The sequence below is a fragment of the Semicossyphus pulcher genome, unplaced genomic scaffold, assembly GCF_022749685.1.
Source record: "Semicossyphus pulcher isolate SPU_LCO1_2020_fin unplaced genomic scaffold, fSemPul1.0.p SCAF_3, whole genome shotgun sequence".
NCBI classification, from domain to species: domain Eukaryota; kingdom Metazoa; phylum Chordata; class Actinopteri; order Labriformes; family Labridae; genus Semicossyphus; species Semicossyphus pulcher.
Window position 1 is genome coordinate 30,663,776 of NW_027211704.1, and position 55,656 is coordinate 30,719,431.

Genomic DNA, 55,656 nt, shown 5'->3' on the forward strand with positions numbered 1-55,656 from the left:
TTGCTGATTTTGTCCTGTACATGCTCATCCTGCTTTCTTTAACAGTCATATGTATCACTCACTTTAAATTTTTGGCAGCGTGCAGTTAATCAGGTACCCCCACCAGCGGTTTCAGGCATTAAAATGTAGGCTATAGAAATGTTCAATCTTGTAGCTGATGGTCTTGTTTGCTTTTTTGTTGGTTATATAGAGTAATCAGAATTTATTTCAGTCTGTTTCATAACCAGATAAAAAAAACTCCTAAAAGGGGCTCCAACTGTGCACTGTTTTATATAAATTACTTGCACATCGTTGGGCTCTTTGGCCTCTTTACTGGGTTCTTGATTCAGCCTTGGATTGCCGATTCCTGAAGGTTAAAATAGGGAATATTTTTACCGAGCTTAAGCTTTTAAGGCCTATATGCCGACACTTTTTTTGAAAATCTTGTTTGTGTTTGGCTGAAAGGGGGGAGGGGGATGTTCAAATTTTGCAATTTCAAAAATCATCCACAAGTCGACGGTGTTCCTCGGTTGCGCGCCTTGAGAGAGAGAGAGAGAGAGAGAGAGAGAGAGAGAGAGAGAATGGGAGCGCACATCGAGAGAGGAGGGGGAGGAGAGGGAGAGACACCCGGAGAGGGAGTGAGAGAGTCACAGCCTCCAAAACCGCTGTCACAGGGTCGTCGGTGTGTGCGCTCTTGGTGGACTGATTTATATTTTTATACATGTTCATGCTCGGAAAAATTCTTTCGTTATTTTTTCTCTTTTTTTTCGTTAAGTTATATTTTTATGAGTGAAGTATGTCAAATGCTGCAACAGTGTCTTTTGCATCTTTGTTCATTTTTGGAGGATCCGTCATCATCTCGGGGGAAATCGGCGGGGGGATCTCATATCTGATCTGAAGCCTGTTGGGTTTGAATGCAGCAGAGCGCGTACTGTTAGGTGTAGGTGAGATGCTGGAAGAAGACAATGCTGCTCATCCCGTTCATCATTGGCCGCTGTTTTTGGCTCCGTGAGCTCGGCTGTCGGCTGTGCTGTGTTTTCACGCGCTGAGAGGAGCAGAGGAGAGAGGAGGCTTCCCCCGTCAGTGCCATCACGCTGAATTGATTGACTGATCTGGGGAGAGGAAGGGGGGCGCGGGAGGAAAGGAGGGGGCTATTCCTAAAATTAAAAAAAACTAACAGGATCTAGATCTGCTGGTTGACTGAGCTTTATAGGGAGAGGGGGGAGTCACTGGACCTTTGGACATTTGTGCGGGGGGGTTCGGGGGGTGTAAGAGAAAAATGCTGCCTTCCCAGGAAGCATCCAAAATCTACCATGACAACTACATGCGCAACTCCAGGGCCATCGGGGTCCTGTGGGCGATATTCACCATCTGCTTGGCCATCATAAGCGTGGTGGTCTTCTTCCAGCCCTACTGGATCGGCGACAGCATCAGCACCCCCCACGCCGGCTACTTCGGCTTGTTCCACTACTGCGTGGGCAACGGGAACTCCAACAGGGAACTGTTGTGCCAGGGCAGCTTCTCTGAATTCAGCTCCATCCCGTCGGGAGCCTTCAAGGCGGCCTCATTCTTCGTGCTGATGTCCATGGTGCTCATTCTCAGCTGCATCGGCTGCTTCGCCCTCTTCTTCTTCTGCAACACCGCCACGGTCTACAAGACGTGCGCCTGGATGCAGCTGCTATGCGGTAAGGATGGAAGACACTTTGGCGTGTTTGTCAAGGGGAAGGTATGTGTGGATGGGGGGTCCTCCAAATGCTTGGCTTGAGGAAAGGAGAGTCAGTATCCTCACATCACCTCTTTTGTGTCAGGCTACACCTTATCTCTTTGTCACCATCGCTTGAGCCCTCCAAAGGATGAGCGCAGCAGGAGCCCATCGCTCATTCTGCGCACGAACACTGCACTGGAGACTTGCTCCTTATCAGCAGCTGCACCCCCCTCTCTCTCCCTCGCTCCTGTGGGAGTACAAGGGGGCTCCCCTTAGCTAACAGTGAAACTGAAATGTGATCTTACACTTGAATCAGAGCCAAAATGACTTGCATGTTTTAAAAACAAAAACATTTGTCATAAGTCATTATTCATCTGTAACTTTGCCAACAGTAAGAGGGTTTGAAGTCTTGATGACAGACCCCGGGTCTTCCCCAAAAGCCCCATCATTCTGACAGTGCCTGTTCTGTTTCATCCAGCTGTCTGAGATAATGTGTAATTGTATGGAATTATGATAATGAAGTGCCTTCAGCAGTGTTGCATCAAAGATCGCAGCTTCTATTTTGGTTGCCATATCTGCCTAACAGATTAGCCTGCATTATGCATGATCTGCACATGCATTCCAGTAATGCATCCCCACTCAGTGCTTCATTCAGCTGTGCAAAACTGTAAACTCCTCCATGTAGAGGCTATGTGTATGTAATTGTATTAAGAGGCACAATAAGTTGTCAGATAGACACAGCTGAGTCGATTAAAGAAGCACATTGGAATTAAGACCCTGTTTTCATCTGGAGTCGGAAACCAAACTGATGAAGATGTTCAGCCTGTTGATATCAACCTCCAGTTTGAGAAGATTGAATTCAGTGTGTTCTTCATTTTCTGTCCTTATTATAACAGTTACATTTCAGGACATACTCAGTGTCTGTTACTGCACGGAAAGATTTGTGTTTCAGTCTGTGGACCAGAATTAATCAGTTTTACTCATTGAGCTTGACAGATATCAAACATAACGATATACCATTCCAGATTATTACAATGTCCATCTCAGATCACAGTTTCACTCACTATCACCTCTGTTTTGTTGTTGAAAAACACTCCACAATTCCAAGTTTGCTATTTCCATCTTAGGCCCACATACAGGAATAATCTTCACACATTAAATACACTATGTATGAAACAAAAACTCAAACATAAAAAAGTGATGTCAAACTTAGGGAAGGATACCCTTAAATGATCACAAGCCTAAATTGAACCAATTAGCAAGTTCATTTATGTTGTTTTTGCAAGAGAAACCTGTAAACACTGAGTGAATGCAGCAAGTACCTTCTTTTCAGCAACAGTTTGCTCAGGTCCCCAGAGCAATCACTGAAGTACAACCATCAACTGACGTAACCCAGTGAGCACAAACCGGATTTTGGTTGCAAACAGGGTGAAATCAGATCTCGACGTCTAAGACCTAATTTCAACCATTTTTTCAACTGTCTAAAATATGGTTACGACATCAACATGTCATAAACACATTTTGGATCATTTGTTCATTTTAGCGTTGAAAGTGTGACAGAAGTGATGACTGTAGCGGCATTTCATCAAAATCATTTTGCAGCGGCTGGTGAAACCCGGTCTAACCAAAGACAACGCATTTTATTTTTTATACAAAAATCATAAATACAGCGCTTTATGAGCTGCGTGATGCTAACAAGAAGGTTCAGAGACATTGAAAAGGAGCAGTGTTAAACATTCCCCACAGAAGAAGAGAAAAGAAGACCTTTGCATGAGCAGCTCTGACTACCAACGTAGAGCGACCGCTGGATGATGAAGTTCATTAATTCCTAACAGGCAAGCATGTACAAGAAGATGCCAGTGGGGCAATGGTTTTGAGTGCAGTGATTGTGGAATCGATTCTAACTTCACCCAAGTATTCAACATTTTTTTCGTTGGTGACTGTGATGCACTGCTCAATCATTTTACCGCTATGTGACTTGCCATTGCTGTTAATATGTGTGTGAATGTGTGATGAATGTTGTGACAGAAGCAGGTGAAATCTGGTCTAAACATAAACGTTTAATCAATGTCTTCAAATAGTCGATGAAAAGCTTTTAAACCAGTTTTGAACGTCTTTTCAACAGAAAAACGCTCACTAGGAAAGCAACATAGCAGGACATAAAAAGAGCAACATGGACAATTTAGTTTTTGTTGTGCACGAATTAAAGCTCACAAATATGTATCTTAAAACTCATGATATCAATTTTTTATGTGACCATCATTTTGTACTGCTCCCCTACCCCTCTACAGTCATAGAAACGTTATGTGTATAAGCTCAGATGTTACGGATGCATGTAGTAATAGGTTTGTGAGTGTGTGTTTATATCCCGTCCAAGAGCAATGAAACAGATTGTATCAATTTAGGTGGAGCCAAAAGTGTCTCATGCAAGCTGAGTCGACATCAAAGAATCCCCTGGCGGATTCATAATCACACAAACTGCTAATTAGCTGGACAGGAAGCTGATGAAACTGGTCCCGAGTGTGTTTGAAAAGGTGCAGAGCGTTCTGGCATGAGGGAGATGGTTTCCACCCGTTTTGAAGATGACGTGTGATAAAGCTGTTTGCTGAGTTTGTTGAGATTATTGCACAAATCATCACCCATGGCGTTCTCACTGACAGGCTACACGGTTGTGCGAATGCGTGTGTTTGCGTGTGAAGTGAGGGAGTGGAAGGAGGTTAATTGTGCATTGGTCTGGAAGGGCTGACATTATCTGAGAGGAGGTATTGATGGGAAGATTATTCCTTCCCACAAGGCAGCTGGAGCCGGCGTTGTGTTGATGGCTGTGGGCTCGGGACCTGTAGAAATCATTGTCTTCTACAGTTTCAGGCTATCAGTGTCCAAGGCAAGGAAACAGGACAGATAAAGAAATGAAGAGCTGGAGGAGAGGGGAAGGAAGGAGCAGATCTTAAAATAAAAGATAGATGGGTTTCACATTCCTAAACATGGGAGGTGCAAGTGAAGCATGGGCGTAGAAAACATGTTGCAACAATGTCATGATCACTGGCACAATATGACTATAGTATCATACAATTCCAATTTAGCAGTTATCAATCACAAAGCCTTGGTTGCTGTATTTTTAAAATGCTCGTGTGTATATCGGTTGTAAAAATTGGGGAGCCAAGGGTCTTAGGGTTAGGGTTTATGCTCTTTTACACGCTTGAGTTTTCTCCTCTGCCACAAGGATTACATCTGATATCATCTGGAGGAAGCTGACAGAACACACAGGTGTCATGTTTGATCTTTGTTTAGTTATGTATTTCATGTTAGTCTCACCTGTGTCCGATGACCCTGTGTGTATTTAGTCTCTGTGTTCCTTCCCTTCTGTGCCAGTTGTGCTTTCGTCGAATCTTCTTGGCTGCATTCACACTTCATACTGTGTCCCAATTCTATGTTTTTCCGCTTCTGTGACACAGATGTGATTTTTTCAAATCAGTGTGTTGAAAAAAAGTTGCATGATGTCACATTTTTTAAATTTGGCACTGGGCTATCTGAATATGTGGTACTAAATCGAAATCCAAAACATGCAACCTGCGTGCGACTTGTATTTGAACACTCAAATCAAAATTGGTCCGCGTTGCCTTGGTAATATGCACATTTCTCGGAGTGATTCTAAAGAAGATGAAAACGAAGACTTCCTTTTTCCACTCGACCATGTCGGACAACGACACGCAGCAGTGGGGAGACGGCGAAATAGCAAATGTAATTGCTTTTTGGGGAGATGCCTCTATCCAACAAAACTAGAAGGCTCACACCACAACTGAAGTGTTGCAGATAAGGCGAGGACAAATGCCTTTGCTGCTCTTGTCCGTTTTGCCCGTCTTTGATGGAGATAAACTTGCACAAAAGTTTATGCACATCCAAAGTCCCAGTTTTTCTAAAATAGATATAAACAGCAACTCCAAAAAAAATCAGATATTAGCCACCAAATCAGAATTAAGTATGAAGGCTTGCAGTATGAATGCAGCCTGTCAAACTTTTGGTCCTTGTATGGATCTTTTCTCTTCCTGGCTCCTCCACTGTTTAACCGTGTTTTCGCAGGCTTTGTAACTGATCTTTTTTGGATGCTTATTTTTACCTGCTCCTCTTGGACTGTCCTAAAGTAAGCTTTTGTTTTTATCTTTTTTTTTTAATTAAAAATCCTCTAAATTTGCAACTGGGCCCTCTCCCTTTTTGTATTAAAACCCCAAACGTGACATCAGGAAGATTTTGAATGGTATCCCGTTTGTTTTCTCTGGCTCAGACTGCAGAGTGTAAGAGGTGGAAGCAGCTACTGTTAGTGGACTACTGTTTGGAAGCCTTTAGTTTGGAATTATGGCCGTCCCCATCTTGGTTTGGTTCAGGGCCTGAAGTGAGCATATTTGGATTAGAAGATGGATATGCAATGCAACAGTTTTATCCTGGTTGCGGTGGTACGACTTGTCAATCTTAGGTTGCCACTCCCTAAAGCATACCCAGCCCTATCAGTTATTTTACTTTAAATGGGACCACAATTTACCAGATGAACATCGTGCTGTATTGATGATTTGAATAGCAAATAAGGCAGTTAATCAAATGAGAAGGAGGGTAATTTTCCAAGACTTTCATACAATTAGACTTCTTTTTACAACCAGTGGAGTCACCTTAGAATTGAATGCAGGTTTTTGACCCTTATGTAATCTCCTCTTATTCAGTTCTTATATATGTCAATGGATTTCAGCAAGCACATTTTTTATTAGCTTTGTCAGATGTGTCTGGTCCCCTTGTCACTCATATTTCCATCCAACCTGATTCAGGTCGGACCGATTACAACTGTTAATCTAATATGTACACAGCATGACTCTTTTCATTTTGGCTTCTGGTGGGCAGTGGGATCGCTTCAGTGGCTTTAACATCAATCTGTGCTTCGACATGTATCGTACAGTGACCTGTGTTTTTTTCTGCGTGTTGAAGAACACAGTGGAAAGAAATAAGTTGAATATGCCGGTCGGGGTCCGGTTTATATAAGAAGAATGACATCTGCTGTGTAAATACTCCAGGGACTTAAGCCAACCTCTTTGCGCCTCGATTTGCGCCTCGATTTGCGCCCAGATTGTGCGCCATCTAACTAGCAAAAGTGCGTCGGACCCGCCCTAAATCACTTAGCGCCGTGCGCTTTAGACTGTGTGCCTTCCGCTGTCTAAATAAGGCCCTATATCTCAAGGGGCTATCCTTTCAATAAGTCCATCCTCCTTTCAAACTTTGTCCATCTTCCCTGCTACCCCAGGCCTGATGGTGCTTCCCATTGACACTGGAGTATCAGCAGTAGCTTCAGATTTCTTAATGATTTTCAACAGTTTTCCTCTTGCTTGTTTCTTCACTGATATGCTGAAGTATCACAAGGAAGCAAAACAACACATGCTTCTCTGATCCTGTTGTAAATGCAGCAGAGGGAATCATGATCTCGCTGACTGATAGTCTCCAGTGTTCCAGAAAGCTTCCCTTCATGCTCTGATAACTCAAAAGTAAGGAATCATCTATAAAGGCTATTTTTTTCCCCCTGTCTTGTGTTTTCCCTTAACTGGCGAGAAAATCATTTCATGTTTGTGACAGTTTTTGAATGCTGGCCTGAGCTCAGCTGTAAGTTCAGTGATCTATAAAAGATAGGCCCCATAGGTGGTTTGCTGGGTCAGTGCAAAATGCAGTGCAGACAAGTTCTATGAAAAACTGACTCCGCTCAAAAGGTGGCAGAAAAAGGCTCAAATGGGCAGCTTTATTTCCCCCATCAATAGATTCTTCGGGTATTAAGGAACGTAAGTACTCCAAGTCTGACAGTTCATCAGAAGAAGCTAATATAAAGAGGCCATAATGAATCCATATTGAAGGCTGAGTGGACATTAGATGGTCTAGTTTAACCCTGGTCTTGCCAAAGTGATACCATTCCCACAGAAAGCTTACTGTGCAGAGTCATCCTGAGAGAGGATAGAGAAAGCCTGACAACGTTTTACATTATATTAGAACAGAAATAGTTTTGTGCTCATTTATTAGTCATTTCCTGTGCATGAAGTGAGAGAGTGAGAGAGTGATTTGATTTTAGCCTCGATATTCAGTCCAGTGTTAAGACTGTTTGGGTTTTCTGCCACATAAAGGACTTAATATTTAAATGCCTATGTTTGGAGCTACTTTTCAAATATTTAAAGTTGTAATCTTGAACATCTGTTTCATTCTCTTTGGTGGCACCTTATGGCGATAAATGGCAATTGCAGGAGCACGCTTCCCAGATATCCAGACAGTGTTGCATGTGTGACGTCCACGGTTGGCTCCGGTTGTAACTCTTGATTTTCCTGGCTAACGGTCGCTTTCCTTTTTAGTTTGCCTTCATCTGAGCGTCGAGTTTGTTTCTTTTTCTTTGGATTTTCACTTATTTTTGAAGTTGTATCTGTAGTCATCGATCTTTTCTTTGTTTGTTCAGCCATAGTAGATTACTGTTTACTCGCGAAACACTTGCAGAGACCGGAAAAGCAGCCGCTTAGCTCCGCCTACCCTCTCTGGCAGACCAATTTTTCAGCAGATTTTCTGGCAGATCTTTTTTCTGCAAAAGTCGCACCAGACACTCAGTCTGTAATACTGCAAATGCAAAGGCTTTCATCAGTGGGCCATAGGCTCAATCGCTATTGTGTTACTTCATTCGGCGATAGATAGTGACTTATTTAAATGAAAATCTTTGAGATTATTACTTTAAATTTATAAACAATTTATAAAAATGTCATGTCGTTATTCACTGATAATACAGAATATCAATCATTTTTTTGTAGCAGCCCTACCTACATTGTATTTTCACAGAGAAGTGCTTTACATAATGTCAGCATTAACAAGAATAAGAATTCAGAGCACTGGGAGATTTAGCGAAGCTTAGACGTTCACGGTGGGATAATTCTGCATCTCACAAATGAGGAGGATTTAAAGAGATGTTCTCTCTAACCTCAAAAACACACTACAAGATATAAAAAATAATGCCACATCCTTAAGTCCGAACTGAAGGTGAGTTTTAATATCTGTCAATAGTAGTGTGCTTGCCAGAGTTAGCCTCAAGGCCTTGAATGTTACTGTTGCCTTGCAACACCAGAAGAATTGGGGGTGAGATTTTAACTGCCCGTTTCAATATCTGTCACAACATTATGCTCGCTAACATTAGCCTTAGGTGCTTGTATGTTTACTGTTGCTTGCAGTTACTCTCAGCGAGTACAGAAGCACATTATAAAATGAACCAGAAGCTAATAGAACATGATGAGGTCCTTCTAAAATGAACTGATCACAGCTTGTAAATAGGAAGATATTCATGTAGAAATAAAAGGTGTCACATGAAGAGTTAGTTGCACGAGTGGTTCTTAATAGAGATGAAGCGATACTGAAGTAAGGTTTCATAGTAACAGAAAAGAATGATAGAATTCCTTAATGCAGTGTAGTCTGCAGAATATCTCTTAAAGGTGACAGGGCACAAGGAAATTGAGTTTCATTTTGGGATTACATAATAGACAGGATGCTTCTATTTCACCCAATCAATCCTTTGATGGGCCACACTGTAGGGAACATATTATTTTTGGCACACTCATAAGGTACAGCTGTGGTGGCAAAATGCAATGTTGCCCTCAGTCATGGTGCAAACTAGAAATTCAGTCCAGCACAAAGCATGATAGGACGTGAGGCGTGATGGGCTGTCGCTACAGTATTGACAAATGCCTCACAGAGCCAGTTCTGTCTTAGCAGCCGCGGTGATGGCTCGATTGTGTTGTGTAGGAGAGAAAGCTCTTCACTGGTACACAGAGAGTTCATTGAACCTGCTTCCTTCCATCTACAGCTCAAGAGACAAAGAGGATGAGGGCTGCAGCAAAGAGGCCGGAAAGTAGTTTTCATTCATTCAGAACTCCATTATTTGGTACAACTGCTCTACGGACCATCTTGTCATGAATCTTCCACACCTATACCCTTTTCCTCCACTGTTCTGTGTGTGTTAATTCACAAAATTAAAGCCCCATCAAAAGATCCCTGAGAGGAGCCTACGCTAAGATCTCCTGGATCTCCAGCAGAGATAAAGGGAAAGTATTTTCTCACAGGCCTTTCTTTTTGACATCAGCTGTAAAGAGATCAACATGAAGACAACATCTTTGTTTGGATCTTCATCAGTATCTCTACACAGAATGTACAGTAGTTTCATGATTTCAGGGGGATGTGTTGAAGAGTATCAATGGCAACATTGAAATAAAGAAGATGAGCGCTAACAGGCATGAAAGAACAAGATCAAACACGAGTTAAGAAGATTGGTAATTAAAGAAGTAAAGGAATCCAGCAGATAACGGAAAAGATTGAAGATATGCGCGGTGTGTGTGCTGCCTGCTGAGGCCCTTTAATGCAGAGCTAATCTCCAATCAGATGGAGACTGCCTGGGGTTTCACATCACAGCAGCCAACTCTGCGTACCCATAATCCCCGGTTCTCTCCCTAGAGGTTGAGCCTCAACCAATTATTCTCCATACCATCATCACTGACACATCAGACCATCAAGGCTTCCTCGCATCTATTTACCTCCCAGAGATAGCAGAGGTAATATGTGAGGAATGCTGGGATATGTGCAAGCTAATGTGAAATGGAGTTTGATACTATAGGTGTGTAAAAGATGTCTATCTGTTAGTCTATCTTTTTTTTTTGCTGGTGATATCCCAGCAACGACTGAAAACAGTATCTTAAAATTAGGCACAAACACCCACCTGGACGAAACAAAGGACTGATAAGATTTTGATGGTCCAAGTTCAAAGGTCAAGGTCACTCTCACCTCTTCCCTCCAATTGCACAGCACAGCAGATATGTGCAGAAGTCCATCAGGGGTCACCAGTCATAGACTCAACTCATTAGTGATTCCTCTATATACAGTCATAAATTATAGAGGTTGCACCAACTGTATCAGCTCCATTAAGGAATGTTTAAATCGTTTTATACTGTTTACATTTGGATTTGTATCCCATCACTTTTCCAATTTGAAAGAACCACTCCCTTCTGTGCTGCAGTTACGATCACAACTATACTTCTGCTGTTGGCCTGTGGAGGAAGGAAATATATATGTGGATTTCAGTGACGTGCGGTGAGGTTCATGGCTGGTGAGGCACTGACTCCATCAGAATCAGATTTACAAATATATGAACCCAACAACAGAGTAGATTATTCACCATTTGACAGCAAGGGCTGGCTCAATTCGTGGCAGCGGCAGCGAGTAGTGGCACTTCCTGCTTCCTGCCTTCCACTCCAGTTGCCGGTGTCTGAGGCAGCTGCCACTGACCTGCCACTTACTCTGCAGCTGCGGAGTAGCATAAACATTTCTGGGCTCACCAGCGCCCCCTACGTTGAGGCAAGAAAACTGCCTGCCTCACCCAGTGCCTCTTCACTGCCGTTGTAAGATCGCTGAGCACACTAAACAGGTTACACACATATATTATATACATCAGCTAAACTATGGAAAGCCAGGGGGGCATATATTAAAAGTGTTTGAAAGTGTTTTATTGGCGACATACAGAGAGACAGTAACACGCTCTCATTGCATGGCAGAGCACAGTTTGTGAGGGATTGCGCAATCCAAGGTGAGGCTCAGCTTGCTGCTGCCTCACTGTGCGTCTCTTCCCCGTATTTGAACGGAAATGTGAAAATTCAGCGATTTTTAATAAAAAACGATCCAAATTGTTTAAGTTAAATGGAAAATCAGTTTATAGTTCAAACCATTTGATAAATATAACCATTTAATTTATCTGTTTATTATATATTTTATTTATGATGACAGGTGAGGCTCTGCCTCCCCTGCCTCTCCTGACCACACGTCACTGGTGGATTTATTAAGCTGAACTGGATACAGGGTTCAAATTCGGCACATCAAGGTTACGCACACTTCCTTGCACTTTTGGGCCCATAGAGCATGCACACTGTCGAGATGTGCAAAACTTTGGCTGACTTATAGTTGGCATGATGAACTGCAAAGCTATTTCACTATTCCAAAAACGCTTCATTGGCCAGCTTCCTGTCCTGAGGTATCGATTTTACCCCCAGCCAACTTTTTGTCACCTGCCAGCATTGATGGTTACCATGGAGACATCATTTGCAGGAGGTACTTGTAAAAGTTATTTTACGGTATTAGAAAGAGTACCAGTAAAATTCACCAGTGCAGCGACATAGACAAGAACTCCCACATGAGTACTCAACCAATAGTGCTCATTGGAATGACCAAGCTTGTGGTGTGTTCAATCCTGCAGCACCTGAGCCTCTTTAAATCAGTTTACTGACGTTTCTGTAAGTTAACTTGCTGATCCATCAGGAGTTTAATTTTTCTTTTCTATTTTTGAATGTTTTTTGTGTTTTTTCATTGTAGAGCGTGTCCCACGTACAGTATGACAGGAGCTAAACCGTATTAAGCATAAGTGTTTGTGTCTCTGTGTGAGGAAGCTGCCTAATGGGATTGGAGCTGTGCCTAAAGCGCTCTGGCCGGGTGCAGATGATAGTTTAATCAGCTCTGTGGTGCAGCTCTGTACTTGGGCTTCTCCTGGACACTGGGCCTCGTGAAGGAGCTCTGTCGAGTGCCAGCCGACTGCAGGACGTCCCGACAGACGCTAACACAGTTAGAACCAACAGAGGGACAGCTGCTCTGCACCACACCAAATGACCACGCCAACACCTAAACCAGCACTGAGAGAGGAAATAGTACCGTGTTGTATTTACCAGCACAAAAAATATGCAAAGTAGAGCTTCAGCAGGCTGTACTTAGAAATGAAAGTACACAGATTGTGTCACAGGATACCCCCACTTTATCGTGTTGTCCTTGTTTTCCTGAGGAAACTTTGAACTGGCTCTGGGAATATTCTCAACCGCTGATGACAGAAAACAATGTTAATGAAACACATCTCCCCTGAGAGGCAAGACTGAGGCACACAATCACAGTAACACACTGCTTACATAAACACATGGGTTTACTGTCTTTGTTGTTCTCAGTGAGCAAGTAATGAGAGAATGAAGGAAAGAGAAATAAGGAAAATGAGAGAAACTGCCGCGCCTGCAGCTGGCTGTAGTGATTTGAGTCTAATTAGCCTACATTCAGAGAAAGCAGAGGATACAATCCTTCAGGATCTCACCCACACTCTTTCTCTGCCATTCCCTTAGTGATGGTGCTTTTGGTTACAAACTTCTGAGCAAAAATGGACCTAGTTTGTGATGATTTACAATGTTTCGATTTCATTTAGCAGACGCTTTTGTCCAAAGCGACGGACATCTGAGAGTTAATACAACACAAGCAACGATCAAGACAGGAGGGAACGAAGTCAGTCAGAGCCAAAAACAGCTTTAAGTGCGACAGGTGCTGACAGGCAGCGCTCAGAGGCAAAGCAAAGGGTCTTCATCATAAACAACATCAACAAGGTTGATCATCATTAAGGTCAGAGGTGTTCATAAAGAGCTGGGTCTTTAGCTTCTTCTGAAAGGTGAAAGGGACTCTGCGGACCGAACGGAGTTTGGTTGCTCCTTCCACCACCTGGGGACGACTGAGGAGAAGAGTCTAGTTAGAGACTTAGGGCCCTGTTGTGATGGGACTACCAGGCGCCTTTCATTGGCAGAGCATAGTGGGCGGGACAGAGTGTAGACCTGGATGAGGGCGTTCAGGTAGGCAGGAGACGTTTTTGTTGCTGTTTTGAAAGCGAGCAACAGGGTTTTGATTTTGATATGAGCGGCGACTTGGAGCCAGAGGAGGGATATGAGTAGTGGAGTGACAGTTGGGTTGATTGAAGACCAGTCGAGCTGCTGCGATCTGGATTTGTTGCTTTTTAAGTCACTGGGTTTGGTTGTGAACATGGAATTGCAATTAACAACAACAACAAAAAAAGGAACAACCAAGTTCTTGAAAGGGGTATTTCAATTTTTTGACCTAAACAAAGGGTTAAAATGATGTATAATGTGATGGCTGTAGCACATTGTTGCTGATTTGGCTCTTGGTCTTCTGGCCTTACATCAACATCAGCATCATTTCCAACCATCACTTTATCTAGAAAGTTCTGACAAGCGGATAATTTACCTACCATGGCTAAACCTACTAAAGACAAAGAAATATCTTGTGAACAAAGTCAAATATCCAACAGTTATAGATATTTTCAGCTTTAGTCCTTAATTTGACGGGTTGACAAAAACACATCTCCAAATAAATGCTAATGTTCTGTGATTGCTGGTTGCAACGTGAAGTTGGTTGTTGATAATATTTAATTTTGTCTCATGCAATTTGTCCTGCAAGTGGCCCAAAAACCAACAAAATAATGCACGATTCTAGTGCACTACCCTCTACTAGTTGATGCAATAAATTAACAGTGCCATGCCCATCTCAACCTAAGAGTAATAGTGTTACCTCGTTCCTTCTCCCCCATAAGTGATTTTAATTAAATTCCTTGCCCATGTTAGACAAAGCGTAACATTTCCTCGCTCTGTGGCAGGCATGGAGAGGCATTTCCTCTCAGCCCCGCACGTGCTGGGGGATAATTATGTGGAGGGCTTACAGTGAAAAAAATGTAATCAGCAGCTGCTGTTTAGATACCGATTTTGTGCTTTGTTAGATGTGTAAGTAATTATAAGGAACGGAGCAGAGGAAGATTTTTTTTAAAGGTTTTGCTTTAGTGAGACAGAATCCTTGACGTCCGTCTGTCTGTCTGTCTGCCTGTCTGCCTGTCTATCTGTATAAGTACCTGTCTGTCCCATTTGTATAAACTTGATATCTGATGAAGGCCTTGAGGATTTTTTTTTTCAAATTTGGCACAAACGCTGCCATGGACCTAAGAATGAATTGATCAGATTTTGGTAAGCAAAGGTCAAATTTCAAGGTCACTGTGACCTCATAGTGCCTCATATTGTCTCGTGAACACAATAAATGAGAAATGACGGGAACATCTCTCTACTGGTAGGCCTCCCTGCATGCACATTCAAACCTCTGCAGATGATCCAGAACACAGCAGCTCGACTGGTCTTCAGTCAACCCAAAAAAGCACACATCTCTCCACTGTTCATATCCCTCCACTGGCTCCCAGTTCACATCAAATTCAAAACCCTGGTGCTCGCTTACAAAACAGCAACAAACGGCTCCTGCCTACCTGAACGCCCTCATCCAGGTCTACGCTCCCTCCCGCCCACTACGCTCTACCGATGAAAGGCGCCTGGTACTCCCATCACAACAGGGCCCTAAGTCTCTAACTAGGGCGCTGGTTTGGCTCGGTTGGTAGAGCAGGCGTCCCATGTATAGAGGCTACAGTCCTCGTCGCACTGATCGCAGGTTCGACTCCCGGTCTGCCGATCCATTTGGTGCATGTCATCCCCCACTCTCTGCTCCCCACATTTCCTGTCTGTCTTCAGCTATCCTATGAATAAAGGCAAAAAAAGCCAAAAAAATAATCTTTAAAAAAAAAAAAAAAAAAAAAAAAAGTCTCTAACTAGACTCTTCTCCTCAATAGTCCCCAGGTGGTGGAAGGAGCAACCAAACTCCGTTCGGTCCGCAGAGTCCCTTTCACCTTTAACAGAGAGAGCTAAAGACCCAGCTCTTTATGAACACCTCTGACCTTAATGATATTGATGCTATTGATGATGACGACATCGAGGATGTTGTTTATGTTGATTAGGATATTCATGATGATGATGATGATGACTATATTGACCTTGTTGATGTTGCTGATGATGACACAAATGTCCTATTGGATAAACAAGTAGGTAATAATAGTTTTTACCCAAAAGGTCAAAGGTCAACTTCAACTTAATCCAACTTAATGTCCAAGAAAAAAACACATGTCTGGCTATCATTCCCATCCCTGTTCTTGTGAACACAAAATCTCAGAAATCCTTGGAGGGAATATCTACAAATTTGGTATTAACCTCCACTTGGGCTTAAGGACAAACTGATGGTCAAATGTCACATTTACTGTGACACTGAGTTTATCACTGTCGATATCTCCACTTGCTCTTCCCCTTGCATACCATTCTGTGGAAAACACTGATGGATGCAAACTGCCATTTGACTGGCTGCAGAGGTAAATCAAGTCATTTTACTGCAGGACATTGATACCCAAATGGTGGCAGCCATTTAAAATGAGATCATTTTCCAGTAGTAATTTAATTTGTCTAGAATAATTGCTTGAATGCAAAGCAGCATTAGTTTCCACACACGCCTATGCAAATGCAACTTGGTACTGATGCTAAAGTCTACTAAGTTTAAAACCATGAGGACAACATTACACAACTGATATGACGCACGCTAAATTCTCGTTTGAAACGGCTCGAGTCATTCTGCTCTAATGAGCCCTCGCTGCTGATTTTTTCTGAGGTGACCTGAGACATTTGTGACGCTGACTGTGGATTCTAATCTGGTGTTTGGTTGGAGGCAGATGATGATACATGAGCGAGCCGCTCTGTCTGTTTGCCCTCTTACACACAGTTCACTGGACTCTCTGAATCCAAACATTACATAAAGACCGTCTACATACACATTCAATGGGATTTTTTGGGAAGCTTGCGACTCGGAGAGTTTTTTGACAAAATAAAGGCTGAATAATCCGATAATGTTCTGTAACACTGTAAAACAAACGCAATGAAGGTTAAAAATACTATTGTACAGTGTGTGTGTGTGTGTGTGTGTGTGTGCATGTGAGAATATGCATCGTCAGCTCCATCCATCCGACATCACAGTGTTTATATCCTCCGTGACACAGACAACTCAGAGCTTCTCTGGCTCATTAGTGCTTGACCTTTATGGGGGTATCTTAGCTGGGCTATCATGGATCACTCCTCCACACGTCATGTGACACATTTTGTCACGTTATTAATTCGGTGTAGATCTGTGGACATTAAGTGGAGCACAAAGTGAAATGTTGATGAAGCATTCTGTCATCAAGGCTTTAAAGAGCATGAGGGGGCTGTTTGAGTCAACTGGATCCATTTACAAAGATTATAAGTTTGTAATTTACACAAGATACTTTAGATAAATACTACTAAATTAATTGCAGTAATGAAACAATGATTGCAACCCATTGCATCACCATTGGTTTGGGTTTAATTTCCTAAAACAGCTAGTTTAATTAAAATAACTTAAACTTAAACTGGAGGAAATAGTTTATATGTCAGGGACTATTTTTGCTCTTGGATTGATACACATTTGGTGCTCTACTGAGTATTTGGGTCAGCAGGATGGTACATGTCCAACTGAATCAAAAAAAACCACAGTGTGTGTATGTTCATGGTAATGCAGAAGCATGTCACTCAATGCAAGTATGTTTAAAGAATCATTCATCAACATCTTCACTGTTTACTAACCCTGTCTCCGGTCAGACATCAGACGGTGACACAGCAGAACAGAGACTGAAAGGAGTATCCTCCACTGGCAAAGGGCAAAAGACAATCGGCATCTATAAGCGGGTCTTCCCAGGTCAGAAATACATTTGTCAACATGCTTTGGTGGGAAAGAGGTATAATTAAGTTAAGCCAAGCTAAATCTTCCCTTTTCAGATGCTGTATCCAGAGCTCTCTATAAGCATAATTTGTATTTTTAACAGACATAGTGATTGGGACAACATTGAAGCTCCGGTTTAGTTTGCAGCAACTGCTAGATCATAGCACTGCAGGAGGGTGTAATTATTTTTTGAGGGAAAGATTGAGGCAAAACCTAACATGGTAATCAAACCAAATACAATGACAACTTAATAATAATTACAATAATAATAATAATACATTTTATTTATAGGTGCCTTTCAAAACACTCAAGGTCACCTTGCAAGGCAGAGTTAAAAGTAAATCAACAAAATTAACAAGACAAATTTACAGTGTATAAAATCATTCTGTACAGAGGTTTAATGTGAGGGATCAAACTGAATATGCAAGTTTAGAAAGATGCGATATACATACTTTATTAACGCCCTCTGGAGCGACACAGGCTCTGTTTACACCTGGTATTAACATGCGTCTCGTGTAAGCTGATCACAAGGGTATAGCTCTCAGTACGGCTGTTAAATGGTAAGTGGACTGCACTTATATATAGCGCTGCTTTTACAAGCACCCATTCACACACACATTCATACACTGATCGCAGAGACTGCTAGCTAAAGTGCCAAACTGTCAATGAGTCATCACATTCACACACCGATGGCTATACCACTGGGAGCAATTTGAGGTTCACTTTGACATGTAGACTGAGGGAGCTGGGGATCGAACCGCCAACCTTCCGATTGAAAGACGACTGACTACTTTAGCTCAGTTGGTGGAGCGGCGCCTTATGTGCAGAGGCTGCGGTCCTCGACGCACTGATCACCTGTCCAACGATAATTTGGTGCATGTTGTTCCCCACTCACTGCTACCCACATTTCCTGTCTCTCTTCAGCCGTCCTATTGAATGAAGGTAAAAAGAAAAAGAAATAATCTAAAAGAAAGATGACCGACTCCACCAATAAGACACAGCCGCCCCACACCTGACATTAGAATGCATCCCTACATGCGTCTCCAGTGACTGCTTGTATACAATCTCACTTCCACGTTCTATATGAACATAAACACGCACATCTCTTTAATCTTAAAAAACATGAAGTGATAAAAGAGTTTATGAGTGCTAATAATAATTCATATCAGACAAGTATGACAGGAAAATTGTCTGTCTCTCAATGTCATCTTTCCCTGTTCCCTGTTGTTGCGGTCTGTCAGTGTGGCCCAGGACACACTTACACACTGCTGAAAGAATGTGACCAGAAACACCTGCAAAACAAGTGATCGGCCAGGTGTAAACAGGGTCATAGAAGCTTGGCAGGATGACACAACAAAATATCAGTGCAGCTGTGAGTGCCGTCTGTGTGTGTGGCTGGTTGCTGTGTTTTGCCTGTCAGTGTGCTGCTGCTGCTGTGTATTACTTGGACTTTGTCCCATTCATGTGACTCACCATCATAACAGTCACATAACACGCTGATTGTCCTGTTCATTGTCTTTATGCCTTTTTTGTATGGCTATAGTGGGGTCTGAGAACTGGGAGCTAGATATGTATTTTAGTTACACCAGCCCCCTCCCCTCCATCTCATAGGTCTAGCCTGTTTCCACAGCAACCCTGCTTCCCTTCTCTTCCTGCATCCCTCCATCTCCTCACCCTTACCACCCTCTCCTCTCTCTCTCTGTCCCTCTTTCACTGTCTACTCTTCATCTAGTTCTGTCAGCACTGTTTTACATCCAGGCAGCAGTCTCTGTTGTCCTCCTCCTCCTCCTTGCTCCCTTTTGTCTTCCCCTTTTCCCTTATTCTCTGGGGATAATGGGTTGTATTGACCAGAGTTGTATGTGTCATAGTTGTACTAATTGAGAAGCCAAACGTGCATGCAAATCACACTCACATACATAAAAACATGCACACCTAATGCTCCATGGCTGAAGCTGTACTTATACTTTTTCATTTAAAACATGAAACTTTTATAGCGTCCATGCTACTCCGGTTTATTAGAGCCCCATAAATGGAGACTTTTGGAAACGCAGATAACCCCGTTGAAATCAGGAGGTTGTAATTTATTATGTAAGGGCAGAGCAGTCCGAATGTTTCAGAGACTGAGTGGGCAAATGTGCGCTGGCCTATACTTTGTTTGTAGGCTACTGTGCCTGAGCAGATGACTGTATGAAGAAATCTGCAACAAGTTAAAGCAGCTCTCTGCAGAAGAAGAACAAACGTTGGAGGCCGTTTATTCTAAGCAGACTGAAGCTTGACTTTTTACTTAGAGGGTTTGAATCTTTCTATGAAACTTCCTGCACTCTTAATTTTGACATTTTAACATTACATACAGGCTCACCCACAGATATGTCGAGTGAAAGGGCCCATCCCAAATGTGAGTTATTTATACAAACACATCCGTCTTATCTGTCAGCATGGCCCCAAACATAAACACATACATGTAAGACTCATACAGGCACCTCAGAGTTTTATTATTGCTTATATTAAGGATTGACAAAGTTATTGCTGGCCTACATGGGCCCCAGTGTGCTTTCAGTTTACTGATTCATATGGTATCCAGTCATCACTGTAGTTAAATGCTATATATCATGAACAGACTAAACTGATGTATGGATGCACTTATGTGTAGCAGTTAATAAGCTGCACATTATAAAATATTTACATATACTGTAATATGAGTCAGAGGTGACAGAAATCCAGCTGCAACAGAGGAAAGGAAAAGGTCTTAGGCTCCTATAGGCACCTATCCTGCCAGGACCCCTTCAGCGCTAACGGAAGCTACCATGTTCCGCGAGCGCCATGACTCAGCGGTCCTACCTGGTAGTGAGGCGGATCATCCCTGCCTCGACCCAGAAAATGCAGGCCGGGTTGTGAGAGCTCTTACCTGTCCTCTATGGGAGTGTGGAAGTAACTCTGATGATTCCCACAGCTGATGGAACAGCTCAGATCAGCCGCGAACATCTGCCATCATCTGTCACTTGTCTGTCTTCTTGTCACTTCATGAGGGCACTTTCTGTAATCTGTCTCTAAATACTACTCTGTGTCTTTTATCTATAGACTACATGTAATGTTTGTAATGATCTTTTTGATATGTACTGGGTAAAATTAAAAATATAAAATTCATACTAAACCACACACAGTGAGTACACAGCCATACTGCATGTAGGCCATACAGTGTTGGGATCTCTTGGCAGGAGCATGAACTGCATAATAATGAAGTTCCTGCGAATCTTTTGCAGAGTGAAAAAACGACTACGTCCCTTAAAAATGTGCTCTGAGACTAAAGATCTAAACTAAACCTTCGTTTTTCCTCAAACTACTGGATTCTACTCTTTCTAAACTGCGAGAAGAGAGAGAGAGAAGAGAAGGGGCTATAAAGCTGCTCCATAGGAACCTGTCCTGCCAGCAGAGGACTAATTCCCCTCTGGTTTATCCAGGACCTATTCAGCGCAAGAGCAATGATCCGCTTGCGGTCACTGGCAGGACTAAAGCTCCTATGCTCCGTGAGCGCCATGGCTCAGCGGTCCTACCTGGTAGTGAGGCGAATCGTCCCTGCCTTGACCTGGAATATGCAGGCTGGGTTGTGAGAGCTCTACCCCGCTCCTCTGTGGGAGTGTGGAAGTTACTCTGATGGCTCACACAGCTTCTATTTACAACCTCCTACACAATACACAGCCACATGGGCTGTAGGGTGGGGTGTACAGTGTTGTGATCTCTTGGCAGTAGAAACAACTGTATAAGTACGGAGTTCCTGCAGCCTAATGTCACATTTGTCTTTTGCATGGAGTGTATGGAGTGAAATACACAAGACCCGACTAAACCTCCTGAACTGGACTCTTTCTCATGAAACCGTCTGCTGTCTGCTTCACTTACCTCCACCTGCTGATCTTGGTAGCATCCATACATCCATATCCATACAATAGCAATATCTACCATTGCAAATGAAGTAATGTTTAATTAGTCAAGTAGGAAATAAAGTTAAATTAGAGATTGTGGATGCAATGCACATACTTGTTACTGTGTTATGAATGAGGTGTGATCAACAGATAGTGTCACTTTGTACAAGGCTGTCATTCTGTACATTATTTTGCAACCATCTGAAATACAAAAATTGTCTGTGACATACGTATAAGAGAGAAATATGGAAACATATATTTAATCCCCTTTTAACAAAAAAGATCTTGGGCGATAAATACTGTTTTAATTTGGCTCAAAAAAAGTGTCAATTTTTCACATGTACGTGTTTGGGCTGGTGGGAATGGGCCTGTTTTTTTGCGTTGTTTATCCTTGAATTAACAGAATCAGTTAAGTCATCTGCTCCACCTCCTCACAGTCTGCCCAAGCAAACATTAATTAGTGCCTCTGAAATGCCAAAGACTCAGGAGCACCTGAGAGATGCTTTTCTTTTTTAAAGCTTAGAATAGAAGGGAAAATTAATACAACTGTTATGTGTTTAATACAGAGCTGCACTGAAATACTGTCAGACAGAGAGAGACACAGAGGTTCATGTCAATCATCAAAGCGACCATTTTTCTTTTCCTTTTTTCCCCACAAACTTTTATTTCCTGTTCTGAGCTGTGGTATCCAGCACCTGATCACTGTTTGTTGTCTTTTTTAAAGATCCAGCTTTAATTACAGACTTTGTGACAGACATTGTGTTTCACATGCTCATTTTCTGGCAGTGATAAAGTGTTATATTTCGCATGAACTTTGGAAGTGGAGGCATTAATAACTCTTCATGTTATATGGAGATGCTGAGACACAGATTTGCATGAATGAGCTTCTAAAGTGTCTGTGTGTGACTCAGTGTTGATCAATTTCAAATCTGTCTGCCATATTGTTCAGTGTAGACTCCTACAGCCTCCTACAGTTATAGTATTAACCACGAAACACTGTGTTACTTGGCGGTCGACATAATGTGTCAAAATAACGTGCCAGAACTACAGGATCAAAGTCAAGAGAAACAATCCTTTTTTATGGTGATGGCAGAATAAGGACTGATAAGGTCCGCTTAGGATGCCTGTACAAGGGTTGGAGACTTACTTGGGCATCTGAGGTGAGGACTTAGCATCTGCTCACGGGGTGGATGCTCCACAACATGAGCTACCAGGCGCTCCCTATGTACTTATTTTTACCCAGAGCATCTTTTTCTAAACCGAACCAAACTACGACTGATACAACTTTAACCACGTGTTAAAATTCCTTCACCCTGTTCTCCATTCATGCCTTGAACAATGATGGCAAGAAGAGGTAATTGCTATTGTTGCTGATGAGCTAGTGTGGATGATGATGATGATGATGATGATGATGATGATGACTTTACAGTGACAATTGTGCTTTTTAACATTGATGTACAGTACTTTATATTTGTAGTGATGATCTAACGATCCACAGTAACACATGGTCCATCATTATATATGAGGATATGTTGAATCGTGTCCTCTTGATGGTGATGTTGCCAGGTGCATTAAATTATTATTAATATTAATATTATCATTATTAGTATTAATTATAGCCCCTGTGGGGTTACGGTGGACACCTCCGCAGTGTACCTATGTATAGGTACAAGTCACTCTGACACTTGCTTACGCTGACTGCTGTGGAAGTTAACATTGCACTCCTATGTTTCTTTATTGTATTGCATGTTTTGTGTTTTGGTATGTGTTTTTATGCTTGCTGTGGTACAAATTGCCCGTTCGGGACAATGACTAAATTCACTTGACTTGAAAGAGGCTTTCTTCTTCTTTCCCATGTGCACTTTGCATTGGTTTAGCTGGTGCATAATTTACAATATGTGCCACCACAGCATAATACTTTGTTGTCTTGGTTATGTCACACATTTCTGTGAGACTTTGGTGCAGCACAAATACAGTGTCCAAATAATAACTGTCAAAATTAAGAAAAAATCAAAGCTTTTATTCAGTATTTAATGTTGTTAAGTAAATTAAACCTAGCAGTGATAATTGCATTCCTCAATACTAAAGCATCAGGGGAATAAATCACCACAGTCTTATTCAAGAGGCTTTCTGGTGGTGATGATAAAATGTTCATTTTAAAATAAGGGTCACACACAGAAAGGCCACAGGTGCCTGAAGGGCTCAGCATGCTCTCTCTCTCTCTGTGTGCCAATCTACACATCATGTCCTCTGTGGTGGTTTGCACACTGTGAGCAGCCACTGATGTGTGCATGCTCCTGGTTTCATCAGCGTGGAAGTTGCCATTGCTCTCTAACACTGTGCAGTGAACAAATCTAAAGCAACTAGAATGAAAAGCCCACCAATTGTTAACATGGAGACCTGGTATACCCAGAGTTCATGCTCACCACAGTGTCTTTGATTTTAGACTCAGTTGCAGCGTTCTTCTACAGATGCCAAACATGCCGCACCTCCGTATCTCTGTTTGGCTTATACGAGCATGTTTGCATGGATGTTAACATTTAGCATCGCCACAATACAACTGGCTGTGACGGTGCCTTGGTTTTACTTGCTTTAAAAGAGACTTGTGTTGTATACAGTGTATATGTGAGATCTGACAGGGATAAGAGTTAGTATGTCACAGCATTGGATTGGTACCAAAGCCTGATATTTAAAGGGCGCCAGGCTAAATTATTAAAGCAACATTATGCAACAAATCTTAAAATAACATTTCAGAAGTCATTTTAAAGCTACACTGACTTGTGATGAGGATAACGTTGGCTCTTTCATTCCAACTCCCAGCCCCAAATGCCTGTTCCTGATTGGGTTGAGTGGGTACAATTTCAGCGGGAAAGTATTGCATGAATTCTGGCAATAAAAAGCCCTGAAGGCGAACACCTCCCTTCTTCCCTTTACCAGTCTCTGCTCTGTTTTATCATATCACGCACCACAGCAGAGGTACAGAGACTAAAGAGGATGTTAAAGAAGAGACCAAGAGGCCGAAGTGTAATTATCAGACGGGTTTTTAGTAGATGGCAGTAAATTGCGTTCCAAAACTTTAGGGGCAGCAAACTGCAGTTAAATACCAATTCTTATATAATCACGAATAAAAATGTTGCTATAAAGATCGTTGCATGGCTAAACTCTGATGTTACCCCCTTTTTTATGGTGTTGTCTAGTTATAATTGAATGTAGCCTCTACTACATCTTCTCTTAAATCATACGGGGACTCGAATCCCCTTCCTGCCATCAAACCCTGTATTGTATACAGCAGCCACTTCAAGCAGACTTTAGCAGTCCTTTCACTACGTCTGATATTTAGAGTGTGTTGAAAGTCTGCTCTGTCGCAGACACTAAAGCAGATGCATCTTCCCAAACAACTCACATATTTCTTTTACATAAAGCATGCATGTTTTAAGTGTGTTAGTAGTGCATGACCTTGCAGCCTGTAGCAAGAGAGCACAAAAGTTGTGCATGCAGACTAATTTCAAAATAGTCTGCGGTTCATCTGGGAAATCACACCTTTTCACTTGCATCACTTTCAGTTTCAATCACAGTTTTTATTGAATTTTTTAGATATGTTGATGTAGTCGGTGTTTTTCTTTAAAGTTATGATCTCTAAGATCTCAGTTTCGTTCTCTTTGGTGGCACCTTTGGTGATAATTGCGGGAGCAAACTTCCCGGATATCCAGACAGTGTTGCATGAGTGACGTCCACGGTTGGCTCCAGTTGTAACTCGTGATTTTCCTCTCTGACGGTCGCTTTCCTTTTCAGACTGTTTGCCTTCATCTGAGCGTCGAGTTTGTTTCTTTTTCTTTAGATTTTCTTATTTTTGAAGTTGTATCTGTAGTCATCCATCTTTTCTTTGTTTGTTCAGCCATAGTAGATTACTGTTTACTCGCAACACCTGCAGAGACCAGAAAAGCAGCCGCTTAGCTCCGCCTACCCTCTCTGGCAGACCAACCACTGCTGGCTGATGGAAAACGCGTCACTAACTGGGCGCCGCTTGTGATTTTTTCCGTGAAAGTCGCACCAGACAGCCAGTCTGTAAGAATATTATATACTGTAAATGCAAAGGCTTAATCAGTGGGTCATAGGCTGAATCACCATTAATATAATATATTGACCAATTTTAAAGTTGATGTGATAATTATTATGCTAGTTTTTACTCAGGCCCCCGCTGTCAGTGTATTATTGTAACATTGTAACATTGCATTATAATGGTTGTGAAGCAGCTCTGTGTGAGGAGTCAAGTGACTGTAAGAGACGCTACAAAGTACCTCTTCAAAGTATTCTGCCTCAAAAATGGGATCAAGTCAGTCACAGTTTCCTTCTCACATGGGTGAACTTATTCACAGACAATCCAATTCACTATCGAGCATGCATGAGCACACACACACACACACACACACACACACACGCACGCATGCACACACAGAGGAAGAAGTGTTAGCTGCTTGGCAGAGAAGCGTCCCAGCCTGCCTGACACAGATTTAAACGAGGCTCGATGAATTATTAAGAGTGAGTCTTGTTCACCTCTCTCTGACAGGCAGGCCTAAAAGAAATACACAAGAGAACATAAACTCTTCATACCACAGTAAAACTGTTGTGGCTGCTTCCAAACCACACTGAAAAAACTGGATGTCATGTTTTCTGTGAACCACTCAATAAAAGGGAAGAGAGCTCAATGTGGTGTAACGTCTGTAGGTATCATACAAAGGTGGAAACGTGTTCAGCAGCTTGTGACACTAAAACGTCATATGGGTGAGTTTTGAAAATCTGAATCAGACAGCTCGGCCCTCGGTGTGTCATACAGACGCACAAGGTAGCCTTCAGTGTCTGCATTAGATGCAAAGGGCTTTCAACTAACTTAAATGTGAAACCACCCGCAGCAGAATTAGACATTCAGAGCGACTTAAAGTCCGCTTTGTGTGGTCGGGGGCATACATTGGTCAAACGACCCAGGACTTTTACCCTGCGTTTGAGTTCTGTGATACCAAAATACAGTGTTTGGTCAATATTGTTACCTACCCCATGATGTTTGTTCTAAATGTAACCATGTAGGTTTTATGCCTTAACCTAAGCAAACAGACCATTTCATTTTAGCCACTTGTTAGAAAGAAAGAAAACCAACTCTACCTTGGTAGGCCGTATAAGAAGCCACTGTGGGATGAGGACGCTATGGAGCGTCTGATATTGTCAACAGGATTTTCACTGGAGTTACTCGAAAGCCCCTTGCTGCTCATGCAGACGCCAAAGGGTACCTTAAGCGTCTCTACAAAGTGCTGAGGTCCTAACAAAATTCAGGTATTTGACAACTTGGAATTGCGAATATACCCTTCTGTTTTATTCATCTCTTTCACCACCATGCCTCCTATATTTCCGATGTAGAATCTATATGTGTCATTTCTCATAACAATTTGTGGTTCATATTTTGTTGCATTTCACCCAACTTAAAACTGCATTAATCAATATTTTTATTGGAAATGTTTATAAGACCAATAAATACAAGTTAACGTTTACCTCAACAAAGTCATTGCTTGTATATTCCATAGCCTAAAAGGTGCCATCTGGTTTATGCATAGTGACAATTTCTTCGCTGCATTGCCAAACTGCAGGCCTGCACACTTCTGTATTAAACTACATATAGGCTGTACATTCACCTCCTCAGAACAGCAGCAGCTTTCTCTCTGAGACAGTTGGGATTTCCTCTCCTTCACTTTCCTTACATCAGTTGAATTCCACAGTCCTTTATGTCCCTGCACACTGAGCCTTTACATCAGCTGAGTTTAATACGGTTTGTGCACAGTAGCAGTGGTCTAGTAAATGAGGCATTCAGGGACCCATCTGTCAGGGCCAGCCTGTCCTCAGCTGGACCCTTTGCACACCAGGGGAACACTCAGGCCTCATGGGAGAATGCTGACTGCCAACAATCCTCACAGATTTGTGAGCCCAACATTTACATTTTGTTTTCACAAGTTCCTCTTGGTGCATCGCCCATTAACAAACAAAAATGTAAACAGAAGCTTGTCGGAGACAAACAATATGTGATATATAAATGAGTGAGCTTTACATGTGTTGGTAGACATTTTTTTTGGACAGAGTGAGGCTAGCTGTTACCGTTTTTTAAGCTAAATACCTCCTTTTTCCAGGTACATACTAAACACAACAGCATGAGAGAGGTATCCATCTTTTCATCTATCAGCCAGAAAGTGAATAAGCGTGTGTGTGTGTGTGTGTGTGTGTGTGTGTGTGTGTGTGTGTGTGTGTGTGTGTTTGAAAGAGAGAGACTTTGCATCATGTTTTGGAATTGGAGCTAGTCCACACAGATTCAGCACCATGGACAGAGCCTCCCAGTGACAACAAGACTCCTCCTATCAACACTAATTGTTCTGTTCCTGTATAGCTTAAACACCAACAAGTATACAACATGTGTTTTTTTATCTTTAAAGGATAAGCTAGCGGGTATATTTTTTACCTTTGACAGAGACAGGTCTGCCAATTCCCCCTGCTTTCAGTCTTTATGCTTAGCTAGACTAACTCAGTACTTAACACAAATAAATAAGAGCATCACTCTAATTATGGGCTGTAACATTCCATTAATTTCTTTCTCATAATGTGCACATAGTCTGCCTGTTTGAATCATTCATACAAAGGCAATAAACAGTTCTTTTCAAAAACAGTAGGAACACAAAGATTCAAAACCTGTGTGATGCATTATCTTAAGCACTTGCTTTATACACAACTGCAGTTGTGTATAAAAATTTACTGTGGAAACAATATATTTCACTAGATTACGACTCAAAAGGTCAATTCCGGCAATAAACAATCCCATCATCAAGCTAACACGTGATACAAATTGTATTACGAGCTATGAGCTATGACTATGGCTTAGTTTAGTGTGCCTCTGCTCTATCAGTGGCAGCCTGGCTAAAGCAGCTGTGCATGCTTTCTTTATTCATTTCCACTCACTCCTCCATGCTGGCGTGTTCGATTTATTTCTGCCTCCGTCCTTTTAAAGCTTGCCTGCACTGAAGAACAGAGAGGGGAAGAGATTGAGTTATAAAGGAGACACTGGAAATAATGCGACAGACTAACAACCCAGAGTGAAAAAGAAAACTAATATTCTGTCTTCTCTCCTCTGCCTCCCCTCTTTTCTCTCACTTTCATCTCGTTAACGTCACATGACCCTCTTCCCTGCACGCTGTTTTACGCATAAACCCATTTTCTCTCCCCACCTGCCTCACCCTCCTGCAACGTCACCCTGACTTTCAATCTTGCTTTGTTGTACAACTCGACCCTCTTCCTGTATTGATTTTCTTTCCTGTGCTGCTTTTCAATGAACATAACCCTGTCCCCTTGACCGATCGCTGTGAACATTATTACATGCACTGCCTGACAAAATCCAATCTCACACACACACCAAATACCATTACATTGTCCTCTATGTGGCCACCATATCCATCAATCTTTCTGCTTACTTCTCCCATCTACTTTTTCTTCTGTTGCCCCTTCATTCCTCCATCCTTCCCTCTTTATCCCCTGCAGCCGTGTGTCTGGTGCTCGGCTGTATTATCTTCCCAAACGGTTGGGACGCTGAGATCATCCGGGACATGTGTGGAGAGGACACGGGGAGGTACACGCTGGGTAACTGCTCGGTGCGCTGGGCCTACATCCTGGCCATCATTGGCATCCTGGACGCCCTCATCCTCTCCTTCCTGGCCTTTGTACTCGGCAACCGGCAGAGCGACTTCCTGCAGGAGGAGCTGAGGGCCGACAACAAAGGTGAGAGAAATAGATAAAAACAAGCAACAAGCCTTTATTATAAAATTACAGGATGCAGTTCTTATAAAAATAAAAATATAACAGGATTTAAGTCAATAATAACACTTCCCAGTATGTCATGCAGTCCATGAATAGTCTAACTATGATCATTAGGTGAACAGAATAGAACCAGGTACTCCAGCTTCCTCCCACAGTCCAGAGACATGCTCGTTAGGTGAACTGGTAACTCAGCTTGTAGGTGTGAATGTGAGCATGAATTGTTGCCTGTCTCTGTGTGTCAGCCCTGTGACTGACGGGTGATCGGTCCAGGGTGTATCCCGCCTCTCGCCCAGTGACAGCTGGGATAGGCGCCAGCCCACTCCCGCGACCCTGAACAGGATAAGCAGTATAGACAATGGATCGATGGATGAATCATCATACCCGACCAAGTCCTACCTATGTTAGCTTTAAATAGTTCATCACACGCAAAAATATGAAGAAACTTTGAGAATAATTAGATACAAAATAAGATAAAGGCTCTAAGGGATGAAGTTGTCAAATGGCTTAAAACATAGTGTATATACTCTCCTTCAATCTTAAAATATCACCCTGGAGAGTTTGCCCCCAGACACCTCGTGCCACAAAGGCCAATACATAAAGCATAAAATCTATACTCACAGAAATAAGACGGTGAAATAAGAAGGGTGAACGTGAAAATAGGGAGATAGGGTAAGGAGCTCAGACATCCGGAGGGAGCTCGGAGTAGAGCTGCTACTCCTTCGCATCGAAAGGAGCCAGTTAAGGTAGTTCGGGCATCTCATTAGGATGCCTCCTGGGCGCCTCCCTGTGAAGGTTTTCAGGGCTCGTGTTACTGGGAGGAGACCCCAGGGTAGACCCAGAGCTCGCTGGAGGGATTATATATCCCACCTGGCCTAGGAACACCTCAGGATACCCCAGGAAGAGCTGGGAAATGTTGCTAGGAAGAGGGACATCTGGGCTAACTTGCTTAGCCTGACTCCGGATAAGTGGAATAAATGGTTGGATGGATGGATGGATGGATGGATGGATGGAGTGAATATTTTACACATAGTAAAGATGGAGTGAGTTTGGGCACAGCTGTCAAGTCAGGTGGTTATCGACAAATTAAGTGAGCCAACAACCTTCTGACCAACACAACCCCAAACATCTGAGAAAATTAAAATATAAAAAGCCCAAGTCGAGCCAATCAGGTCTCGGTAGCTCTGTCATGTGATTGTTTCTCACTTCTCACATCTGTTATTTTGTCAAAAGCCTGATTTAAGTAAAACAGTCTTAATGCAACAGCACAGTCTGATCTTTTGAAGAAGTTAGCATCTGTGTTTAAATGTATGTCCATTTAGCAGCGTCACACCAACTTAGCTCAGCCAAGAGCAGAAATTACTCTTAAAATCAAACTCATCCATCTTCAGATTCATCAGCTCATCTGGACTTTGTTTTTTCAACAGCGCATCAGTATTCATAATTCAATAAATAGAAGCCAATTTGAGCTGAACCAAAGATCAGTTTAGCTTATTGTTGATGGGAAGTGAAATAAGTTTTAAAGTTGCTGAATAAACGAAATTATTGATGCTGTAAAAATGTGCACACATCTTAAATAAAGGACACGTGTTGGTTAATTGCTTTGCATGCATGATTAATCAGTTCACGCGGGGTGTGACCTGAATAAATCAGCTTGTCGTACGCTTCAATTGATCAGAGAAACGATTTAATGTCAGCATTTCACCGACTTCAAGGGTGAAGACATTTAGCAACTTTTATTTTGTAACCGACAGACCCTCGCTGTAACCGCAGTGAGTCCTTCAGCTGTGCGTCTCATTTAAAGCTGCAGTTTGACAGTAAATGTTGGTTGTAGATTTTTTTTTCTGTGTTGTTGTAAAAAGCATCTTAAGAGGAGGTGAGCAGCCTTAAGACAGATAAAGAATAAACTCCCCCAGTTCCTCTTGATGTGTGGAGAGAGTTTCCATGGTTACGTGTCAGATTGAGGCTTTGGTTTCCTGTCTCTGTCTGTTTATGTCATTCACTGTTCGCATCTCAGTCTTTTTGCAGAGTCTCCTATTAGTCCTTTTCTCACTCTTACTCTGTTTCACTCTCATTGTCTCTACATGTTATTTTTCTCTCTTTATCCTCATTTCTCTCTGTCGCTTTGTGTAAAGTATCGTTTGCATCTGTAAGTCTTTAAACCTGAGCAGGTGTCACGCATGAGCATTTGCATAGATGCCTACCATCATACTTGCCACTGACATAAACCCTCTTATTTTGTAACACCCAACTACACCTGCTCTATTTTTTTGGGCACAACTCTGCCCACTGTAGATTCTTCCCATTTTGTGTGGATGTCTTCAAATGAAGCTGTGCACAAATCGACATTTGGATATAAAAGGGGGGAAATGTAGAAATTCATACACACTCAGCGGAACAACTTGATTATTAAAATGTGCCTCGAGCTAAATGTCATGTTTTTGAATTCAACCTCATTTTGTTTTTTGTCAAAATGTCCATTTAATCCTTTATTTCAATACATTAGAATTTTCTACCATTACTCGATGTGTCAGGCTATACAGTTGCACATGTCAGCTACAGTGTAGCTACTTGGCCCACGCATGCTACCTATTAATGCAGAGCTATAAATCCAGCTTAAAGTGGAGGCAGTGGTATAATTTAAGGTCTCGTTACATACATAAATTCAGTGTGTGCTGTTTCAACAAAATGCATATTGGGTTTTTTTTGTGCTGCGGGCTGGTTTAGTTCAGTCTGTAATGCTGGCGTACCATATACAGAGGGAGGCAAAGTACTCAATGCATCGACTTCAGGTTCCTCGGCCTCGGCCCCCTTGTTCACCTCATCTCCACCCTCTTCTTCCCATGTTTCCTGTCTTCTTCACAGTCCTGTCAATAAAGTTCTGTAGAAAGGCCAAAACAATAATCTTAAAACACTCAAACACAGACAGATAAAAGCATCTCACTGAGACCCCAAAGTTTTGCTTACTGATATAACCACGTTGGAAGCCAGCCAGCCACTTTAGACACAAGAACACCTGAAGGAGTGTGAATCCAGGATAGTCTTAAAAGGAAAAAAAGCTCATGCACACTGAATAAAAAGTCCTGTGTGGGTCTTTAAAATGTTCCATTTGCTTGTAGAATGCTATAAACCAGCATTAAGTCATTTCTAACAATGTGGCAATATTAATGCAGCAGACGTAATAAAATATAAAAATAATAAAACTTTTACCGCAGTTATCATCTTAAATAACGTCTGTACAATCGATTGTCTCAGCACAGAGTTTCATGTCATACAGTTAAGGTCACAGTAAACTAGAGGTAACATCATTTCCCTTACAGTACTTGGATTGTCTCTGATCTTTAAACCCAAAGGAAAAAACGGCTAAGGGACCACTGCTACTAGAGTCTTTGTATTGATTAAAATTAAATGTAGTTTCAAGTGAATAAAAAGCCTTATTTTTTTTCTCTTTTTGTCCTCCACAGATTTCGCTGTGTCACGGGTAAGTTCACACCTTTGTTGTTATTGTTGTTGTGGTTTGGTTGTGTGGTCTCATGGTCATGACTGTTCTGTATTGTGGGGTGATGGTTGGCAGTTTCCAATAAAGTACATACTTTAATAATGGCTAACACAGAAACATTTTAACTTTAAAATCCGGGCCTCATACTATCTAACATGGAAACAAAAATGGAAATCCAAAATTAACCGAAAAGGTCAGTTACTCAGCCTAACTCAGCCTCTGCTCAGGCTGAAGGTTGAATTCATTCTGGGAGTTAAATAAGGTCACGCTGAGATATATGTTCATATATGTGTGAATCAACATGTTAACATGTGTCTGAACACACTTACAGTGTACCTACACACATACACAGTACTGCATAATACATGTGTTAAGTGAACATGAGAAAGAAAAGGCTGTGGGGCTCTGTGTCCCTGAGCTGAGGCTGTCAGGCAGCATTTATTGTACATCCAGTTTGTAATAAGCCAAGCTAAGTGGGGGCAATGCCTTGAATTTTCATCTACCATCAACAAAATCTAAAAGAAATCCTAATGGGATGAAAATATTTAAATTTTTAATAAAATGTGTTAATGCTGCAAACACTTATTGTTTTGCTTATTTCCTGTGGGCTAAATGTAGTATCAACCATGACTGTATAGAAGAAGCACGCATGGACTCCAGGTTTCAACCTTAGCACATGATACACACTGGACAGGTGTGCTACTTAGTCACTCCAGAGGAATTTCCCTCTAACACAGAAACGACCATTTCAGACACATGCACTAGATCAGCCTCATACTAGTACAGTACCTGTGATTATATGTAAGACTGTTACACTATTTTGTATTATAAAATCTCTCATTTATGATCATTGAAAGTGATCATGGTGGTTTTCACTTCAGAACGCTGTAAACAGTCTTTGTATACTTGGACATGTCTGTCCATTCTCTTCGGATCTGCACCCGAGACCTGCTGTGACCATTCTCCTCCGTGCCACACTCCACATCCATCACCTACAGAGAACACATTTAATAATGAAAAAAACTCATCCATGCATTAAAACAGTATGAGTCATGTTAGTTACAGATTGCTAAAGGCTGTGGTTGTTATAAAGTGCTCCCTGTTACTTTGAATGAAACCCGCTGACTTCTTTAGACAACTCTTAACTTTTAATTTGGCCTTTGAATGCAAAGATGCAACGAGAGGCTCAACCAAGAGACACAGACTCCACAAACACAAGCTCCTCCAAGATCTTGTGGATGGTCAGCTTGTTTTCAGTACCAACTAGTCAAGCATGGCAGCTTGGACAGTGGCCCACCAGGTCAAAGAGCGACAAGCTAGGAGGCCCGCTAGCATCATGTCTGGATGTTAGCTTATTCTTTTGATATGATGCTGAAGTCAGCTGACGTGATAAAAGTGCACAAGCCAAGTCGTTTCAAAGCCTTAAACCTAACCATGCTGTGACCATTTCACAACCCAGTGGGCATTTTTCCACTGAAAAGACGTTTGATGACTACAGCCCCGTTGAAAAGACTTTCAAAAGTGAAAGTTTTTTCACCGACTATTGGAAGACACACACATTCACACACATATAAACTGTGATTTTCAAGTTGCATCTCATTCAATTTAGCATCTAAAATGATCGTATAAGTGAGCAGTGCATCACAACGACAAAATGATTTCAAACGTAAGTCGAGCCGGCCACAATCTCGAGAGCTGCATTCAAGTCCAGCGCTTATCAGCGTCAACCACTGAGGTCCCAGAAGACTCGTCTTCCGTTCAGGTAACATATTAATGAACTACGTCAGCATCCAGGGCACGTGCTCAGTCTTCTTTATTCTTCTTCTGTGGGGAATGTTTAACACGGCTTCCTTTATGATGTCCCTGAACCTTCTTGTTAAAATCACACGGCCCATAAAGTGGCATATTTTTTTTACATCTTTGTCTAGACCGGATTATACCAACTGCTGCAAAATGATTTTGGAGAAATTCACTACAATCGTCACTTTCGTCACCCTTTCAACGCTAAAATGAACAAATTATCAAAATTGTAAAGCAAAATTGTGACATGTTGAGGATGTAACTGCGTTTTAGCTGGTTAAAAAAGTGATCTTGGATGTTCAGACCTCCCTGTCTTTATCCAAAAATTTAAAGGGTGGTTGGTGCTAAGGTTAACGATGTGTTAATTATTGTTGGTCGTCCAAAACTTATTCAAAGTAAATTGTTTCTTAGCAAGCTTTATTTTGAAAGTCTAACCAGATAATATAAATATATTGCTAACTTGACAGTGTTGCAAAAAACAGTAGAGCTCCTCTCATAAATGAGACGGTCAACTGACTTCTAATTTTGATATGATAAACATCGATGCACAATTTGAGCAAAAAGCTGCTTTATTTTGAAATCAAATTTAAATCCATTTTCATTCTAATCTGATTTTGTAATTCTGACATTTACATTTGTGTTCTTTGGTAGTGCTGCTTTCGCGAAGCACTTGGTGAACGCACCATCTCACCTGCACTCATAACAGACTATATTTGTATTGCGTAGAAGGATTGGTCAGCTTGTCAGTCAGGTTGGTTGTCTTTGATGTTTTTCAACAACCAAACTTTATTTCTGTGTCTCTCAGTCCATCACATGTAAGTAGTTCTGCATGTAACTGCCAGCTTTTGTCATTTCAAACAGCACAGTAATCTTTTCCTGTTCAGTGAGTGCAGTTTCCCCTCAGCCAACCTACCTGGTGTCAGGTCAGATATCCTGCACTCATCCTCATGAAAACATGATGTTTGGTCACATTAGAAACCCTGGTCAAGTGATAGATTTCATTCAGGGGACGTGGCTAAAAGCTAAAGAGCTGTGCTGCGGTGGAGAGGTAGTAGAGAAGGAGGAATCAGTGTGAAAACAAAAGGTGGTTGCATGTTGTAGAAAACACCCTGGGGCACAATGTTTTCCCAAAGGAGCGATGTCTACTGCGAGCTGAGAGGAGACGTCACGTCGAGGAAGGACTTTCAGTGAGGAGTGTGTGTGCAGCGAACACCAGGCCCTGCAGCCTCTGTGTGTGTGTGTCAGCATCAAAGAAAGAGAGGACGAAAAATCAGCCTAATTACAAGCCACAAACATTAACGTGATGTTAGCAGCTGGGCGCCGCGGTGAAGTAGAAATACATTGTTATAAGCACGACGACAGAATCTCTACCTGTCAGTCATTTATGAGGGAAGTCTGACTGTGCCTTTACGTCTGTTCTTATCTTACATGACACAAAATAATGAAGAAACAATGCAATAACACTTTTTAGCATTTTAAATTATACTACTACATGTATCGTTTGAAGATTAAGAGCTGAAAGTCGAGGGTTTCTCATTGATCATAGCAATAGGACTCATAAAAGAGACACTTGGAAAAAGAATCAAGGTCTAAATCAATGGCAGGTATCCTAACTTTTAGTCTTTAGTATTTTGCAAACTATATAAATGCTGGAGCCTGTAACATTTTGATCCAGTAGGTCAAAAGGTCTCAAAAAGTTGCAGTTTTTTTTCCTGCAATCTACCACTGTATTTGGTTTATGCACTTTGTAGGCAACTGCATATACACAGTATATTATGATCTTAATACTTCCACGCTGTCCTTTCGTTCTAAGCGATCTCATCACAGGTTGTCGAGTCACTGCCCTCATTTGGTGTCTCATACAGATGTTCAGGGATGCTATTTTAGCGTCTGTTTCTTCCTTTCTAACACATGCTTTGATTTGCTTTAAGGCAGTGGTTCTTAAAGTGTGAGGCCCGCCTCCCCTGGGTGAGGGGGAGGCACAGCGTGAGAAAAAATAAACCAGAAAATAACTGTAAACATCTGGGGCCGGTTTTACAAAGATGTTTTAGACTGGTCTATAGTGTTAGGCCAGTCTTAATTTTGCTTATACATTAGTCTAATGCAAATTAGACCGTTTCACAAAAAAAGGGACGGAATCATTTTAAGCCAAAGAAATTAGACACCTTATCCCCGGGCTAACTCAGCTCTAAGACCCATGTTACCATGGTAACAATCGCTGACACCTGCTGACCAGTAGCACCAAGTTTTGAACATCTTTGATGGTCCTTTCAACGTTTGGTCGCTGCAATTTTTTTCCGTTATGTGGATCATGTCCTTAAAACTGCTGAATTTACCCAGAATTCAATGCACCATAGCCCTGCTTAGGTTAGTCAAAAACTAAACTGCTTTGTGAAACGGGTGAATATAGACGTCTATCTTAAGTCTGACTATTTGTATCTAAGGCATACTGGAACCGGCCCCTGGTTAGCTAACTTCTGCAATGTGTGGGGCAAAATGGATCGATTTTTTTGTAACTACAGAGAGAGAGGACAAACCTTCCTGTTCATATTTAGGGAACACATTAGACAGGGTTTAAAATAATTACTCAACAGTAACTTTTTGTTCATAAGTAATCCAAACCCGGTCTCTTGGGTGAAAATCCTGCGTTGTTTGACCCATCTGTTGCACTTGACAACCACATCAGTCTTTCTATTAAATCAATATCAGTAATTAATCCAGGTTTTCAAAGCCTGGGTTTTATAAAAGTGGGCCTGTAATTTTGTTATTGCTGGTTTGGACCTGTGGACCAGTTAACCCATGTGTACCAGTGGCGGTGCTAAGCCAGCTGCTCCATGTTTGAACTGGTGTGAATGTGAAACAGTGAGTGTCTTGATGTATCACACATTCTTTGTCCACTTTCTTTAGACATGTCACACTGCTTCCACTCTTCAGCTCCATCTCGGCTCCTCTCTCCGAATGGATGGAGTAAGACCCCTGAGTTTTCTTTTTTTAACATTAGCGTATATGATGTGATGATGCAGGTCTGCAGCATGAACCTCTGCATGCAGTGGACTCAGTCACTGGTTACTGTCCTCTCCTCCTCTCTGTCCTGTAAAGGGCAATGCACTGTGAACTCCCTTTAACCTCTCCTAATGTTGTCTTTGTGTTCAGTCTGCTGCCCTGTAAGAAAAAAATATATATCTGTGATTTATGCCGAGATAGTGGGGATAAAATATAAGCTATATTAATAGGATTAAAATAAAGGAACAAACCCCACACATTGTTTAAACAAAAAGAACAGACCTGCAGCTCTCTTGTATAATCCAGCATTGACAGACTGGTTGCATAAAGGGAGTGAGAGCTGTGAGAGAAAATGTATTAAGGTGTGACCTTTCAAGCTTATTGCATTAGCAGGTTTATTTATGTTTGTTTTGGTCCTTTTCATTTTCCACATCTCGCCGGCTCGCACTGACTCATATGTCACAGCCCTCCTGCCGCCGCCTCTCTCACTTCCATCCGCAGCCAAACGGAGCCGAGCAGCAGGAGGGAGAAGAAGTGTGGCGATGACTGTTAAAAATCACAGACTACAAATAATTATGTTTAGTGGTTTCAGAGCCAAACATTAGGATGCCATGACTGGACTAAAAAAAGGTTTATTGGAGCTTTAGAATGTGCAACACTTTTTAAATAACAATGAATCAAATGACATTGTTATGTGAAAGGGGAGCGCTTGTGGTGGCACAATATTGATCCCCTAACAAGAAAAAAAATCTGATATTTTTTAAGGGATTGATAGAGGCCAAACCTGAACATTAAAGAGAGAAAATATTGAACATGAGCAGGGGCACGTCCAGGGGTCCCCCTGCAATCTGATTGGCCAGCCCAGGTGCCACCTCTGGCTATATCAGAGGCAGGACCAATTTGATGCGTTGTGTTGCCACAGGCTGCAAGCAGCTTGTTTGACATTACAGTGTAGCACTGCAGGAAAACACGTCACTAACTGGGCGCCGCATGTGATTTTTTCGTTGCATACACCCAGTCAGTAATACTGTAAATGCAAAGGCTTTCATCAGTGGGCCATAGGCTCAATCACCATTGTGTTACCTCATTCAGAGATAGATGGTGACTTAACAGACACGTTTTCACTTGAAAACCTTCGAGACTTTAAAGAAGCAAGCATGGAAGATTTATACGTAGCCACTCTGTTGTGGTAATTATTAAATCAACAAACCTATAAACAGGATATAGCATCTTTATGTTACCTGCGTAAGTCCAGTTAGGCCACGCCAGTTAAGATGTCTGGACACCCCCCTGGTAATCAGGTGACCAGACACATGGTTCTTATGGGAGGATAGTGAGAAATACTTAATCAATCCAGGGCTGGTAACTGTGCTAATTTACAGGTGCTGCTGAAGCACAATACTTAGAGAGAAAATACTGTTATTCTGACTTAGTGCCTTTACCTCATCGTATTGTTTGTGTGCTCAATCATACTTCTCTATCTGCAAACTAAAATGATGTGGGTTTTGCTGCTTGATGTTAAAATCATTATTTAAAAACATTCATGATATCTGACACCTCTGTGGTTTCACACAACTCAGTGTGTGTCAGTGCTGAAAGGAGCTAACAAAGTATAAAGCACACAGCGCATGAATGAGTCTTGGCCCTTCCCTTCTGTGCCCACCCCGTCCTCGCTCTCTCCGCCATCCCTCCAAAACATGTCTTTTATTTCTCTCATCCTAAGCTGTCTGTACTGACACCGTCTCTCTCTTCTCTCCTATTTTCCTCCAGATTGAAATCCGTGACAGCAAAGATCCAAGATTTGCGGTCCACCGGTTCCACTGAGAACCAAACTTCATCTCCTCTTCCAGTCCCCTCCCTCTCTCCTTCCTCCCTCCTCCTCCTCTTGCTGCTCCTCCTCCTCTAAGTTCTTCAGGTTTAAACCTTGAACTGGGCTTGGATGTGGTCTTGGAGGCCCAGAAGTTTGTAAAATAAGACTAAAGTGGGATCAACCAAGGAAGGCAAACTCTGTGTTGGAAGAGAGTTACATCCTGACCGTCAGCTTGACCAAACTCTGGGATAAAAACGTTCATAAAATACAGTTTTTCTGTCTCATAAAGTTGATATAATAAAGATTACGAAGTTATTTATGATGATAAAAATGCTTGCAGATGGAGTATTAGAATATAAATATTTTTATTGACTGGATAAAAGCTATTTCCACCTTTTGAAAGTAACATACTAAAGTGCGTACGTAAAAGCACACAGGTGCTACTTCTGACGAAACAAACAAAAAAAGATGCACAAAGAAAAAAAAGATGATTTTGTACAGACACAGCGTAATTTCTACGTCTTTTTCAGTCAATTTTCAACTTCTCTTTGTATATGACAAGTTCAAACTACAAAAAATAAATCATTTGAGATGTTTCTATGTAAACTGGGTAAAAAGGTTAAAAAAAATGTACACGTTAAGCATCTTTCCTTCAAACATCTCTGTTAGCTGTGGAAAAGTAAAACCTGTGTCGTCGTCTAATCATAAAAGAAAAAGTGTGGATTCCACTTGTCTTTAAACGTGTGTAATGCACTACATTCCCAAGGCAGCCATTTTTCTCTGACGACAAGCTCAGGGTGGGAAGCTTAATTGCTGTCATGATGTCTCACTGCTGTGTTCAAGGTTTGCAGATTGTAAAAACATCGGACAAGTAGTCATAATTTCACTGCTTCTTGGCAGTGTTTATTTCGTTAACGGAAATTATGACGATAAATGTTCACCAATGACCTTTTCTCCATGACAAAGACGAGATGAAAAGCTAAAAAATACGTCTTTGATAATAAAACATGTATGTTTTGTTTTTGTTAACAAGACAAGACTAAAGAAGTGGTTAAGGGTGAATGCAGATCTCCCTGAATCCTGAGTCCATGAATATTAGTTTGACAATGTTGCACAATCACTTTGAAAGGCATAAATACCTAGCTAACCGTAGGCTATTGAAAGCTAACAGTTGAATGTTAATATTAGCTGTGGTGACTCAGCTGTAGGTAGCTAATGAGCTTTCAAATATCTTTATTTACAATGTAATATGGCGCTTTTTTTTTTTTCATTATCTTTTCAGCTGCCGATCAATTAGCAAGAGGTAATATGTTAAAAAATTCCCTCAATTTAAACAATTTTCAAACCTGGAACACAACAATGCAACTTTACAACAGCATTTTAGCTTCCAACATTTAGCGTCACGTCAAAGGAAAATGGCCGCTGTCAGTCCACATGACACTGAGAAGAAACGTTCAGCTCATTCTGTTTTTTCATACCGTGTCCTCCCCTGACGTCCTGGTTGTTCGGTTCTCATCTAGTCCACTTTGGTTTGTATGTTGCCCCCATGAAATGCCCTGCATGCTGCATCTATCTCAGGCTTCCTTTATACACTCAGCAGGGCTCCCACTCTGTTCAGTCCAACAGTCTGCAGCACTATCCAGGACCACCGGCTGAGCACAGAGCGGAGAGACCCAGAACAGACTTTCATCCAGACGACAGGCATTACTGTACCGCTCCCCTGCTCTGATTCCACACAGGACCCTTTGAATTTGACGTGTTGATATTATTGAAAGGTACAATTGAATGCAAATAGAATGATCCTTTAATTTAATTTTCTCTTTAACTTTATTTTTTGTGCCACATCAGAAGGAATTAGAAAACTGCCCCCCACATGTGCGATCTTGCTCAGCTCTTCATGTAACAGTACTGGATAGAAATGCATGTTAATTTGTGTTTGCATTCAAATGATTTACAGAAAAATTTGATAATTTTTTTCATTGTTTTCCACTTATGCTGTCTACATGAACCTCCATGGGTTCAGTTATCCACTGGGCTTGTGTCCCTCACCCTCCTGCACGTGTTAGGACGGAACATTTATTTCATTCGTGTTAGTAAACTCATGTTGTTCTGGCATAGCCCCTTCCATTTTAGCCTTAGAAAAGGTTTAATTTGAACTAATGACTGTATATAAAGATGGACATTGCATCTTGTTCCTCTTCTTGCTGTGCAAAACTAAAGCCAAAATACCCCCGGAAGCAGGAGCTGCCATCTTTCGCTGGTGGAGCCTCTTCCGCTAACCAAAACACACATTTAACTTACAGAAATTCAACAGCAGAACAGCTTCTTGTGCTGGTCTGAAGACATTCACAGATATGGAATGTTCAATGACTGTAGTGATTGTTTTAGTAACATCTTCCGTTCCTTCTCTACTCGGCTGCAGGAGCTGTATTTGTCAACAGAGCTGTCAATCATCATTTTGACGGCATAAAATTACTAATTAAAAACTTGTCAGAAAAATTAGAACTTTGATATAAATCAGCATGATAAGAACTAACTATAATGACAGAAACCATGTTTGAGAAAACTTTATTTGATGTGTATTTTGATTTTATAGTTTGACCCATGTCCCATCTGTTAACATGGAGGTGCCGGGCTTTATGACAGATACTGCAGCCAGTCAGCAGGGGGCGATAGAGAGGGTTTGGCTTCACTTTTAGGAGGCTGTCATGTCGTCCATCTTTTTATACAGTCTGATTTCTATAAAGTCAGTCTAATTTGAACATATACAGATACAATCAACAAACTGTCTCACTGTCCAAACTTGAAATTAATGCTTCCAATTTGTGCTCCTGCAAGTATTTGGTTCTGCCTTCAAATAATACAATCTTCACAGTGCAGAATTAGATAGGGAAACTGGTCAGAGCTTTTTGGTATGAAATGATTGTTTTCTGTAGTTCACACTGTGTAGTAGGGATGCACTGATACCACTTTTTTTCAGACCCAGTACAAGTACTTACATTTGGGTACTTGTTGATACTGAGTACCAACAAGTGTACTTAATAATATCATTACAGTTCTCATAATGACTTTAAAAACATGTTTAATTTTCATCAGATGTTCCTCACTTTCTGACTGTAACAAGGTAAATCGACACAATGATGCAACTGCAACTGTTGCTGACATTTTAACTCCGAACTTTGCTTCTCCGCCTGCTTAACTAACGGGAGGCTAACGCAAAGCCGTAAAGTGGTATTCGGGTGCAGTACTCGTCGTAGTTTTACGAGTACGAGTACTTAAGCTGCAATACCAACTGATACCCGATACTGGTATCAGTATCGGTGCATCCCTACTGTGTAGTTTTTTGTGAGTTCATCAGTAGTAGACAGTTGTGAATGAATCATAGATCAGAGCTCAGTGAGGACACTACAGACACTAAATGTCTCTCTCCTTTCTCTGTGAGTCTTCTAGTTTACACTTCTGGACACAAATATTTCCCCTACATTCAGTCGTGCCAAAAGAAAATATCTAAAGTTTACTTTTATATTTAAGAGGTGTTCTGTTTCAGTGCTTTTTAATATGTTTTTGCTGTTTCTTTTTGACCTGCTTTTACTTCCATTCCTCGGCTGTTGTTGTAATATTATTTGCTTTTATTATGGGATGTCGTGAACATTGAAAGAGGAATGTTTGTGCAGGATTGTCACAGAGAGGTCAGCATGGCCGCCAGTCTCACACACCACTGTCTCACCTCTGATTGTTAACAAGAAGATGAATAAATTGATTGACTATTGATTAACATTGTTTCATTTTTGTGTATTCCATCATCTACACCGATTTTTATTAAATTCAGATGTCTGTTTTTAGGTGGAAATCTTACACTGTATCTCTAAAATGTGACCGACATCTTTTCTTCATTTTATTTGTGTATTTAATTTATATTCCAAACGGTTCTGACAGAGGTTTCTTTTCATTGATAAAACCTTTGATTATTCATCCAAAGCCGTTCAGATTTGTCTGAAACCATCGAGGAAACTTTTGTCTTTGAAAAATACTTATATTGTACTACTTATACTTATAATGCAGCAGCTACATAAATAATTTTTATTAACTTTATTATGGTAAGAAAATTAGATCCAGTCATGAAATCTCTGTTGTATGAATAATGACGTCAAGGGAATCGATTTGTTTATTGCAGAATTCACCTGAGGGAAACTTGATGAAACATTTGCTGTGTGTAGTATTACTGTAACTTTTAACATTATTACTAGATAGATAGATAGATAGATCTGTCAACCCAACCCCCCGCCCCCCCTTTAAACCCATAAGAAAATAATAAAATGTTATTTTAAATTTTGTTTAACTTTTATTTAACCAGGAAAAGCCTCATTAAAATTAAAAATGTCTTTTACAAGAGTGTCCTAGCCAAGACAGCAGCAGCACATTGAAACAAAGTTTCAGACATACAACACAAAACAATTACTAAAACAAGTCAGCATATTCTGGGTCACATAGCGGGAAGTCATTAATCAAAGCATCTACAACCTGATGCAAATGTAGTCTTGATTAGTGCAAAAACAGTGCGGTGCACATGTGCATAAAAATGTATAACCATAAATAAGTGAGCATTAAAGTGATGAGCAGAGTTGGTGCAAAAACAGTGTGGTGCACATGTGCATAAAAATAAACGGAGCTACTGGAGAGGCTGCCTCTTGCGTCAGCGCCGGAAACAGAAACAGAAGTAGTAGTAGCATTTTTAATGCATAAAAGCTGATGAGCTTTGACATTTCAAGAAATATCTAATATCAAGAAAGAATGGAGACCTCAGCTTAAAACCCTGAAGCTGATTGGTGTGTGTATTACTAACTACTAACCCTAACCCTCAAGCAAAGAATACAGAATTGCTTATTGTTGTTACTGAAATAAAGTGAAAATGTCACCGAACAAATACCATCCATCCATTATCTGTACGGCTTATAATGTTCTGAGTCAGGGGGGCTGGAGGCTATCCCAGCTGTCATTGGGCGAGAGGCGGGGTTACACCCTGGACTGATCGCCAGTCAATAACAGGACGGACACATAGAGACAGACAACCTTTCACACTCACATAATTCACACCTACGACAATTTAAGAGTCACCGATGAACCTGACGAGCATGACTTTGGACTGTGGGAGGAAGCTGGAGTACCCTTAGGGAACCCACACATGCACGGAGAGAACATGCAAACTCCACACAGAGAGGCATACTTTGTCTGAACCAAAGTTCGAACTAGGCACCTTCTAGCTGTGAGGCTACAGTGCTAAGCCCTGCACCGCCGTGCAGCCCTGGGGAAATACAATCAATTGAATTTTTTTCACACTTGTTACAATCATGCAGCCCAATGTCCTTAAACAGCAAATACAATTTGCAAGACAAAGAATTATGACCAGTTTAAACTCCTCACAGTACGTTAAATGATCCATAGGCCGCTCTAATATAGCTCCTTTCTATCGGCAAACCTTTCACACCCTTTCAAAAACACTTTAATACACTGATGGGAGAGGCTGCCTGCAAGTTCGATCTATAAAGCTCATTCACACACTGATGGTGCCTCCTTTTGGAGAGATTTGGTTGCTCAAGAATCACATATGGACTGGAGGAGCACATGTTTTATTCTATTATTATGGTTTTATTAGAAATTTCAGCCTTAAATGCTATGAAATGTGTTTCATTCAGAAACAAAAAGACTAAGAATTACTGTTTTATGAGGATGTGGACGGACCCTTCGAAATGTTCGATTTCTGGTTAATGTTAGGAACAGAGCTCCACCCGACGTTGTCTGAACCAAAAATGGCTCCTCTTCTGCTGCCGTTTGTGCTCTGAGTTCACTCCTCATCGCTCCTCCATTCATGCCTGCTCCGTCGTTATATAAGTAGCAGCGGGAGCAGCCGACCGGAGCTCCTCTTCCTGCTCGTCCTGCAGCCTTTACAGGAGACATGACTGCTGGAGCCCCGGGGACACAACACACTCTGTGTCACTAACATATCAGTGCGAATATGTCTATGTAAATGTGTAGTTTGTATAACTGCATGTGTGTCTCTCTTTGTGTTATCATACGAGGGCCGGTTTGTGTGTGCTTATGTCTGTTCCACTGGTCCCATCTGTTTGTGAGGCAGCGAGGCGTTCAGGAGCAACTGTTACTGATCAGTAGGGTACTATCAATCCCAGGACACACACACAGACACACACACACACCAAACACACACAATTGTGGCTCTCTGATTCCCGTTTTGAGTCAAAAACGATACACTGAAATTAAACTATGGTCACTTTTGGTGTCACTCTATTTTGATAGCTGCATTTTTATTTGATTCAATTAAATAAAGTTAAAGTTGTAATCTCAAAGAGCTCAGTTTCGTTCTCTTTGGCAGCACCTATGGCGATAAACGGTAATTGCAGGAGCACGCTTCCCAGATATCCAGACAGTGTTGCATGTGTGACGTCCACGGTTGGCTCCGGTTGTAACTCTTGATTTTCTTCGCTGACGGTCGCTTTCTTTTTCAAACTGTTTGCCTTCATCTGAGCGTCAAATTTGTTTCTTTTTCTTTGGATTTTCACTTATTTTTGAAGTTGTATCTGTAGTCATCGATCTTTTCCTTGTTTGTTCAGCCATAGTAGATTACTGTTTACTCGCAACACTTGCAGAGACCGGAAAAGCAGCCCCTTAGCTCCGCCTACCCTCTCTGGCAGACCAACCACTGCTGGCTGATGGAAAACGCATCACTAACTGGGCGCCGCTTGTGATTTTGTCCTCAAACGTCACCACAGACACAGTCTGTAATACTGCAAATGCAAAGGCTTTCATCAGTGGGCCATGGGCTCAGTCACCATTGTGTTACCTCATTCAGCGATAGACAGTGACTTGACAGACATTTATTTAAATGAAAATCTTCGAGATTATCACTTTAAATTAAATAGGTTTGTTCTGAAACTAAGTTTGAACTTCATACATGATTTTAGTGTCATTTTTTAAGACCTGTCCGCTCTGAAACACTGAAACAAAATATAAAAAGAGCTGAATATTTTCCCTTTTATCCTTTTTCCGTTGGCAAATATCCCAACTGTCAATCACAGCCAACATCTGCTCAGCAGTGCCTCTCTGCTAACCCGGTCAGCATTCATTCGAGCACTGATGCACTGGCATGTCAATCAATTCATCTGACAATCACACACAATCCCTATAACCCTTTCAGATCACCCGACCATCCAACTGTCACCTGATCTGACTCCATCCTTATGCACAGGCTTAGTTTACTGAATTTCTAAAAGCCAATCAAAGTTATCCATATAATCCCACAGTAACTGCAGTGGAGCTGCCCCCTTTTTTTGAAGCAAGTATGGCCGACCAATAGGAAGAAAGGAAGCTTGAGGTACATTTTAATCTATTAATCATAATGTTACAGATTGTGTATAATGTATCATGCATTAAACTGTGTTTAGAGTTAAAATTAGATGTTCAATTACTGATACATGTAAAAATATCATGTGAACGATTTATGGCTTTTACTGAGGATCAGGATCAGAATGTAAATGTGAAAATAAGGGGAAACTGTTTAAATTTATTCTGACTGTTCTGATTTGATTCTCTATAAAGCCTATCCTATCAATTATGTATAAGAATATGTCAGTCAGACGTTTGTAATTCATTTAAAAATGTTTATTGCAGCTGCAGAACAAAGTTTGTGTTTGCTGTCTGGGCTCCGACCTCATCACTCCTCGCAGATTTGTTTTACATGCAGAGTGATGAGATAATATCGTAAACCCGGCTTGTCGGAGCCTGCAGGTGGATGCTGGGGTGGTGGTGGGGTTGAAAGTACGAGTGCAGTTCCGGTGCAGGGCAGCGGTGGCAATGACACAGCAGAGGGGGAGACTGGAAATCTTGCAGCTTAGACGCCACATTGGGAGGAAGTGTTTGTCAGATGATTGTTGAGAATGACACATGACAAGTGTGAAATCAGTGCAGCTCCAGTTGCCTGCCTGAATTAATTCCTAACGCCAATGTGTTTTAAAAAGTCATGAAAAATAAATGTAAGACTATTTATTGTGATTTATTTATTCTATCAGACTATTCAGTCCCGATTAGATCCTTTGTCACTGGGAAGGCCATTAAACACAAAACGTAATGTAATCTAAATAAATGTTTTTGATTGCAAATGATTTCAATATTTTTTGTGTGTGTTTGAACATAATTGTGTTTTAAAGGGATTGTGTTTATCTTATTGAATGAGGAAAAGTGCGTCTCTGTTTCAGTCCCAGAGGAAATAGCCTGCAGATAAATACATGGTGACAAATCTCCCTCACTCCGTTGTTTTGACTTCCTCTGTGCCTGACAGAGAGCCAGGGCCCGGTTATTCAAAAGGTTTAATCCGGATAAGAATATTTGGAAATCCACTTTTTTCTAAGCAGGATCAAGTAGTCAGTAACCTTATCCAGATACTGACTTTCAAGGATTACCAAATCCGGATTACCAGCACTCTGAATGAGACTTCATACTTTGTCCACAGGGGGCGCCAAAAAGTTCCTGACAGTTGCTTTTATATGAATATTTTATGGTTAATAGTAAGAGCTAAATATTTTATGGGGATGAAATCCTTTAGTTTTTCCACAACCCTAAAGTCTACCTCATCTGCTATGTCATGGTAGCAATCAGCAATTCAATTAAAAAATGTATTAACATCATTGTAAACATTTTGTTTTGTTTCACCTACTTAATCCTTCCTGTACTCTAGCCTGAATCCACACCTCTGCTTGGATCAGAGTAATCCTGATTTTTTGAAGTCATCCCAATACTCAGAAGTTTTATCTAGAGGTTTTATCGTTTTACCTGTTTTATTCTACTATAAGAAGTCAAAATGTCTGAGGAAGGCTTGAAACTTAATCTGCCACAAATAAACCGAACAGTTACCGATAAAGAGTACCCATTTAAATCATAAACCTTGCTTGATCAAACACAGAAATCCGAGAGGCCGTTTAAGGAAACACATTATCATGTAACCTCATGAAAACATCTCCCGGCACACCGCACAAACCTCTCCGCCCCTCTGAGTCGGTTAGCCCACGCTAACCGGTACTATTTTTAGCCTCGTCAGAGCAGCTAAAAGATGGCCGGGGGGCAGCGGGCCGCGCGGTATGTCAGAAGAGATTGGCGCTTTCTTTGTTGTGGCGCAGCGTGTCCAGACTGCTGGCTGGATTGGGGATAATAACAGAGACCCTCAGTGATGTGCCTCGCAGTCCTCTCTGCCTCCCCCCCCTCTCTCGGTTTGTCATCTCGCTGTCTGCCTGTCTGCACCGCTCAGAGAAGAGCCATGACCTCACACAGCTCATGTGGCTCCTCAGGTGGGACCACACACACCTATTATCAAAGAGGTCAGAGGTCAACCACAACAAGGACTGGCCACAAGTTGGGATTTCCCACATTTGGGTGTCTTTAAATTCAGTTTTTTTTGGTCTTTTAATACAAAATTCATATTTTTTGGGTCCTTTTAATGTAAATGGGGTTTGTCGGCTGCAGAAAATCACCTCCCTGTGTAATGCAATATATGTAATAGAGGTAGGTAGGACTGTATTAGACTGCATTAGTAAAAGGTGGGCATACCTCACAAACTGGCTTATGTGTTTTTTACTTACATCTTGATTCAGAGATAACAGGACCATCACGGAAGGTGCAACATACTATATGTGCGATCAGGTGTATTTGTTGCTGAAGGATCAGTGACACAACTTTGACTTCTAAAAGTCAGTATAGAAAGGAAGTAAAGTAAGATTGTCTTGCTGTTTTAGCCCTGATCAACGGCCATCGTGAGCATTAAGAATTCCCAACACTTCTTCTCACAATAATTCCCCAAATACACTTCTTCACAATCACTGTCTGTCATTATTAGAACAAGGACAAAACATCTGAGTAAAGGTAATACACAGACAGAACTGTTTAGTTATCTGTATACATTTATGTTATATTAATGCATCTCATTAACTCTGTATCTTCTTGTCCCATTAACATTATTACTCCTAGAACCCAAACTCAGCTTGACTGGATACTTGTCTCAAAACCAAATCTAATCTTAAGTTCTGGTGTTTTGTCTGAATCAGATCAAACTACCTAAATCACCACCTAGACTAATAAAAATCTGTCAGTATAAGAAATTGATTTTAGGTGTATTTATTAATGATAAAATTGCCATTAACTGGGACAGATATCAATTAATACCTAATGTACAAGATGCCTGGGATTTCCTTTATTTAGAGTTCACTGATGTTGTGGACAAACATGCTCCTTGGAAAACTGCCAAGGTTAAGGGTCAACACCTCCCTTGGATCAGCCCCGAACTTATACATTTATTTCGGCAGAGAGACAAAGCCTGGTCAATATTTCGTCAGACGAGGGATAACGCTGATTGGGAAGTTTACAGGCAGCTAAGAAATAAGTGTAAGACAAAAACTCAAAATGCTAAATGCAATTACTAGATGGTCTCACTTCGAATTTTAAGAATCCTAAACGATTCTGGAATAAAATTATTATTAATTATATTATAAAACTATTATTAAGACAACAGATAAACATTCATAAATCAAATAAGAGTTGGCAATGCAATATTACATGACTCTTTGTTTATTGCTCAAGCATTCAATCAGCATTTCTGTCCCACGTTACCTCATGGCTCTTACCTGACTGCTGAAAGCTATAATTCACCATGCCTCAGTTCTTTCTCTTTTAGGAGAATTGTACCAACAGAGGTCCAGAATGCTATTCATTAATTAAAAGTGAACAGTGGTGCTGGACTTGATGGATTGGAAAATAGGTTTGTCAAACTAGCTTCCTATATTCTAATGTATCCACTGGCGGACTTATTTAACCTTTCTTTGTCTACCTGTGAGTTACCTGCTATCTGGAAGGGTGCTCGCATCACTCCACTTCACAAAGGAGGTGATCTGCTCAATTTGAATAACTATAGACCCATATCTCTTATCTGCTCTATTGCCAAAGTCTTTGAAAAAATAATCTATAATCAACTCTCACATTATCTCAGTGTTAATATTCTATCTGTATGTGAGTCTGGGTTCAGACCAAACCATCCACAACTACTACTTCACTTAGATTTACCAGTGATGTGTTCTGTGCTGCAGGTGACGGTGAACTCACAGGTGCAATCTTTATTGATTTAACAAAGGCTTTGGATTTTGTTGACCATTATCTGCTCTCAGATAAACTCCATGCTATTGGACTCTCTAATAACACAGAACTCAGGTTCAATTCACAACATAAAAAAACAAAAAGCAGTGTCTTACATGGAAACAAATCTGGGGCCGGATTCACAAAGCATTCTTAGGAAAAAAAATCTTCTCAAGTGTAATTTTCTTCCTAGCTTTAATATTAAGCAAAAAGTTAAGAAAAATGTAAATTCCTGAATAAAGTTCATTATGTTTATTTCCCTAAAGTTCTTCTTATTTTTCTTCACAAGAAAAAACTTGAGAATACATGAGATTCTTGAAAGCTACAATCATTCATTTAAACATATTTTAGACAATCAATTCACTGAATTTCACTTGTACTAGGTTCACTTACAATAGCTAGCATTTAGTTAAACATTTATTTGGAATGTTAGCATGTCACTATTGTTTTTGGTGTACATGTCATATCTACTAAAGTTAAGCTAGCAAAATGTGACAGTTAACATTTAAATAGCCTTTAACCAAAGCCAGTAACTATGTTTGAATATTTTCCTGTACTTGAAGTTACCTATTTAATTAAATCAATGAACTACAGTTCATACAAGGTATTCTTTTTTCTATTATGAATCAATGCACAAATAAATATTGTTATTATTATTATTTTTGTTGTTTTAATTTGTAATATATTGTCGACACCCATGCTTATTTTAATTAATTGAAATAGCATTTCAGTCCTTTATAGTCAATAATGGCAGGCCTAAGTTACATACTTGCTTATGTCATCTAAGTTCTTAAGTTCTTCATCTAAGTTTGCCTTAAGAACTTCCTACATTTTTTTCTCACAAATCTTAAGTTTTATCTTAAGAATGAGTTTGTGAATCTGGCTCCTGATTTGTTGATTCAGCAACGAGGTGTGCCACAGGGCTCATCATTGGGTCCACTTCTTTTTTCTATTTATGTTAATAATTAACCATCAATCTTCGATAACCAGCGTTGTGTGACCACTTAGCGCGACATCCTTTGTCAGGTTAAGTGAAGCCAGATCAGGAAAAGAGACCCTGGGTGTGATGAACTCACTTCGTAGGATAGGCCCCTGGACTTTTTTGTTAAGTGTCTTGAGATAACTTTAGTTATGATTTGGAGCTATACAAATAAAATTTGATTGCATTATTGATTGACAATGTAAAAAAAGAAAGGTAAATCAAATGAATAAATGAATGAATATAATTTATGATGGAGGAAATGTCTTACTCTTCCTGATGCATAGAAACTTATTCATGTGGTCATTCTCCCTTGTCCAGACTAAGACTGCTCTTCTAACCTGATTGCTTTCACAAACATGTTGAGCATTTGTTTTCTCTCACTCTTCGTTACAAATGATCCCAAACCCTCTGATGCTCTCTCTGCTCTTTCCCTCCTGATTTTGGAGGGTTGGATCATCCTTAAATTACAAGCTGATGTATAAATAGAAAATCTAATCTGAACAGTCCGAATAAATCAAAACAGTATTTCACTCTTCATTTCCTGAATCATCTTCTGTGACACTGAGATCCACCAACGACGACAGAGTAAAAGCTATCAATTTTTTACGTGACACTTTGACATGAATAAGTAATAAAACATCTGTTGTTTGCTTTAGTTTACACACAAATTATTTACTCAGATGACATGATTCATTAATTTAAAAGTACTTCAAGCTTGCTCCTTCTAATGGTCGGCCATACTTACCGAGAAAGGAGGTGTGGCTACACAGCAGTCCATTGTGGATGACGGGGAACTCTGACAGGGATATAAAGATCTAATTAAATAAGTTTGTGCAATTTGGTGATATCCGAAGAGAGTAATCATAGATCCAGACATCCCAGAGGAGGTATTGGTCCATTTGAATGGTCGAGGAATGTGACCGATTTTACAGGTGACTATACAACACTGATGATGACACCATACAAACGACATTACAAGGCACGTCGCCATATCCAGTCCCTGTTGGTTTTCATCCTCAGTGTTATACCTCAATAGGGCCTGGACTTCTGCAATGTTCAACGCTGTCCCACCACAAAAGTCCTTAACCTTTTTTCGGGACTTTTCAGGAGGTTAAATAATGTCCCTTGAACATTATTTAGACTCTGGTTCTAGCTGTAGAAAACAAGTTCCTCCAAAGGTTCCTCTTCTCTTGGGGAAACTTCCAGCAGATACAGCTTGTATAGGACTTTGAGGCATGAAATCCTCCAGTGATCTCTGATTTTACCACCAGACTGTGTGTCTTTGTTGGCTCTGGCAGACGGTGTATAAAAGCCATCTGGAGCTGTGAGAATGAAGACTTCTTCATGCTGACAGGCTTCAGACCGGCCATCTGCTCTCTCCAGTCAGACAACCTGTCGTCAGTGCAGCCGCTCCCCACCAACATACCTGTTCACTCACTCGTTCCTTTAGTATGTGTGTGTGTGTGTGTGTGTGTGTGTGTGTGTGTGTGTGTTTGTGTGTGTGTGTGTGTGTGTGTGTGTGCCGCCTGCAGGAGGAAGCAGGGAGGAGAGACTTCACACAGGATGTTTGTTGTTGCACCTGCTCTCTGGAACTCACTCAGGTGTACGAATGTAATCTGGTGCTCAGAGGCAGCTTTTTAAACTGATACAAACACTGACATCGCGTTATGTTTGACAGTCAACTGGAGATGCTTTAAGGACACTGATGGGAGATTCATAAGGTGGACTGGATGTTACAATCCCCGTAGTTTCAGCACTACAATGACCAGAGTGCAGTTGTTCTTAGAGGTGCCCAGTAGATGCTTCCATTAAGACACATCTTCAGTTGTGAACCCCGACACACTGAGTGTTTCTGCCTTATCACAAGACACCCTCAGTCGAGGCGGCCCCCCTCAGGCCCCTCACGCCTGGGTCTGCGTGTTAATCTTGGCATCCAGGCGGTCACTTGGGAGCCGAGGTGGGATCTCTTCCTGTCAGCCACAGCCAGTGGCTGCTCCTTTCTGCTGCATTGGCAAGTGCTTTAACTGCCTTCCTGTGGGCCTGTCCTCTCACTCCCACTTCCCTCAGGAACCTTGTGGTGGAACTGGCAACAAAGCCTCAATCCACCTCCACCGGACGCACATGAACATCCCAGCCACGCTCCTCGGCTTCAGCTGCCAGGTCGGTGTATCGCAGGAAAAATCTGGTCTCTGCTGATTCTGATGGCAGACGTACAATTAATGCAGTAGATTGCTATGTACCCTGCTTATAGAGCTGACTAAAAGGGAAGCACTCATTCTTTTATTAAGCTATGACAGAAGAATTCAGGGGCCTGACAGAACAAGAAATAGGTGTAGAATCAATTTTTGAATTGGCGTCCTGAGAATAAAGTCAAAATGTCAAAAAATTCCTTCTCTGATTTTGCAATTATGGGATTTTTACTACATTTTTCTCAACATTTCTTATTTAATTTAATTTAAATTTGTTAATATTTAGACGACCATATATTCTTGAAATGCAAAATATTAGGGAAAAATTGGAAAAAGTCAACATTATATTTTAAATTAAAGACAATTTTTTGTCAACAATAGCTAATATCAGTAATCAATAGTCTATTCATACATTGCCTGTGGAACTAAAGTGTGTGTAATCTGTTGTTGCTCAAATCTGACTCATAAACAGCTTTTATGTCTACATTTGCTACAATCCCACTTGTCACTCATGTATGAACCTTTGAAGTTAAAGGAAAATGCGAGAAAACTCAATTTCATACCTGCAACTTTTATCATTAGCAAACACAAAGATGAAGAAAATCATCAAATCATTTTCCATCAGGATGCTTTCCCTTACGCCGAGTAAGTCTTCTTCTGTAGCTCAATGCTCCCCTCTAGTGGAGACAGACTGTACTGCTGCTGCATTAGTAATACTAACCGGACCAACAGAACCTGATGTCAAGAGCAGTTTAGCAAGAAAAGATCGTGAACAAGAGACAGATTATTGGAGAAAATACTTTTTGGATATGTGAAGAAACCCATTGTGATTCCATGCGTCTTAAATTGAACTATGAGAGGCTTCTTTTATGTAGCCAATAATGAAGACAAAAATTACTTTCTTAATTCCTATTTATTTAATTCCCTTAAATCTATCAGTGATAATGAGGTAAAAGACTTGAAACCATCGCTGTAGTCGACTTGATGTATTTGTTGGAAACTAAATTGTTGGATGGATGTGTTCAGTTCCAGCACAGCTCGACTGGTTAGGGTTGTTCATGATGTTAGAGGCCTGGATACAGAACGTTTACTTGTACTGAATAATGGACATTCAACCTTTTTATCTATTGATGAGTTAATAATAAAGAGGTGTATTTGTTAGAGAACATTTGTTGGTAACATTGTTGGTTATGTTGAACTCTGCATTTATGGATATGGATAATTGCCATATTTCTTCCCGCTGATGCCACAACCATCCATACAGGTAAGATGATTGATTTATTTAGGTTTGTTTTGCTGGTCCTGGGAGAAACAACATTTAATCTCTCTTCTATTCATGGTTGAAATGACAAATACACTTCAGCTTTCCACCAATTGTCACTATAATCTTAGAAGATTTCAATAGATCCTGGCAAATTTAGGCAGCATGAAACTTATTGATTTCAGACTTTGGAAACATTTACTGATTTCAGAGGGGAAGACGTCACTGATTACAGATAAGGCAGGTGATATAACACATTTTTGAGTGGCCGATATACGCAAATAGACCTTTTTGCACCAATAGGACAATGCAAATATACTCTGAAGGCTGCTTTGTTAACAAATAACTTAACTGAAGAATATTCTAAACTGTTGACCAAGTCAAACGCAGACCACTGCCTCACTCAGCTGTGATGTGCTACAACACGTGCTGCACACTGTGCTGAGTTAGTAAAATATGTCGCTCTGCTGAACAACAATATTTCTAAATCATCCCAGGCATTGTTTTATGCATCATATATCTATCACTATAATAATTGTCATAGCTAATCTCAGTAATATTTATATTATAGTTTGCATTGCTAATATTAAATGTACCTCTAATATTATAATAGATATTACTGTCTTTCTTCCCATCTCTTTCTCTCAACCCAGCTTGTCGAGGCAGACAGCTGTTCACCAATGATTCCATCCATCCATTATCTATCCCGCTTATCCTGTTCAGGGGGGCTGGAGCCTATCCCAGCTGTCACTGGGCAAAAGGCGGGGTGCACCCTGGACTGGTCGCCAGTCATATAGACGTAGAGACAGACAACCATTGAAGCTCGCTCTCACACCTATGGGCAACTTTAGAGTCACCAATGAACCTAACGAGCATGTCTTTGGACTGTGGGAGGAAGCTGGTATGCACAGGGAGAACATGCAAACTCCACACTGAAAGCCCCCCTATGTCCGAACCTGGAGCCTTCTAGCTGTGAGGCGACAGCGCTAA

The 55,656-nt window shown here is 41.1% G+C and overlaps 1 protein-coding gene across 2 annotated transcripts; it reads left to right on the forward strand.

The window, feature by feature from the left end:
* Positions 1-1,258: 1,258 nt before the first annotated feature.
* lhfpl4a (LHFPL tetraspan subfamily member 4a) lies at positions 1,259-42,807 on the forward strand. Of its 2 annotated transcripts, none has more exons than XM_069678832.1 (5): positions 1,259-1,664; positions 28,663-28,899; positions 32,400-32,416; positions 37,142-37,201; positions 39,008-42,807. In XM_069678832.1, the coding sequence occupies exons 1-5, from the start codon at positions 1,259-1,261 to the stop codon at positions 39,059-39,061; spliced, it is 774 nt and encodes a 257-aa protein (XP_069534933.1). In that variant the 3' UTR covers positions 39,062-42,807. The 2 variants fall into 2 exon arrangements, with proteins under 2 accessions (XP_069534933.1, XP_069534934.1); XM_069678833.1 differs by having other exon boundaries at positions 37,169-37,201.
* Positions 42,808-55,656: the final 12,849 nt, after the last annotated feature.

Coding starts and splice junctions, on each gene's coding strand:
- lhfpl4a (XM_069678832.1), top strand. CDS start 1,259: ATGCTGCCTTCCCAGGAAGCATCCAAAATCTACCATGACAACTACATG. Junction 1,665..28,662: donor CTGGATGCAGCTGCTATGCG/GTAAGGATGGAA, acceptor TATCCCCTGCAG/CCGTGTGTCTGGTGCTCGGC. Junction 37,202..39,007: donor CCTCTCTCCGAATGGATGGA/GTAAGACCCCTG, acceptor ATTTTCCTCCAG/ATTGAAATCCGTGACAGCAA.